The sequence below is a fragment of the Arachis hypogaea genome, chromosome 11, assembly GCF_003086295.3.
Source record: "Arachis hypogaea cultivar Tifrunner chromosome 11, arahy.Tifrunner.gnm2.J5K5, whole genome shotgun sequence".
NCBI lineage: Eukaryota > Viridiplantae > Streptophyta > Magnoliopsida > Fabales > Fabaceae > Arachis > Arachis hypogaea.
Genome location: NC_092046.1, coordinates 17,003,934 through 17,067,541, shown reverse-complemented (window position 1 = coordinate 17,067,541; position 63,608 = coordinate 17,003,934). Strand labels below are relative to the sequence as shown.

The 63,608-nt window shown below is 32.5% G+C and overlaps 3 protein-coding genes and 3 long non-coding RNA genes across 6 annotated transcripts; 5 read left to right on the top strand and 1 right to left on the bottom strand.

The window, feature by feature from the left end:
• The first annotated feature begins 4,069 nt into the window (after window positions 1-4,069).
• On the top strand, window positions 4,070-6,441 carry LOC112720427 (uncharacterized). Its single transcript, XR_003162159.3, has 3 exons — window positions 4,070-4,642; window positions 4,853-5,115; window positions 5,669-6,441. It is a non-coding gene; the product is annotated as an uncharacterized lncRNA (long non-coding RNA).
• Window positions 6,442-19,690: 13,249 nt separating this feature from the next.
• On the top strand, window positions 19,691-21,331 carry LOC114924767 (uncharacterized). The gene is made up of 2 exons (XR_003812197.2): window positions 19,691-20,243; window positions 20,659-21,331. It is a non-coding gene; the product is annotated as an uncharacterized lncRNA (long non-coding RNA).
• A 4,474-nt stretch (window positions 21,332-25,805) lies between these two features.
• Window positions 25,806-39,544, bottom strand: LOC112720426 (probable disease resistance protein At5g66900). The gene is made up of 5 exons (XM_025771370.3): window positions 38,591-39,544; window positions 31,929-32,347; window positions 30,605-30,966; window positions 28,133-28,407; window positions 25,806-26,912 (listed from the first exon to the last, which is right to left on the bottom strand). Exons 1-5 carry the CDS (start codon window positions 39,249-39,251, stop codon window positions 26,086-26,088), a joined length of 2,544 nt encoding a protein of 847 aa, XP_025627155.1. The 5' UTR covers window positions 39,252-39,544; the 3' UTR covers window positions 25,806-26,085.
• LOC114924766 (uncharacterized) lies at window positions 28,679-30,319 on the top strand. The gene is made up of 2 exons (XR_003812196.2): window positions 28,679-29,231; window positions 29,647-30,319. It is a non-coding gene; the product is annotated as an uncharacterized lncRNA (long non-coding RNA).
• Window positions 39,545-43,866: 4,322 nt separating the features above from the next.
• On the top strand, window positions 43,867-45,594 carry LOC114924062 (uncharacterized). The gene is made up of 2 exons (XM_029289904.1): window positions 43,867-44,718; window positions 45,505-45,594. The coding sequence occupies exons 1-2, from the start codon at window positions 43,867-43,869 to the stop codon at window positions 45,592-45,594; spliced, it is 942 nt and encodes a 313-aa protein (XP_029145737.1).
• Window positions 45,595-55,086: 9,492 nt separating this feature from the next.
• LOC112721063 (uncharacterized) lies at window positions 55,087-55,884 on the top strand. The gene has a single exon (XM_029289903.1). The coding sequence runs from the start codon at window positions 55,087-55,089 to the stop codon at window positions 55,882-55,884; it is 798 nt and encodes a 265-aa protein (XP_029145736.1).
• The last annotated feature ends 7,724 nt before the right edge of the window (window positions 55,885-63,608 follow it).

Below are 63,608 nucleotides of genomic sequence, written 5' to 3'. Positions count from 1 at the left end.
CAGAAGTACAGAACCATCAATTACAGAACCATCACAAAAACGCATAACAGTAACAATTGAAAAAAATTATCAACAAGGACTAAGAATTTATAATTTCAACAAAAAATTAAACAGACAAAAAATTGAACAAAACAATTATCACTTAAACAGATAACATAAACAAAAATTGAATAGAAAATAAAACAATTAACATTTTAACAGATAACATAAACAAAACATTAGAGACTTACTTGACCGGAGAAGACGATGCTGGAGGAAGCTGGCTGCTGGAGAGGGAACCGCTGACAGAAGACGAAACTGGCTACTGGAGAGGATGACGCTGATGGAAGACGAAGCTGGCTACTGGAGAGGATGACTCTGACGGAAGACATTGACAGAGATGTCGACGGAGACGCCTATGATAGAGAGGAAGCTGGTTGCTGCGTCGCTGCTGCTACCAGAGAAGACGATGCTGACGGAGATGTCGACGGAGAAGACAATGTTGACGGTCCCGCGGACGATAATGCTGACGGTCCCGCGGAAGACTATGTTGACGGAGATGCGGACAGAGACGCCGATAACGGAGAGAAAGCTGGTTAATTACGTGAATAACAGTGAGGTGGTGAGATTTGAAGAAGCTCTGCTACGGTTTACTCCATGGGGTGAGGGCACCATTACTAGTAGTAAGGTAGTAGGGTGAGAAACTCAAAATCATTAAACGGTATATATATATATAATTTTTATTTTTATTTAATTAATATATAGTTAGGTCCGACGGATAATCGGGTATTCGTTATCCATGCTCATTTCTGCAACTTGGATTTAGTTAAATATTTTGCTTAGTTACAAAATTTTATTCATTGAGACTCGCATGCAAATTCAAAGATCAAATTGAGTATTAACTCCTCATTTAAAAAAAAAAATAAATTATAGACAATTTGTTATTTCTTTGTAACAAATATATAGATTTTGTTGAGTTATACGGTCGATCATATATTTATTAGTAAAATTTGAAAAAATTATATTGACGTCCATGGATATCGTCAAATTGTCCCTAAAATGTAAAAAAGAATAATAATAATAATGTTAGGTCATTAATGTTTTCGGTCACTAATTTTTTTAAATTATTTTATTTATTTTAAATTTTAAATTTTAAATTTTTTATTTTAAATATTAAATTATAAATTTAATTACTCAAGTTAGTTATTAACTAACTAAAATATTAGTTTCCTGTATTTATTTTTTAATTATTTTTTAGATAGTCCAATTGGAGACAAGAATTTTTTTCAAACGTGCTATAATGATCATAATAGAATAAACTATAATAAAATAATTACATGTATAAATAATTAACAAATAAAATTTTATAACAATTATTAATATATAAACAAACAAATTCAATATAAATATAAAATGTCAATAATATTACAAAAAATAGAATAATTATTTAAATTAGTCTTTAGTATTTATAAAATTGGACTCTTTGATATTGTGGTTATTCGCCATGTCTAAAAGGTTGTATTTGTTTTTGAAAATAGAACAATATAGGACATTGAGAACAAGACATAAAGGACAACGATAGAAAATTCAGTGTTATTGTATTCTATTTGATGATAAAATAGAATAAATTATGGAAATCTAATTTATTCTCATTTTTTTCGTTTAAAAAATTTAAGAAAAATATAATAATAAAAATATAATTATAAAAAATTAACAAGAATAATAAAAGAAAAAATAAAAAATAAATTATGTCTCTTGTTAGTATCTTTGTGTTCTTCCTGTTATGATGGACACAAAATATACTAATTCAGTGTCTCTGGATATAATGTCTCTCTGTCCATGTCTCATCTGTCAAACACGATTTGTGTTTCAGTGTCCTGTCTCTGTAAACAAACACAACCTAAAAGACATGAATACGATAATACACGTTCATCGTTTGTTTGTTGAGACATAATTTTTTTAAGACACAGCTATACACACAGTTATCCACAAAAAACATATATTTTGAATCTCTCGAAAATGTTGAGATACAAATTTTTAGTTTGAAACATAGATTGAATTAATAATTTTGAAAATTTTGAACAATTTTATCTTTTTTTTATCCTTTTTTTTTCTTTTCTGTTCTTCTTTCTTCTTTTATCCTTTATCTTTTTCGTCATATCACATATCTGATCTTCATCTTCTTCTTTTTCTTCGTGTCAATGTCTCCCTCGTCTCACCTCCAAATTTGTATCCGCCCTCCCGTCTTCTTCTTTTATGTGCTCCCACCATTATCAGGTTTTTTAGATCGCACCGCTTCCAAGATCTTCGTCTTCTCCAGCTATGGCAATAATGGATATGAATGATGGAAAAAAGCCACACAAAATGATAGCTTTAAATGATAATGGATGAAGCAAGGGCATTGTTCGAATATTAGTTTAAATATTTTTTTCAAAAATTTTAACTTCTTATTTAAGAAAAAACTCATGTTTGAAACAAAATCTGAGTTTGTTTTTTAAAGGGAAGCATAACTTGGGTATTTGGGTTGCAACACCACTTTTTCTTAAGAATTTGTATTTCATAATAATGGTAACACAAGGAAGTCTAATTGGACATCAGCACTCTTCTCTTCATCGCCTCTCTCTCACCTTCTTTTTTATTTTTTATTCTCTGTTTCAATTTTTTTAAAAAAATTATTAAATTGATTACGAATTAAAAATGTTGATGACAGTAATTTAGATTATAAAAAAATCAATGATGGTGGTGAAAAACAATGATGGTAGTAGTGGTAGTGATGTAGCAGGACAAAAATGATATTTGATTTAGATAAGTGTATTTTGTACATCATCATCAAACATAGTAAAAAAATAGTGTATCTTATGTCTATGTATCTCTATGTGTTTGTGTTTCTGTTTTTATATTTAAAAGATACTAACCAAATACTGTCCTTAGTCTCTAAGTTTTAAAATACACAAAATAATTCTTAACATTTAGGATTATGTTACGTATACACTAAAATCAGTCACCAACATCAGCCACCAGTATAAAATACATGCTAGAATACAAATATACGTTGAAAATAATTAAATTATACATGTATTTATACATAAATACATTAGTAACTGATTTTAGTGACTAATTTTGGTGTACGAATAAAATTTTTGCAATATTTACCTCTATTAGCCAATACAATCCCTTTCCAATTTGCGCCATTAGTCACTAACATTGAATGCTGATATGAAACATTAACTGACGTGACAGTTAACAGTCCACGTATTGAGCTAAACAATTTAGTCCCCATGCTTATTTACAAATTGATATCGTTTGAGGTAGTCCAAAACAGTGCGTTTGAGAGGCATGTTATGTAAAACTCTTCACGGCCCTCTATATCTCACAAAATGACCCCAAATTCACCCTATCTTCTTAATTTTACAAAAAAAAAAAAAAAAAAAAAAAAAAAAACCCAACCTCCTTCCAACATATATAACTCCCACCTCACCCTCGTCACCAACAGTCATCCATTTAATAATTTCCATTAGCATCTCCATCACACTTTCGTCTATCGCCATCACGCTGTAACCCCCACCATTAGCACAATTCGCGCCCACAATATTTCACAGAGAGGGATTGTATTGAATGTGGATGAACCCAACCTTTAATTTTTGGAGAATAGAAAGCAAAAGCTAAAGTGGTGAAAACTAAATTCAACAACACAACACTTTGCAATTCGCGTAGTCATAAACAGAGGTGAACCAAAGAGAAAACATAGAAAGTGAAGCCACAAAATATATGAACCTAGACTTGTTAATACATATCACTTAACTCACAAAGTATTCATTTCATCAAAAGTGAGGCAAACCAAGAACAGTGAACTAGAGTGGGAGTTAGGAGTATATACCGGAACCGAAGGCATAGGGACAGCAAACCTGAGGCATAGAGGCGAGCAAATGATGTGGTACCAGCAAACCAAACCCACAATTACGACTAGAGACACCAAACCACAAGTGAGCAACGCTACAAACACGACAATAATGATGGAGACGTTGCCACTAATGATGGCACTACTAATGACAAGGCAGCAAGCAGCCTTGCTATGGGGATAGAGGTGTAGCAACACTTTGGGGAAGAGGGTGGTGCGTAGAATTTCATCGTTATTAATATCAAGGTTCTGAAAATTGGACCGGACCGGCCGGTTCGACCGGTTTAACCACGAACCGGCGACGCAAGCGGTCTGGTCCTCCTCTAGAAACCGCCTGGAAAAGAATCGCTGGAAAACCAGTGAACCGGCCGAAAACCGACCGGTTGGGCCAGACCGGTGACTGGCCGGTTCCTCTGACGCCGTTTTTTTAATTGTTTTTTAAAAAAATTAAAAAAAATGAAAACCTACCCTACCCGTTCGTGAAGCACCCCCACCTCCATTCATTCATCTCAGTCTCACAGTGAACCAACCCTAGCCCTCTGAAGTTCCTCTCCATCGTCGCCCAGTAGCCCTCCATCGTCGCCGTGGTCTCAGGTCGTCAGCGCCACCGCCGTCGCCTGGTCCTCAGCACCAGTAGCCCTCCATCGTCGCCTGGTTCCCAGCCCAGTAGCCCTCCATCGTCTTCATCTTCTCAACACCAGTAGCCCTCTCATCGTCTTCATCGTCGCCTGGTCCTCAACACCAGTAGCCCTCCATCGAACCCAGGTGAGTGACGCGTCGTCTTCATCTTCTCTGAACTTCCTATGCTCGTCTTCTTCATTCTTTGCCTCTTCGGTCTTCTTCGATCTTCAATTTCTATTTATTGTTTAGTATAAGAAAAAAACAATCTTAAAATTAAATTAATTCCTCAGTTGATACAGAAACATGAAGACGTTCTTAGTTTGCACTTTTTGTTCAATTTATTGCTGTTTTCAGGGATTTCAGGTTGAATTTCTGAGGTTGGTGGAAATGGAAGCTCTGACATTTTTGTCAAGCTGAATATGCAACCTTCTGCACCAAATTGTGGGAGACATCAATGGGCAAGTGGGGCTGCACCAAATTATGGCTTTCAGTTAAAGGGGCTATGCCATTGGATGAAGGGTTGGCAATTAGATTCAATACATCTAATGTGATCAAGTGGAAGGAAGCCAAATTGCAAAACAGAACTAGGGGTTGCAAAATACAAAAATAAATTGAAGGTAGCTAGTATACATTTAGTTTGATCAATGCTGATTTACTGATTTACTGATTACTGATTTACTGATTTGAGGTTAGTGGAAAGTTGAATCTGTGTTACTCTTTCAGGGATTTGAGGTTGAATTTGTGATTTGTGATTTTTTGGGTCTTTTGTAATGCTACTTATTTGAGTTTGGAATTTGTGATTACTGATTAGTGAAAACTTCAGAGTTATTGCTACTTAAAAACAATTGTTCTATTTATACACCCTTCCTCTATCAATAATTGACCACAAAATTATAAGGTTCTATTTCTATTGTTCTATTTCTGGATGGTTAATTGTGTTGTCTTGATTAGAATATGCACTACTAAACATTTCTTTTATATATACACTCTACTCTTACTCTGTTATTTCAATAAAAATTTCTGAATGTAGTATTCATAAATTGCTTCTGTATAATAGTCACTTTACATGCTGATTTACACCTTCGCTTCATGATGCAACTTCTTCACCTGCATCTTACTTCATTATGATATTAGAATTTCAGACCACTAATGTTCAACGATGTTATGTAGGAAAACACAACTTCGGACATTTCATTCAACATGTGAGTGATACAATTACTGTTTGCTAGACAACAGGAGCAATTAAAGTCTATGCAAAGAACTCTTGAAGACGAAGAGAATGGAGTCGTCAGTGGAGCCTCAGGCAGAGAAAAACAGCTTGCTAAGGAACATAGTAACAATGATGTTAAGACAGGAATGGCTACTACTGTGCAGAAGCATGATGACGGAGATCAAATTCAAGCTTTAAGCAATGAAGCAAGTGTCATTGAGAAACATGACCCTGATAAAAAATGTGAAGAACACCGAAATACGCAAGAGGTGGATCAAGTTCAAACTTCAGCCAATGAAGCAAGTGTCACTGAGAAGCATCCTTCTGATATTACAAGTGAAGAATGCCGAAATGCACATGAAACAGATCAAGTTCAAACTTCAACCAACGAAGATAGTGTCACTGAGAAGCATCACTCTGATATTAGAAGTGAAGAATCCCATAAGACACATGACTTTAGCTGCTGTTGTTAACTTGTTATGCACTTATACTGCTGTTTTGTTATGGAATTATGGCACTGAGTGTTTTGAATTTTGAATGTGATTTGTGATTTGTGATTATATTAGTGATTTTGTTATGCTGCTATTTTGAATTAATTTAGGGGTGATTAATTGTCATGCTATTGTTTTGAATTAATTTAGGAGTGATTAATGATTATTTCTAGTTGTATTGTTGCTGTTTGCACCATTGCTCTTTTCACTATTTAACTTTGTATTTTGATAAGATCATATGGATTTGGTTGGCATTTCATATAATGTTTTAAATTTGGAAGATATTTAAGATTTATATTAGACTATAATTATGTTTTATGATGTTTATATATAATTTATTTATTATTTTATTCTGAAACGATTTTTTCGGTTGAACCGATTAGACAAATAAACCAGTGAACCAGTAGCTAGAGCGGTTTGATGACCGGTCCGATTTTCCGAACCTTGATTAATATTGTGACTAAATTACTTGGAGATTTGGTGATTTTGTCCATGATTAATGAAGGATTAGTTGAGAAGAAAATTTGAAAATCAATCGCTAATGATACGAGGAATGTAGCGTTTAATATCATCTCATTAGTGACGGAACTTCAATAAAATTCTTTAATTTTTTTGTCACTAAAATTTTCACCTATTGGTGCGAGGATATAGTGAAGGAGAAAAAACTTTAATTTGTCCGTCACTAAAATTTGAAAAAATTTCTCACCCTAATTTTTCTGTTACTAATCTCATTATATCCATTTTTAATTATAGAAAAAAAAAATCGTCACAAAAATTAATCGGAAATGCAAAAGATTTTAGTAATGTTAGCTAAAAGACTTGAAAAAAAAAAATCTAAAACTTTTAAGTTAACAAAGAATCCATCTAAATTACTGTTTAGACTTAAGAATATTTGAAAAAAGAATATTTTAAAAAAAAATAGCGCTAACCACTGCCTCTATCTTGTAGTATTCTAAGTCTAGGGTTGAATTCAACAGACAGCTCATAAGGAGGAAAATAGCATGCACACAGAGTCTAGTCTTCTGCCAAGTTGGATTAGGTCTAAATGGCTTCTTTGAATTCCATAGCATGCATGGTTGTAGGTTCACTCACCCAGTGTCTTTTGAAGTTTATCAAAGATCAATGAAGGTTATTACGTCGTCAATGAACGCTATGATCTCCAATCGCAAGTCATCGGTATTGCCCATCTAATTTGTGGCCTAACTTTAAATGACACATTTGTTAATTATATTCAACCTATAACTTAAACAAATTTATTCATGGCCAAAAAGGAAATTATAACTAATTTATTTATTCATAAGTTTAAATAAGTCGTTCGCTTTACAACTCATATAAATAGCTTTATAAAAAATCTTTTTTTAAAGAAAAAAATTAAAGTAAAATTTCTTTAGTTTACATTTAAATGTAAAATTATCTTCTATAAAACAAACAAAATAAATATTTGAACATAGTAATATTAACATTTTTATTTTATTTTTAATACTTTTTTACTTATAGAAATCATAACTTCTCAAAAAGAATATCCTTTCCTATGTAATAATTTTACCAAAAACAAATTCTATACATATAAAAAAAATAAAATAATAACATCCAAACAAATTCTAATCTTTCCTTTTATGATTCTTTACGTGAAAAATAATTATAAATATATAAGTCTCGTTTTTTTCACCTGTCGTCGTGCACAAGAAAAAAATATTAAAAAATTATTAAAATTTATTATTTTTTAATTATTAACTCAATTTTTTTAATTTAATAATTTAACTATATATTTATTTTAATTTTTTTAAATATTAATAATTAATTAATTACTAAAAACAATAAATTTTAATAATTCTCAAATACTTTTCGAAAATATTACCCTGTTAATTAAGTTACCGCATTTAATAAGTTTCAAAGCTTTAAAAATTATATAAACCTTTATGGACAAAAGTAAAGGTTCCCTGCGCTGTACTCGTTCTGGACAAACATAGTTGTTTTATTATATTGATTAAACGAGTGTATTATCTATTATGTTACTGGCACATAAAACCTAACGAATATATCATAAAAAAAATAATATATTAAAGATGGTAAATATCTAAAAAATGATCCCACAAAAAATATGTAAAAGAGAGAAAGAAAAACTTAATAAATAAAAAAAAGTTTTACCATTACTTAAAAATATTACTGATGATTTAAAAATCAGAATACTTTTGCATATTGGCATTCTAACTTAATTTTAATAGAAAAAATTTAGGAAGTTAGTGTTTTTATTAAAATCTAATTAGTATTTAACTAAAAAAAATCAATAATTTTTTGTCATTAAATATAATATTATACTATTAAAAATATTAATAATAACTATTTAATAACTACAAATCACAAAATTTATTGACTTTCTAACATTCATCATTTTAATATAGCTAGCTAGATCTCTAAAACTCCTTAATTAGCTCGTAACTTCTGCAACAAGTTCGAACAGTAATAATGGTATCGAACCGCCACTAATTGTTCATTCAAATTTCAACAATTAACAATAATCTATGTCATCATTTAAATATATATTTTTTTAATTATATTATGTGTATATTAAAATCAGTTGTTAATATATATAAAATATATATTAAAATAAATTAAATTATATATATTTATATAAAAATATATTAATAATTAATTTTTATAATTATTTTAATATATAAATAATATTGTATTTAATTGACTTAATTATTGAAATGTTGTTGCAGATACACTGTATTTTCCATCTTATTTCTATCAAAAAGGTTTGTTTCCATTTTCTCATCATATTCAAATCTATAAAGTATATTCTATTATGAGTAACCTTACCCATTGTATTTAATAAGTCCCCCGAGTTGGTATTGCCGTCGTTACGTGTACGTAATTGCTAAGTATATATACATTTATCTTTTTACCTGGTAGTTATCTCCAAGGATAGCTTTACACACCAGAGCAGAAAGCTCAGGGGTATATGAGACTACTTATATATATCCGCTTGTAATTTTAATAAAAATATTACTATATAGTATATACAAACTCAAATAATTAAGAGAATAAATAAAAATTGAAAAAGATTTGGTGATTAACCATTTTTTAGTGCTCGTTTGAATTGTTTTTGTAAAATTTCATGATAAAAACTCAAAAAGTAAATATAATATTCAAATGTTATTATATTTGAATGTACAATAAAAAATATATATTTATTTATATACTAATAATACAATCTAAATCATCATAACAATAAAATCAATGTAATATCAAATTAAATAAATATAAAATTAATACACTATATACTTAATATTATATAATATTTTAAATATATTTTAATAGGTCTTTCTAAAAAAGAAATTACTTTTATTTCATTAAAAGAGAGTACATTTATATAACTATATAAAAATATGTATAAATACGTCCAAGAAATTTATATAACTTTTATATGATATGATTTAATAGTATTATTTGATCTTTTTTTACAAACCCATTGAGGAGGATAATAATGCTTTGTTGTTATTTGTATATATAAAAGTATTTGTATAAAAAAATTTTAATTATTTTTATTAAGAAAAACAAAAATTTTCATTTTATTTTAAGTGAATAATATGTTAATTTTTTTTAAAATAAATAATATTCAAAAAATGATTGGCTGATAAAAGAATATTTCTTGTATTTTCTATTTAAATTTATAATTACTTTTTCTAATAAAAGAAAATATTCTTAAAAAATTATGCTAAGTAATTTGTTCAAAACCCAATTCAGACTCCCTAGTTGTTAACATATACCTTTGTGAAGCAGGCCTATTAGCTTGTGTAATGTTGTTTATAAAATTATCATTAAAGTATTGACTAACCGACTTCGGCCTTTTCTTCCAGAGATTGTTAGTCATTTACAAGGAGGTTTTATTTCGAGTCGTGGTGCTCCTGGTAATAATTCTGAATTTCATGAAGCACACAAAATTCAAGAAATGTACTCTTGCTTTTAAAATTGATCTTGAAAAAGCTTATGATAGGGCGGATTGGAGGTTTTTGGAGAGTACTCTCATTGCTTTTGGTTTTCCTATCATCACTGTTAATTTAATTATAATTGTGTCCGTGCATCATCTCTTTCTATTATGTGGAATGGAAAAAGATTGGATAGTTTTGCGCCTAGAATGGGGCTTAGACAGGGCGATCCAATGTCTCCTTACTTATTTGTACTTTGTATGGACAGACTTGTTTGCTATATATCTCATAAGGTGGTCGAGGGTGTGTGGAAACCAGTTTCTGTCACTAGGGGTGGCCCAAAATTTTTTCATTTGATGTTTGCAAATGATCTCTTACTCTTCTGTCACGCTACAAAGAGTCAGGTCCAAATGGTCATGCATTCTCTTAACATTTTTTGCAAGGCATCTGGCATGAAAGTGAATTTTGAAAAGTCTAAAGCTTTTTGTTCTAAAGATGTTACTGCTCGTAGAAGAGATATTTTTACTAGTGTTTCTTCAATACGTTTTGCTTTGGACTTAGGAAGATATCTTGGAGTTAACCTTAATCATTCCCGTACTAGTAGGGCTTCTTTTCATTCGGTGATTGAAAGGTGAGGGGAAGATTAGCTAATTGGAAAGGAAGGCTTCTAAATAAAGCAGGGAGACTTTGCCTGATCAATTCTGTTGCAGCATCCATTCCTGTCTATCATATGCATGTATCTTTTTTTTTCAAATTAGGTTTGCGATAAATTGTCTTCTATAATGAGACAGTTCCTTTGGAAGGGTCAAGTTGATGGTAGAGGTCTTTCTCTTGTTAATTGGAGCACCGTGATCACTCCAAAGAAATTTGGTGGCCTAGGTGTTAGAGATCCTGCGTGTGTTAATATATCTTTACTTGGTAAATTGGTGTGGCAACTTTTTCATTGTCAGGACAAGCCTTGGGTTGCTCTATTGAGGGCGAAGTATCTGAGGAATGAGGGAGTTTTAGATGGCCCTGTCCCTTGCAATGCTTCTCATGTTTGGAAGAGTATCTCAAAGGCTTTTGGTGCTCTTAAGGATGCCTTCTCTTGGTGCGTTGGGTCACTTGATCAATCTTTTTGGTTTGATAATTGGAGTATTGAGGGCCCAATTGCTCAAGATGTTCCTTTTGTACATATATCTGACTCTGATTTAACTATTAGAGAAGTTTGGAAAGATGGTCAATGGAATCTCCATGATATTTTCTCTATCATTCTAGAAGATGTCAAACAGCATTTGAATGCTTATAATCCGGATTTGAATGCTGGAGAGAGTTCGGGTTGGTCGTGGGTGTGGCATCTTCTAGACTCTACTCAGCTAGGAGTGGGTACAGTTGGCTAGCCAAAAGAAAGTTTGACTGGAATGAGCATGATAATTGGTTGTGGGTATGGCGACTGCATTTTCTTGAAAAGTACAAGTTCTTGATTTGGCTCAGTCTTCATAATGCTATTCTTACGGTAGAGTTTCGTTTGAGTCGTGGTTTAGCTTTATCTAGCACCTGTCATCGGTGTCAGAATGGTTCTGAATCCATTCTTTATTGTCTTCGGGAGTGCCCTAGTGCCAAGGAGGTCTGGAACCTTTTAGGCCTGTATTCAGATAATTCGAATTTACATGATTGGCTCTACAGAGGTGCAAGGAGTGGAGATGTTTTTCTTTTCTTTTCGAGCATCTGGTGGATTTGGAGAAGCAGAAATAATGACTTATTTAATATAGATGATTCATGGAGTACTAGTAAAGTGGTGAGTTTGATTCGTAGTTCAGTAAGGGAGTTTCACACTATTTTTACTATGCATCAATCTCTGTCTCCTCCTTCACTTTGTTTGCATTGGGTTCCACCTCCAATTCATTCTGTTAAATTGAATTGTGATGCTAGTTGGTTTGCTCCTTTTGGTTATACTGGTTTTGGTTGTATCATTCGCAATCCTGATGGATGTTGGTTGAAAAGTTGCACTGGAAAAGTCAAAGTGTGCAATGTTCTTTTTGCTGAATTGTATGCAATTTGGAGAGGTTTACTTCTTGCTTGGGAGAGTGGATTTCATAAGGTTATTTGTGAAACAGACTGTTTAGAAGTTCTTTTCTTGGTAAACCAAAGAATGCTTGGTAAGGATATTTCGAAATGGGATTTGGCAAAGCATATATACAGGAGGTTATGAATTGAAATTGGAGAGTCTCTATTCTTTTAATTCAGAGGACTGCAAATAGTATTGCAGATTGTATGGCTAAAGCAGCTGCTTCTGTCGCGGACATTCTCTCGAATTGGAGCCAACCATGGAGTGAACTTCAACATCTAATAGATTTAGATATGATCCTAGCCAATTAATTTAGTTTTGTCTCTTTTTTTTCTTTTTTTTTTATTTAGTCACAAAAAAAAAATTAAGAGGAAAAAAACTGTTTGTTATTGTTAACACGTGTTGATTAACAATTAACAACAGATAAAAGGATTCTCTTTAGAGACCAATTAAAACTTTTCAACTTAGTAACAAAGCAGATATGAACGTAAAAATTAAACAAACCTACTTTCTACGAAACCTCTGTTAGAACGGTCATAATATTATTTTTTTATTTTAAATTAATAAAAAATTATATGAATAATTATATTTTAAAATAATATTATCTTATACCCTTTTTTTTACTTTTACTAAAAATCAAATTTTAAAATTTTTAGATATAAAATTTTAATATCATGTGTTGATATTATTTTTTTTAAAAATTTAATTAAACTGATGATAAGAAGAACTCTAACAAAAAATATAGTATAATGCGTCAATAAATTATATCTTAAATAATATAATCTTTCTATATACTCACCTAAAATTCGTTGGTTCGAGCCTCCACATTTTAAAAAAAAAAAAAAAGAACATAGCATAATGCTCAAGACGAGTGATTCCGTTAATAGTATAATATCGTAGTGGAATGTCCCAAGTCCATATTCGGTAGCTATGCACAATCGCATATAGCCATATATAGCAGCCACTGGTATTACTAGCCTCATAGTTTATTATTTAATTTACTTATTTAATAGTAAAATCTTGTATTTGTTTCTTTATAATATTATAATTTATAAGGATAAATTTAGAAAAAATGTTGGTTCCGAACATTAACGGCAACAAACGTTTGCATATTCTCTTTTCTACTATTTCTGTGTTTTTCAGAAGTATGTAGTAGCTCCTATCTGTTGTTTTTCAACAACTCAAAAGAAAATTACTTATTTTTTCCTTCTGTATTATCATTTAAAAAATTAATTTATGATCTTTAAATAATTAATAAGTTAAAATAATAAAATTTAATTTATAAAATAAAATGAGTTTTTGAAAAACCATAATTATAAGTCTTTTTAGTTCACTTCAAAAACCGTAATCATAGATATTTTTAGATTATTCTAAAAATTATGATCATAGATCTTTTTAGATCACATTTTTTTATAAAATCGTGATCATAAATTCTTTTTAGTTATTTTTAAAATTTACGATCATAAATTTTTAAGTCATTTTTTAAAACTGTGATTATAGACTTTTTTGGACCATTTTTTTTTAAATTGTAACCATACATACTTTATGATCATTTTATTTTAAAAAATCGTAATCATAATTTTTTTTTGTCTTGATAAAAAACTGTGATCATAAATTTTCTATAATCACAATTTTTTACTGTAATTAAAAAAAGGTAGCTATAAAACCAAAATATTACGGTAAAAAATCAGAGTAGTAAACTAAAAAGAAATTGGCATTTAAATTGCAAAGAACAAGCAAATAAATATCAAAATATATTCTAATTAACCAGATGTAGATTTGTCGATCGAGCCTTTTTAACTAAGCAATTACTAATCTAAACACACATAGATATAAAAATATTAATTATATATTAGAATTAATTATTACATATTTTTTATAAATATATGTATAATTTAATTTATTTTTAATATATATTTTATATTTTAGAAAGATTATCAGGTGTACCGGAAATATCGGTGTTCCAATTGTTTTAACCGTTGATATAAATTATAAAAAAAATATATAATATATATTAATTAAAATCAACGGATAAAACACAAGAACACCGGTGTTCTTCGGTACACCTGATAATTTTCCTATATTTTAATATATATTTAACTTTAATAACCGATTTTAATGTATATTTAGTATTGTTGACGTAGATAATACGACATCATAGTATTTTCGTGCGACCTACGTGTGATTTATGAGTGGACATGTATTAGTTGGTTCTTGATGAAATAATGAGAATAACTTTCGAAGAAAAATTATTGATTCTTCGATTCAAAGCTTGTTTGGTTTCTAGGGTTGTTACAACACCTCTTCCTCGCGTGAAACTACCGTTCATCACAAGATATCATCAATTAACAAGTACACATCCGATCACGAGATCTCTTCTAGGAAGGTTCACAGAATTAGCGTAATCTTTTTCCTTTTTCCTTTTACGAAATTTTTTTTTTGTAAAAACTCAAGTGCAATCGACTTGACATGAAGTTGATAGTTAAGAGCCGTTAGATGAAAGTTTAGTCAAATCAGTCGACTTCACATGAAGTTGATAATTGAGAGCCGTTAGATAAAAATTTAGTCAAAGCAGTCAAATCAGTCAAATCATCTAACGGCTCTCAATTATCAACTTCACGTAAAGTCGACTGCACCTGAGTTTCCACCAATTTTTTTATATATCGATAATGTTAGAAAATAAAAAAAATAAATTTATTTTATTTAATATTTATTTAATTAAATATTAAAAAAATAGATCAATAATTTAAAGATTAAAAATTAATTTAACACCATCAATGAAAATAAAATAAATATTTAAATTTTTAATAAAATGGTGGAAACTCATATGCAGTCGACTTCACGTGAAGTTGATAGTTGAGAGTCGTTAGATAAAAATTTAGTCAAATCAGTCAAATCATCTCACGACTCTCAACTATCAACTTCACATGAAATCGACTGTACCTGAGTTTTCACCTAATAAAATTAAAATATTATGCAAAAGATAAAAGTATTTCTAAACAAAAATCACCACTATAAAAAAAACTTAAAATAATACACTAAAACTGAGAAAAAAACAAAAAAGACATTTAAGCTCTTTAAATAGAAAAAATATAAAATTCTAAAAGACCGGAATTGAAAAGAAATACGATAAGAGGAATGCTAGGGGGCAACAACTTTTGTGATTTGTAGCCATCAAATAGTCATCAATGATGATTTTAATAGTGTGAGATTGGTGTGAAATTTCATCCAATAGCTCACTTTTCTTTACTGGTTACATGCTGGCCAGAATTTAATAAAGTTACTGGCCCCTAGATTTTTCCATTTGATAAATTAATTACTCAAAGTTTTTATACAAATTTAAGATGTATCTCTAATCTCAAAAATCATGTTCAAAATACACAAATATGCATACCTATATAAAACATAATCCAAAAAAAAGATTATTTAACATAGTTTATATAAAATATAATAAAAAAGAAATATTGTTTACCTTATTTTTTTTAGAGAATTCTTCATCTACAAGACAACTCAAACACCATGACAAACAAAAAATACCAAGAAAACAGGTGAATAATTCATTATTTTTATACACTTGATCACAATTCAAAATACAATAAATTTTTTATTTATTTAAAACAAACTCAAAATGAATTATTTGGCTTCTCAATTGGCTATGGCATTCAAAGAGATGAGAAGAGTTCGAAGGTCATCTCTCTAGATGACCATAACCAACTCAAAAGTCAATCAACTAATCACAATTAAAATTATTCTAGAAATTTTGTTGACATATAATATCACATAACAATTTTTACCTAATTTGTCTTTTCATAAAATTATAAAATAGAAAAAAAAACAAAAATAGAATAATATAAATGAAGAGTCATATCTAAGAGCATCGTCGCTGCTATTGCCACCACCAGTGAAGATCATAAGCAAATCATCATCCTTTACGCCTATGACATTTGTCAGAATTCCTAATCTCTTTCCTATTAAAAAGTAGTTGTTATTGTTAAATAGGAACACTTGTCTCTCATAAAGGTAAGTTTTAACTCCAAAATAAGCACAACAATAAAAAATTTAACCATAAAAACAATGTGCCAAGAAGAGTTAAAAACAACGCTCAAAAACTAAACTTATAAGATTCATCATCTCATTGCACACATAATCAACCAACAATACCATACCAAAAATCAATAACAGCAAACTCTCACAAAATTTTGTTTATCAAATAATAAAATAAAACTCTTAGGGAGACATAGAATTTTTAAATTAAAAATTTTCTCCCATCTAAGTATAATAAAATTTTGGAAAAAACAAAAAGCTAGAAAATAATGAAACTCACCTCAACCTCCAGCAATACCTTGACGTTTTTCACCTACCCATTAACATGCGAAAAAATAAAAAATTAACAATAATAACAAATGAAAAAATAAAAAAATAAGTGATATAAAAGGAGAAGATAAAAATGCAAAGATGAGATCTTTTACGGTTACTAGAAAGAAAGCACATTGAATTGATTTTTATAGAATTTTTTACTTTTTACCACATAAACTTTTTAAAATTAAATACATAAAAATGTATCATTTAAAAGTTAGAAAAACAAGAGTTAAGAGTTCTAGTGCGAAGCAAATAATGAAAAAAAAAAACAACACAATTATTTATTTCGTTAAATACCCAAAAAGAAATAGGGCATCAATAATTCAAATAGAAAGCTAATTTAGCATCATCAATGAAAATAAAATAAATAACAATATCATGCCAAAAATCAATAAAAACAAACTCTCACGAGATTTTATTTACCAAATAATAAAATAAAATTCTCAGAGAGACACAGAATTTTGATATTAAAAATTTGTTTCAACTTAAGCAGAAACAAATTTTGAAAAAAACAAAAAGTTGAAAAATAATGGAAGTCACCTCAATCTCTAGCGATGCCTTAAAGAAAATGCACAAATTCGCATTAAAATGTAGCATAAAGAATTGAAAGGAAAATGGACTATACATATGTATGACCTTTTTATGTTTTTCGTTGTTTTTTCCCCTTAAAACTGCTTCTATGCCACCTTTTTCCTCTTATTCTTATGCTTGTGAAACCAATAACATAGTCCTTTCACAACCAAGACAAGATCTTCACTTTCATTAGTATCATTACATACTTATAATCTAAATCACAATCACAAAAGTTGCAAATGTTTTGCAGCACAAACAAAAATTCTAGAAAACTAAAAAAAAAAAAAAAACTAAATAAAATGAGGAGTCACCTATTTTTTTGGCATAAGAAAGAAAAAATTAGGAAAGAAACATGAAGGATTTTAAGTACCTCATTCCTGTTTGAGTGCAGAAAACAAACTCTCTTACCTGCACTAATTCAAGAGAGGAATCCTAGGTCAAGAGAGTTACACATTCCAATGATACAATGTTTTGAATGAAAAACTAAATAAAGAAATATAGGACAATAATAACACATGAGACCTACTTCAGTAACTAAAAACTTCATAATATATTTAGCTGTTGGACTCACTTTTTTTTAGTAACAACATTCATCTTTACGAATTCTCCATCTTTGTTTAGCTTTCTATACTTTACTGGAAGTTGCTCATCTCCAATGTATCTAAATATAATACAAAAAATTAAAATCAGATACACAAACATAATTTTTTGCACGTTGCATCGATTGTGGGATTAAATCTCCTTTTATTATGTTAATGTTTAATCTTGATTTCAAATATAGGAAATCGAATGCCTAAGATCATTATGAAACTAACTTTTAAATCATGACCATTTTAAATTTTTTTTCAAGATTGCTTTTAAAGTTTGATGGAACAGAAAATATACCATAAGTAAATTGAACATCAAAAAAGGAGATCCCAACATCAGAAAACAAATGCTCATAATCCATGTATATATTCTTCTTTGTCTATAGTTTAAAATATGAAAAAAGTAAAAGTAATAATTTTTAGAATAATAGAGCATGGCTTTTTCAACAACCAAACAAATTTTTAGAATAATAGAGCATGGCTCTTGAAAAGAATTTTTAATTTGTATATATGATACTTCATATCAGATTTAAAGCATTATTTTAATTATTAATTATCGGGGTACATTATAGATGGACGAAAAAAATTATTAAAAGAAATTCTATCGCCGAAATTACCGTCAAAATATACCGACGACAACAACCCAGCTCATTTTTCAAAAAAAAATTAGAAAAATATTTTCGTCGGTTTTTACCGTCAGATTAATCTACTTATTTGCTGGTAAAGTGGCACGAAACCATATGCTTTAACGCCAATGTTATTGTCGAAAATTTTTTTACGGTAAGTTACAACAGATTTTATTTTCTTGATATCCATATTCCGCTGTTAAATCCGACACAAATTACCGTTGGATGCATAAATTTGACGGTAATTTATTACCGACGAGATTTATCCCATCGAATAAATTCTGACGCAAAATTCGACAATAAATCATGTACTATTTTATTTGTTTTTCTAATGATACTCAATATTTTTCTTGTAGCGATCTAAAAAAAAGTTGTCAGTTTAATTGATAATTTTGAGAATTCTTCATCTACTTGGCTTATACTATGAGTCCAAGAACTCATTAGTATTTCATTATAATTTGATTTAATAGTGATTTTTAGTCATGAGAAGATTTAAGGACGATGGAATATATTTTTAGGTTAGATTAGTGTAATCTGAATTTTACTTAAAAAAGTGATGATAATATCTAAAGTTTTTAGATTGATGGATATCCAATTTGAATAAAGACTTTGCCTAAAAAGACTTGCGAAAATTAAAAAAATTGCACAAGATACATTAAACTTTATACATACCTTAAAATTTCAAATCAATAATAATTATGATATTAAAGTACTTTGATTGTTATACTAATAATATTTGTGTGAATGCACGAAATAAACAACATAACTTTAAAGGATATTTTCATCTTTTTAAATTAAGAAAAAAGTTATATTTATTTATTTTTTAAATCAAAATCAAATTTTTAATACAACTAATCAAACTTAATATTTGAAGGGTGTTCAAATAATTTTAAACAAATCCTAGATTTAACTTTTTGAAATTAACTAAATGAGTATTTTACTCTTATTAAATCAAAGTCATATATACTTCTGCTTTCTAATACAATTAAACAACTTCAACTCATCAAAAAGTTATTTTAGTTAATCTTTTATGATGAATCCTTTTTATTTTGGTTTTTTAAATATCATTTTGAGGGTATTTTAGTGTCTTTAAATCAAATTCATATTCTAAATTTATAATATGATTAACAACCTAAATTTTAAAGAGGCCATTTAATCTTTTCAAACTAATTACAAAGGTATTTTATTTTAGTCTTTCTAAGATCAATTCAAGATTTTAATATAATTAAACGACCTTAACATGATACCATGGTTCTGAAAACCGGACCGGACCGGCCGGTTCAACCGGAAAAACCAGGAACCGGTCACCTAACCGGTCCGGGTAACACTAATAACCGCCTGGCAAAAAACCGGCCAAAAACCGGTCGAACCGGCGGTTAACCGGCGAACCGGAAGAACCGTCCGGTTTTTTTGCGGTTCAATGGTTTGCGAATTCATAAGCCAAACGACGTCGTTTTGGCATTTTTTTAAAAAAAAAAAAAAAGAAAAACGCTCGCGACTAACCCTAATCTGATACCCCCCCTTTCTTTCCCCTTTCTTCCCCAGTTCCCTTTCCCCACAGTGTCCATAGCCACCCACAGCCACAGCCTCTCACCCTCTTCAGCCTCTTCATCACCGTCTCACCCTCTTCAGCCACTCAGTTTCTCTCACCCTCTCACCCTCCGACAGGCCACAGCCACTCATCGCCGTCGCACCTCTCTTCCATCGCCGTCGCAGAGCTCCGGTCCTCCATCGTAGTCCCCCAGCTCGCCACCTCCACCGTCGCACCTCTCCTCCATCGCCGTCGCCCAGCTTCCCACCTCCACCGTCGTCGCCCAGCTCTCCACCTCCACTGTCGTCGCCGAGCTCTCCTCCATCACCGTCGCCCAGCTCCCCACCTCCACCGTCATCGCCCAACTCTCCACCTCGCCCAGCTCGCCGGTAATACTCTTCCTTCCACCTCCGTTCATGGTTCTGTTCTTGTTCCTGTTCTTCTCTATCACAGAAAACATGTTGCTCTCTGTTCATGTTCGTTGGTGTATTCTGTTTATTCATGGTATTTGGTTGATCATGTTCTGATTCTGATTCTGATTCTGTTCATGTTCCTGTGAATTCTGTTTACTCTGTTCATGTTTTGATTCTGTTCATGGTTTATTTCTGTATGCACAAAGTGGTGTACTCTGTTTATTCATGGTATTTGGTTGATCACCACCTTGGTGATTTGCTTATGTAGTAGGTGCTAGCCTGCTAGGTGGGTTTGAAAGAGTTTGTACTTGAAATTAGATCAGTGGTTTGGTTAATAGTGGAGGACATGGTCCTGGAATTAGAACTTACACTAATGCTGATTTCTTTCAAGGGCTTGATGAATCACAAGAAAGCCAGGAAATAAGAGACTCAGAAGCCATACTGCAGATGTTGAGGAAAACTATTTAGTTACCTCAGAGTGCTGAATTGCATTGGCACTAAAACAGGTACGAATGTCTAACTTTCTAATTGTAAAGAGTAAAACTTATCTCAGCTAATGCACATGCACCTGGTGCTTTGTTAACCATTACTGTCTAAATATTAATCAATGGCAGAAGGGAGCTTTATCAAACATAAATTGTGTCATAATTGTGCTTATAACTCAAATAAATCTACGTACGGTAATAAATCTACACTCGCCGATGATTCATAATCCAAGTACTCTAGATTGGTAAGCCTAATCATATCCTTATGTTATTTGATCCTGTTAATGTATTAAGAGGTTAATCATATTGTCTCATCAGGTGGTTTTCCTTGTCTTTGATCCTGTTAATGATAATTATGATTTTTGATGAGTTGCACCTTTGATTAGTTGAAAATTTGCTAGTAATTGTATCTTTTGAATGTAGAACACTATGGGTTTGTCATTATGTACGTTTTATTTTTTGTTTAGTTATAAACTTTGATGTTTGAAGTTGTTTGTGAACCTCTAATCTTAAGTAATGGATAATTTATTATGTAAAATATTAAATTTTATTAAGTTATAAATTATTGAATTTTATTAAGTTTAATAATTTTATTTAATATTTAATTAAACCGGTTGAACCCCGGTTCAACCTCGGTCGAACCAGTGAACCATTGAACCAGTGACCTCACCGGTTTATTGACCGGTCCGGTTCTCGCAACCTTGCATGATACAATCAAACGATCTTAATTAATCTTATTAATTAGGATCTTTTAGTCTTTTTAAAATAGATCCTAACAAGATATTTTAGTTTTATTTTTTAAATTAACAAAATAAAAGAAAATTTTAGTATTTTAATATTAAATTCAAATGTTTGGTTTCTGATATAATCAAATAATCTTTATTAATAATCTTATAAGAGTATTTTAATCTTTTTTCAAATTAATCATAAAAAAATATTTTAGTCTTTATTTTAAAAATTAACCATAGAAGTACTTTAGTCTTTTAAAATTAATTATAAAAGGATATTTTGATCCCTTAAAATGAACTCTGATATTCTGTGGGTATAGTGCATAGTTCATATGAAAAGTGCAATAATCACAGTTCTTGTTTTTTTTTTTAAATCAAAATCATTAACAGTTTAACTAAGACCTACTGTGGAAGTTAATAAAATAATTAATAACTACATTTACACCGAAGCAATGTGCAGAGAAACTAAGATTATAAATTTTGTGTTTTTAGTTTTTTAGATAATTAAAATAATAAATACATTTTTATTTTATAATTAATTATAAGATAATTTATATAACTCTTAAAATAAAGAATTATATCGTAATAAATTCTATGTTAATATAATAAAAACTGATTTAGCAATCTATATTTTATATATATATATTGAAGTATTTGCTTTAGTAAATATTTAAATTTGTAAATTGTATTTTTCTTTTTTGCACAGTCACATAAAAACAAAATTCGTCATATGTAATTTTTTTTTTTTGCACAGTCATATAATAACAAAGTTCGTTATATGTAATTTATTTAGCTATTTTTTTAGTATTATGGCATTAGATTATTTTATACAAATAGTATTAAACAAACTTATAAAGTAAATATAAATATTGGTCTATTTGCTAAATGATGCTCTATATTGTAATTTTGATCTTGTACTAAAGTTAAAAATGGTTGAAGAATTTTTTGACAATTTGTGGAAGAGATTATGAGATAGATAAAATATATAATACTGTAATAATAATAAGAGTATTGTTGATTATATATTTAAGTAGACGTTAATAATATGCAATTTGAATATTTATAACTGAAAATTATTATTATATTATTTATAATTTTAATATAGATATTAATTGTATTTAACCGTTATTTTATAATTAAAATACTTAATGATTCATAGTAAATTCAATTAATTAAGAGTATTGATTAATGAAATATTTTTTTGAATAAAAGAAGAATTTATAATGTCACATATTTATAGAATAATGAAAAGAAAAATTTTTTAGTGATTACCACCTATTCAAAATAGCTGATAAAAAGTAACTATATAATATATAAGCTTATAAAATAATTTAGTTTTAATTTTTATATAATAAAAATAGATAAATATATATGAATCTATAATTACTAACTGGAAATGGTGATTTGAAATAAGAATGGAATGCTTATAAGTTATCACATATGCAGACTACAAAGATGAAGTGAGGCATCATTGGCAGGCCGCCACCAACCATTTTACGAGCAAGTGCAACTACTTGTGCTCTTCTTGATCCAATTGTCAAATTATCTCGAAGACCCATGCTAGAATTATAATGTGCAGCAGTAGAGAAATTAAAGTTAAGTAAAATAAAATAAGGATTTTGCATATTCTTTAAAGAATTATTTTATAACCAGTCATATATAAATGTATGTACAGGCTGTACAGCAGTTTGTCCAGAGAGTTGGCATTTTATTTTGGTGAACCATACTTTTAAAATGCACTTACAGCTGCAGCTATAATTATTTTATCAAAGTAACTGAAGAAATTTGCAAATATAACTCAGATATATTGATATAGAAAACGAAAATTAGAAAATAAATTAACCAAAGCCAAGATTAAAGCAAAGCAAGGGGAGATGAGAAGAAAAGAATGGCAGCGAAGTGGTGGATCAGGACTTGCAGTGCAGAGAAGAAGTGGTCGCGTTGTGGTGTGATGGAAGCATCATGGTGCTGGTGCTACGGTGATGGGCAGAATGAGAAGAAGAGTTTGGTGGCGCAGTTGAGAATAGGGGACGGCGGCACAATAGCAAAGAGTAGAAGCCCGTGCAGATAGCAAAAAGAGTTTTTGACGTTTTTAAATAATTTAAAAGAAGAGACCAAGATTCGAACTTCCGGATCTAAAACTCTAATACCATATTTTAAAACCACTCATCCCAAAAGCATAATTTGACAGGATGATGTAACACTAATAACCATATCTCTAATACTTTCTAAACTTTCATTGTGCACATTGTATGCTTAGGTCATTGGTTCCCTATAGATATTTGTGTTGATAACAAAATTTAAGAATATTTTAATTGGCTATAACAAAATTTAGGTGTATTTTTGGTATTTATTCAAATATTAGTTATAAAAATATTTTAATCTTTTAATGTAAAATTAAAATTCCTATTTTTTAAGCCGATCAAATAATTTTTATTAATTATATAAGTATTTTAATATTTTTAAATTTAACATTGAAAAGTTAATTTAATTTTTATTTTTTTAAAAATACATTACAAAGATATTTTAAAATTCTTAAAAATAAATAGTTAAATACTAAAAGAACATTTAACCCCTTACAATGAATTGTGTCGATATTTTAATTTTAAAATTCAATTCAAATTTTAATTCTTAAAACAATTAAACAATATTTAACTAAAAAAATGTAGTGTAGTTTTTCTAAAACCGAATCTTAAAAGGTTATTTTTTCAAAACATTAAAAAATTATTTTAGTCTTTTTGCAAATACTATTCAAAAAGATATTTTCAGTTTTTCATAGTTAATTAAATTGACTTTCATATAGAAGAATATATAAATGTTAGAATTTAAAATATTTATTTGATTATTTACTGTGATATAATATTAAATTGACATATTTTTATCTTTAAATAGTGTCAACTAAAATGAGCTTTTCTCTATATTATTATTATTATTATTTTATCAAAGATAAGAGACTCGAACTCGCAACTTTTTAATTGAGAATGGGAAGACTATGAGTATGTTTGGGAAGCTTTAAAAGTAACTTTTTTTAGTTTTTGAGTTTTGACTTATGAAAAGTAGTAGTATTAATGTCTGGTGCAATTTTCAAAACCAAATTGCAGCTTTCTAAGAAGCTATTTAGGAGCTTACAGATAAGTTAGAAAAATGATTCCTCTCATAATACTACTATTTTTTATCACATTTTTATAAAATAAACACTTTTAAAACTAAAAACCCAAACACAAAATAACTTATTTATAAGTTACTTTTAATATAGTCATTTATTACTTAAGTTATTTTTTCAAAAGTAACTTAATTAAGTTGTTTTCCAAACTGAATCTATGTCATTTGAGGTATAACTCATTGATTATTATTATTATTATTATTATTATTATTATTATTATTATTATTATTATTATTATTATTATTATTATTATTATTATTATTATTATTATCATCATATATATACAAAAAAATATTAAAAAATTATCAAAATTTATTATTTTTAATTATTACTTTTAATTATTAATTTAATTTTTTTAGTCTAATAATTTAATAATATATTTTAGTCTATATTTTTAAATATTAACGATTAATTAATAGTTAAAAATAATAAATTATGATCTTATATTATTAGAGATGGCAAAACTTTCTAAAAAGTGAGAATCCCACAAATGAAGACCCCAAGACAAAATTTTTTTTTTATAAAAATAGGGATAGTTTCCCGAAACAGGTACAAAAATTCTTGTCCCGTTAATCTCTAAATTATTAAATTTATTTAATTATTTTAATAATTTATTTTTAATATAAATTTTTTCGTCATTTTACATAATAATATATATATATATATATATATATATATATATTAAAAATGTCTTTTTTTTTATTTTTCATAACACTAATAGTGTGTTATCCTAAATTTTTTATTTTTATTTTTTGTAATTATGGTGTGTGATTTTATATTTTAAATTTATAATCTTTGATAATATTTTATTTATATGTTGTAATAATATTTTATAATTTTTAAATTTTTTATTTAAAATTTTTATATAAATTATTAATATAAAGAGATGAGAAATGGTTCAGCAGAAAATTCCTATGAAAAATGGAGATAGGAGGCAATCAGGGTGAGAACAGAGAGTATGGGAGCAAAAACGGGAAGCAAGAAGGCATCTTCCGCCTCGCCCTGCCCGTTGCCATCCCTATACACATCATTCCTCATGTATATGATGGCCCTCTATCATTGATAAAGGACTTTATTTATTTATTTCCGCCTTTGCCAAGGCTTACTTAAATTATCAAATATCGTATTTACCCGCCGTAGTCTTCATTATCCCTTCCGAACAATTTAAAATCTGCACCTTATTAAAACCATCAACCATATAAAAGCCAGGTTATAATAATCCAGAGAGCAAGGCCGTACCAAATTCAAAGGGTTTCGATCTATATATAACCTCCCATTCCTTGCTGTATAGGAATGAAGATTCTATAGTAGTGCCTATTACAATACAGTAAGTTCTTGAACTTTCAACAACCTTCTCTCATTTTTCATAACTGGAAGAACTTCGCCACCATTATTAATGCTGGCAAAGCTTTCTCTTATTCCGAGTTTCAACGAAACATACATTAGCAATAGCTAACTGTGTGAAGCCAATTTAAGTTAACATCAACTTGAGGCACCTCTATCCTTAGATTAGGAATCAATGTTATGAAAGCTTCCCATAAAGTAGCTGTTTCTTCGTCACATGTCACCTTCAAATTCTCAAGATTCGAGACTAAAGACGGCAACTCGCAGTTCGCGCAACTCGTCATGTACAGCTTCCTTAGACCAGACAGATTACTAATTTCTTCAGGTAAATTTGGAAGGCTTATGCAGTTGGATATGTCCAGAAGTCGCAGATTCGAAAGCATTCCAATGGATTCTGGTAATCCTTGCAAATCAGTGCAAGAATTGAGCCTCAAGATTTCCAAATTCTTCAGATTTCCAATTTCTTTCGGCAATGAACAGAGCTTGTGGCAATTAGTGACACAGAGCTTCTTCAGCGACGGAATTTCGCAGATTCCATTAGGCAAGCCAACCATATCTTTGCTGTAATCAATGTTCAACTCTACTAGATTTGGACATGCTTCTGAAAATTTGAAGTTACCAAATTCGAAAGCATGACTTGTATGACACATGTAGAGGGATAGTTTCCTTAGACTCTTTAACTGGCCAAAGGAAGGAACAGAAATTCTCTCTAGTCTTATTCTTTTCAGGCTTGGTAAGGAATCAAGTAGCTTGAAATTGTTGAGCTCAGAAGGATAGAAGCCATAATTTGTTACTATGAGAACTTTCAGTTTACTCATTTTCTCCATGAACATTGGAAAAGAGAAGAACTTAGCTCGAAGATGGAAAATCAGAACTTCAACGTCAGCCGTTTGCATATTGGACCAATAAGAAGGCCAAGTTTCATCTGAAAATGCAACCCATGATTTGTGAATTAAGTGTTTTTAAATATTCAAAAAAGGGAGCTACTCAAATGAAGATGCAAAAAACATCTTTTTATGAAGATGCTTTGTATAAAAGTGTGATTTATTGATTTGGCCACACTTCAAATAAAAACAACACTTTTATAACATATCAAAATCTAACCCTACACTCCATCATCTAAGGGTCAAAAAGAAAAATCATCACATGAAGACAATTATAATATCTTCATGGGAGTACCCACCAAAAAAAATTCTTACTTTATAGACACATCCAAAAGATTTAGATTTTAACAAAATAAACTCTAAAAAATATTAACAACAAAATGATTCTTACAAGATATATTTTATTAGACAAAATGACCAAACATTGTAGTCAACAATTAATTTACTCAGTGAACCATCAATTATTTATCCAGAAGTATATTAGTAATTTTATAAATAATTGACACTTAACTGATCAAATTAACTATTTACCAAATATTTAGATTATTTTGTGGAATAAAATATATCTTTTAAGGATTATTTTATCGTTACTATTTTTTGGAGTTTATTTTATCAAAATCTAAATATTTTAGGTAAAAAAATGACTATTTAATATATATATATATATATATATACTCTTCATTGCACAACACATACTAAGATGATGAGTATTAATATGAACATATTATGAGAAATTATAAAAAACTAATTTTTAATTAATTTATATTAACTAATTTTAGTATTTAGATTTATGATTTAAAATTTAGAGTTAAATATATATTATGTAAGGTCTAGAATGTAAGATAAATAAAATAATTAATATTGGTAGAAAAAAATTAATTACCTAACATTATTCATATATAAAATTAAAAAATCATGAGATAAAAGTAATTGAATTTGAAAACAAACTTAACTTGGTGAATCATAATTGGTTAAAATATCATATATAGACATTTAAAATATTATTTTTAGGAAAGTATTATAATACTTATATAACTATAAGGTTGTGATATTTTTAATAAAATAAAAAAGAATAAAAACAAATCTCACACCACTAATTATATATTCATGCTTTTTTTTTTTTATCAAAGATAGGAGACTCAAACCCGCAACCTTTTAATTGAGTATGGCTGTATGGGGAGAGACTATGCCATTTGAAATATAACTCATTGGCATATATTCATGCTTCTTAGTTTTGAAAGAAAGGTGTAGAATAACTAACCAATTGTTATTGACAAAGTGCGTGCATGGATTTGTTGCGGCATCTGTTTATTAATACACCATCTCAAACATTTTGAAAAGATTTCAGCAATGATGCCTCGCTGCTTCTCCCCAAGCCCAAATTCGCCATTCTGTTCGTTCATGCCAATGCTCATTCTGTGTCTATGTTCTGTTGCTTCTTGATTGTCCTCATAAATTGCAAGTTCTCTTAGAAGATCATGCACCACGATGAAGTGGTTGTTGTAGTAATAGTTTTCAACGTCGCAAGCATTTTTCCTGGTTGAGAAATGAACAGAAACAAATATTTTAGAGACACAAAATCCTTTATATGATTCAAACGTATACTATTGTTAACAAGCAATGCTAAAGAATATCGTGATAGCTAAATTTTAAATACTAAATTATAAATTGACATATTAGTTATTGTCATGGTTCTGAAAACCGGACCGGACCGGCCGGTTCAACCGGAAAAACCAGGAACCGGTCACCTAACCGGTCCGGGTAACACTAATAACCGCCTGGCAAAAAACCGGCCAAAAACCGGTCGAACCGGCGGTTAACCGGCGAACCGGAAGAACCGTCCGGTTTTTTTGCGGTTCAATGGTTTGCGAATTCATAAGCCAAACGACGTCGTTTTGGCATTTTTTTAAAAAAAAAAAAAAAGAAAAACGCTCGCGACTAACCCTAATCTGATACCCCCCCTTTCTTTCCCCTTTCTTCCCCAGTTCCCTTTCCCCACAGTGTCCATAGCCACCCACAGCCACAGCCTCTCACCCTCTTCAGCCTCTTCATCACCGTCTCACCCTCTTCAGCCACTCAGTTTCTCTCACCCTCTCACCCTCCGACAGGCCACAGCCACTCATCGCCGTCGCACCTCTCTTCCATCGCCGTCGCAGAGCTCCGGTCCTCCATCGTAGTCCCCCAGCTCGCCACCTCCACCGTCGCACCTCTCCTCCATCGCCGTCGCCCAGCTTCCCACCTCCACCGTCGTCGCCCAGCTCTCCACCTCCACTGTCGTCGCCGAGCTCTCCTCCATCACCGTCGCCCAGCTCCCCACCTCCACCGTCATCGCCCAACTCTCCACCTCGCCCAGCTCGCCGGTAATACTCTTCCTTCCACCTCCGTTCATGGTTCTGTTCTTGTTCCTGTTCTTCTCTATCACAGAAAACATGTTGCTCTCTGTTCATGTTCGTTGGTGTATTCTGTTTATTCATGGTATTTGGTTGATCATGTTCTGATTCTGATTCTGATTCTGTTCATGTTCCTGTGAATTCTGTTTACTCTGTTCATGTTTTGATTCTGTTCATGGTTTATTTCTGTATGCACAAAGTGGTGTACTCTGTTTATTCATGGTATTTGGTTGATCACCACCTTGGTGATTTGCTTATGTAGTAGGTGCTAGCCTGCTAGGTGGGTTTGAAAGAGTTTGTACTTGAAATTAGATCAGTGGTTTGGTTAATAGTGGAGGACATGGTCCTGGAATTAGAACTTACACTAATGCTGATTTCTTTCAAGGGCTTGATGAATCACAAGAAAGCCAGGAAATAAGAGACTCAGAAGCCATACTGCAGATGTTGAGGAAAACTATTTAGTTACCTCAGAGTGCTGAATTGCATTGGCACTAAAACAGGTACGAATGTCTAACTTTCTAATTGTAAAGAGTAAAACTTATCTCAGCTAATGCACATGCACCTGGTGCTTTGTTAACCATTACTGTCTAAATATTAATCAATGGCAGAAGGGAGCTTTATCAAACATAAATTGTGTCATAATTGTGCTTATAACTCAAATAAATCTACGTACGGTAATAAATCTACACTCGCCGATGATTCATAATCCAAGTACTCTAGATTGGTAAGCCTAATCATATCCTTATGTTATTTGATCCTGTTAATGTATTAAGAGGTTAATCATATTGTCTCATCAGGTGGTTTTCCTTGTCTTTGATCCTGTTAATGATAATTATGATTTTTGATGAGTTGCACCTTTGATTAGTTGAAAATTTGCTAGTAATTGTATCTTTTGAATGTAGAACACTATGGGTTTGTCATTATGTACGTTTTATTTTTTGTTTAGTTATAAACTTTGATGTTTGAAGTTGTTTGTGAACCTCTAATCTTAAGTAATGGATAATTTATTATGTAAAATATTAAATTTTATTAAGTTATAAATTATTGAATTTTATTAAGTTTAATAATTTTATTTAATATTTAATTAAACCGGTTGAACCCCGGTTCAACCTCGGTCGAACCAGTGAACCATTGAACCAGTGACCTCACCGGTTTATTGACCGGTCCGGTTCTCGCAACCTTGGTTATTGTCTTACATGTATGTATTTTGTTAAAAAAATAACTAAATTATATGTCATTTGTTTATTTTTTTTCTCTAATATAAAATTCCCACTCTGGAGCAATCACCCTATTCACCGTGCCATAAAATTTATATAAACTGGATTGAAGAATTTAATTTGTACCTTGAAACTAAGACATTAGCCAAATTCATAGAGTTTAATGTGTTGATAATAGTCATTGCCTCTATGCCATCATCATCCATTCCATACAACTCAGTCCATATATCCAAGAGAACAGTAACAGGGATTCTTTGATCTTCGGGAAATAGCCCTAGGTCCATGAAGCACTCCTTTATGATAGGCTTATCCTCTAAAATTTCCAAAATATTTTCGAGGCATTTTAGTAATTCCTCACTCGAATCAAATATAAAACGACCCTGTGACAATTTCTCTACCATCTTGAGCCAAAATTCATAAGGTTGAGTTCTTATTGATCTACCAATCACAGTAATCGCAAGAGGTGAACCCTTGCAACCTCTTACAACCTGCATTTTCAGTGCAAGAAAATTTAATTAGTAACTAACAAGACATGAATCAAGCACCTTAAGAAGCAAGTAATCTGCCAATCACCATGGTCTTTTTTAGAAAGCTCAAAATTAACAACTCACATTTAAGCCTCTATTACTATCAACTATGGTAGGTATAAATTAAAATTATTTAGCCACCAGAATAGAATATATATTAGAATACAAAATACACATTAAAAATAAATTTAACTACTATATATATTTATACACAAATATATAGTGACTGATTTTAGTAGTTAATTTTAATATATGAATAGTATTTTTTATTATCATTAATTAATTACTAATTACTATAAATTACTATTAATAAAAATGATTTAATAAATAAATATTTTATTTGGTATCCAACTTTTATTCATAAAACACCTTAACCATTACTCAATATATCTAAACACATATTATATCAAAATATATTAGATTTGAATGCACTATAACCTTAAAAGTTTAATTTTGATGCACTATAAGTGTAAAACGTTTAATACAGTTATTCAATCATATCGATTTTTTATGACTACTCACACGGTTAATGAAAAATGTAGTTATTTTTGCTGAGATAATGTTAAAATTGTTTTATAATAACATTGCATCAAAATTAAATTTTAATCTTAAAGTCACAAAAATATTAAAACAGAAAGAGTACTGTTTATTAGTAAATGTAATTATAGGGAAAAATGGGAAAGGAATGCTAATAATAAAAGGGTGTTAGCTAACTTTATTCGAGAAGCAATTACTTGTTCGTTGGTCCTACCATCTTTTGTTTTAGTGTACGTATTTGTACACAAGAATGTATTCTGATGTATATATTCAAAACTCTTCATATCTGAATATAATTTTATTTTTTCATAGAGTGAGTTGTCAATGTATTACAGCACCTAAATAAGATAAATGTTAAACTGTAGGGAGAAAGTAAGAATACTCACCTTTTGGAGAATATCTTCATCATTTTGGAAAATTGAGTAGTAGTTATCTTCCAATTGGGCAAAGTGACTGAAAAGTGTTAATGCATCTTCATGATTGAGTGGTTCTAAGACGATACATGGGGTGCCAAATCTAGGATATGCAACCCTTGAAGTAACCAGAATCTTGTAATCTGATGATGTTTGTATTTTGAATTTCTCAACAAGGGATTCTGAACCAGGCCAAACATCATCAAGGACCAACAACATTGGACTACTTTTTCCAATATGCCTCAGCAAAACTCCCATTCGGTTAATTGCATCTTCTTCGCTTTGAAACTCTGGCACTCGATATCCACAGTGTTCAAAGAGTCTCTCTACAATTATCTTTATCTTGAATGTTTTCGAGCATGTGATGAATAAGATATTTTCCTTGAATTTACCTAAGGAAACGAAAGAGATCTGTTTAAGAATCTTGTATATATCATCATTTCAAATTAAAATGCATATATAGCTTCATTTTTATTTAGGTGTGTAGCTAAAATTAAAGTATTGTATAATTAAATATAATATTGTATATTTAGTAATATATATAATTATAATTAGTATCTTTTAATTAAAAAATATTAATAAGTATTTGTTATATAAAAAAGTTATCTTAATTTTTATAATTATGATTAGTAGTTTTTTTAATTAAAAAATGTCAATAAATGCTTATTATATAAAAAGTTATCTTAATTCTTATAAATTTTTTTATTTTAGATTTAATAAAATACAAAAATTATCTATTTTTTAATTAGTTTATTTTATTGAGTATTATTGTAACATAAAGTTATATTTTTATGCTTCATATTATAAAAAAATGACATAAAATAACAAAAATAAATTATTCTAATAATTTTATTATATGAATTTAAAATATATTAGTAAATAAAATATATAAAATATAATCGTTTTAATGAATTTATTTAATATGCCATAATTTTATTATTTTGAGAAAAATAAATAAATTTTAAAAAAATTCATTTCATGTAAGTACTATAATATATAAAGATTTTTTTTAACACCTAATTAGATGTTGATGTTATTATAATATTAAAATATTTTTATATGATAAAAGGTGTAAAAATTAAGAAAAAAAAATTAAAAAGAGAAAAAAAGCAGTTTAAATATTTAAAATTTTGAAAATGTATTTTATTGAAAAGTGATTGAGAATAATATTTTTATTAATTTAAGGATTGTTACTAATTTTTTAGTTTAATAGTTTAATTATTTATATAAAACAATTACTCATTTTATTTTTTAAATAGAAAATAAAATTATATAATAACTTTATACGCTTAAAATTATTAATTTTTGTTCAGAAAAATTAGGGAGAAGAGCGAAACCTATGCTTGTCCTCCCTTAGATCCGTCCCATGTGTGCGAAATATGATTTTTTTTTTTTTTTTTTGTTACCAACTCTAATCAAAACTTCTACTAAAAGCATTAAACATAGCTAGGGAATAGTATTTTTAGAATATGATAATATCACTTTTAATTTTTATAATATCATTCTTTTATAATTTTTTTTGTGTTATATAAAATAAAAAAAGAGTTAAATACGATTTTGGTCCTTAACGTAGAGACTGAAAATTTATTTCATCTCCACATTTTTTTCGCTATAAAATAATCCCGAAGGTTTAGGTTAATTTTAAAATCGTCATTTTTCCCATATTTTTTATTTTATTACCAAATTATCCCTAAAAATAAAATAATAATAATAAAAAAAGAAAACGGAAAAATGGGGAGGGAAGGTCGCGCTTTGGAGGAGGGGGTGTTGTTTCCAGGGAAGATGGGGAAGGGGGAAGGGAAGGGAAGGTGGAGAATCTCCACGCTGCCGCCGCTCCTTGCCACCATTACTGCTTCTTCGCCGCTGCTCCTTTCTTCCATTGCACACACTCACACTAACGACAAGAGAGGAGAGAGCAGAGGGAGAGAGAAAGAGAAGAGAGGAACGGAACGGAACGCCACTGCAACCCGCCACCACCGCATTGCCGTTCTCGTCGCAATTCGCGGCGTTGCCACCACTGCCGCAATCCTTTCCACGCGATCCGCCACCATCACCGCAGCTCTCCTCCCCTCGCGATTCGCAGTTCACCGCCTCAGCCTGTCCTCCTTTCTGGTTGGTTTTGCTTCTGCCTGCTTCTATTTTTGCTTCTGCTTCTAGTTCTACTTTTGTTGTTGCTCTGATTCCATTATCCATTGTTATTGTTATTGTTGTTCTTTTGGTTGTTGTTGTTTGATTGTTGCTATTCTGCTTCTGCTTTCTACTTCTGCCTGTTTCTGTTTTTGCGTTTGCTTGTGCCTCTCCGCTTCTATTTCTGGTTTCTTTTGGAAAAGAAGAGGGGAGGGGTATTTTCGTCTAAAGGACAATTTTAAAATTAAGTTAAACCTTCGAGATCATTTTGTAGCGAAAAAAAGATCGAAAACAAAATAAATTTTCGACCTCTATGTTAGAGACCAAAATCGTACTTAACCCTTAAAAAAAAGAGTGATATTATTAAAATAAGAATAATATTATCATCTTTCTATCGGTATTGTAAAGCAAAAATATATACCTATATCACACTTTATTACTATGACCCTCTTTTTCTTTTTTATTTTTTTAAATTTAAGTTTAATTATTCTGCTGGTCTTTATAATTTTATTAAATTTTTAATCAAGTCTCTATACTTTTTTTTTTCAATTGGATTCCTATAGCATATTAAATTTTATAATTAAGTCCGATCCTTATCGTAACAAAAATGTTAGAGTTAATGAAATATTACGTTAAACAAAACGAATATACCACACATAAAACAAGAAAACCTCAAAGACAATATTTCCTATTTCCTAAATTACCAAAAAACTCTCGACATTCTCTCACACTAATAGAGAGAGGATGAGAAGAAGATAAATAAGAGAGGAAAAAGAAGGAGTAAAAAAAAAAGGTGGCGCCAATGGTGCCATGGTGGGAAGAAGTAAGAAGAGAGAAAGAGAATGCCACTGTCACAATCACCAGATGTCCTCTATCACCGCCACTACCACGCAAAGAGAGAAAGAGGGAGATTCAGAACGATAGAAGAAAGAGAAAGACAAAATAAGAGAGGGATTACTAAGGAAAGATCACGTTGTGAGAGAAAAAGAGAAGGGTGGATGCCACAAAATAGGGAAGTGGTGGAGGATGACGCCACTACTGCCACATCATCCCTTCCCATCTGTTGTCGCTGCTTGTGCTCACGGTCTCAAGTTCGATTTCAGATTTGACCTCCATATTACTTTGTTTTGCTTACTTCTGCTTCTGTTTTTGCTTCATCCTTCTTTTACTTCTATTTTTAAATTAGTTTTATTTACATTCACTAATTATGCTAAAAAAATTTTAGTGTTAAAAAAATTATGATTATAAATTTTGATTATGTGTTTTACTTATTATTAATTAATTATGTTATAACAAAAATTCTGTTTCTGATCATATTAAAAATTAATTATGACAAAATATTTGCTTTTAGATTTGTGTTAATAGAGAAAGTGAGGGTAAGGAAAGTGAACCTTACCTATAGAAAAAAGAGTATCATAACTTCTTTACTTTCTTATAGGTAAAAAATATGAGTAAATCAGTAAATTTATATTTCATAAATATTTTTTAACGTTTAATGTTAATAAGAACTTAATTACAAGATTTAATATGTTATAGAAATTTAATTAAAAAAAATCTAATTAAAAATTTGATAAAATTATAAAGATCGATGAAATAAATTAAATCTTAAATTTAATATGTCAATTATTTCATATTAGTCAATTCATTAAAATTAAACCAATATAATCCAAAGTTCAATAAGTGTTTACAAAAGTATATTTATAACGTTGTCAAAAAACCCCTCAAAATTCACAACAATATACAGGAGAGACTTATTAAGCCCAGGTCCCAGAGGATATATATTCCAATCTTTTGCTATTTTTTTAATACTTTATAACTATATTTTCTATTTTTCTATAAAAAATAACACAGAAAAAAGTATAGTTTATTTTATGAATAGATTACACTTTTTAAATATAATTTTAAAAAATATTGTTAAATAGGTGATTTTTTTATAGTAAATGAGGTCAAATATCACTTTAAAAAAGTACTTTAATTTAACATATCATATAACTTAATATAAAAAAATTTATAATATAAATTAGCACAAAGCATTATTTTTGCCTCAAATGTTTTGGAGTAAGTCTTAATATTATTCTATTTTTAATTTTTTTTAATTTGTGTCCCAAATAAAAGCAACTCATCAATCTTATCTCCCAGTTAACTTTATCAAAAACTATTAACATAAATGATGACATATAATCACTTTAACTAAAATAATTCAATAATACTACACTTAATCATATTAATTAAAATAATTCAATAATTAAAATAACTTCATCAATTAATTACTTTTCAACTATGCTACACTTAATCACTTTAATTTAAATCCTTCAATAATATTAATTTCTTGTGTATTTATTAATTTAAATACTTTTATTTGAATAATTTAATATTTTTGATAAATAAAATTATCTGGATTAGTTATTAAATTCTTGAATTTTTAGCTATTTATATATTCGAAATTATCTGGATAGATAATATTATATATTCTTAAATAAATAAAAATATATAATTAATATTGATATTTATGCAATATACACAATAAAATTAATTGACTATATGAAAAATAAAAAAATCTTTACTTTTTATTTTTATATAAACTTTGTATTTATAATATCTCTAACAAATGTCTTTATTAATATACTTATTATTAACAACACCCTTAATATTTTTTTAGACAGATAGTTTAAAATTTAAAATAAATTACATGAAATACTAACTTGAGGTTACAGTCAGCAAAATTTATTATTTTTGTTCAACAGTTAGTCAATAATATTTAAAAATATGAGCTAAAAATTGGTTAATAACTAAAATTACTGATAAAAAATAATAAATTCTATTGGTATTTAAATTTTTTTAACTAATATAAAAAATATTAAAAAATTAATAAAATTTATTATTTTTAGATTACAGTAATTTTGATTATTAATTTAATTTTTTTAATTTAATAATTCAATAATATACTATACTAGTAGCCTCAAGAGTGGAAATTGATAACACGTTGGGGAGGAGAGAAGCACGTTTGAGCTTCTTGAAAGCTTCACTTTTATGTTTGGCCATTTTTATTTTCCTGAACGCAGAATTGATTCTGCTTCTGAACGCACGTTTACGAGAAGCTAAAATTTGTAGCTTCTGCGTTTCACGTTCATGGTTGCTTATTGTCTTTGGAAAATTAGGTGAAAATTTTATTTCTTTTTTACCAATCCTACCCTTCATTTTCTTCTATAAAAAGGATACCACTAACTATTACCTTCACAATAATTCTTTATAGTTTTTCCTACTTCTTCATAGTTCTTAGTTACAATTTTTTTTTCATTAAAATAGTTCAAATTTATTTTAATCACTAGCAAATTAAATATTTTAATTTTTTTATTATTTTTAATACTCATTTTCATATTTAAATTTTTATGTTTTTATTGTATTTTTTACTTATATTTTTTTATTTATATGATAAATATTTTTATATTATTTGTGTAGTGTTCTGATTTCTCATGTTATGTTTTTATAAAAAAATTTTATTATTTACTATACTATTTTTTATAGATATATTTTTTATTAAATCTTTTTTTAATTTTTGTTTGACTTTGTTCATATAATTATTTATTTATTTTATTATATTTCTTTTATTCATATGACAAATGTTGTTGACCTTTTTTTAAAGATATTTTTATTATTTTTTTCATATGAATTCTTTTTTTTCTATCATTTCCTGCATTATATTTATGTTGTGTATGAAATTTTTTTATTTTTTATTTGATTTTATTCATACGAATTTTATTTACTTTTTATTGTATTTTTTTGTTGATATGATATATGTTGTTGATTTTATGGAATTTTTATTATTTCTTATCTGTATGATTTTTTTCTATTTTTTGATGTACTCTATTTTTGTTTTGTATTAATTTTTTTATTTTTTATTATGACTTTATAAAATTTGTAATTATAATTATTATATACTACGTTTATTATTAAAATTTTGTATAATATAAATTATCTATGATCATATAAAAAGGACAAAATAAATAAAAAATTAATTATAAGTAACAATAAAGCCATAAATAATGAAAATTTATAGTCCAAAATAATACTAAATTAAAGAGTACTAATAGTACTAGAAAAATTATAAAATATTTTCTTTTTGTTTGATATTATAAAATTTATAGTACTCTCTTTATTTTTTTTATTGTATTTATTTTATTTATATAATAAATATTTTTTATATTATTTTTGTTAGTATTCTGATTTTGCATACATATAAAAAAATTATTTAAATTGATGTCTCTTTTAGTAATTTTTTATCTAAAAGTGATTTTGAGTAGTATAATTCAAACAATATTTGTTTTACTATAATCAATTTTGATATAAAGATTGCCAAACATAAATCACCCAAACTTACTTTTCCTCAAAATCAATTTTACAAAATCAATTTTATATAAACTCCCGTTTGCAAACTGCAATCCAAACGCAATCTATATCATCAATCAATTCATGATACTAGCTATTAGCAAGGAGGAATAATGGCATACCTTTGACTTGTTGATCCCAACAGAGCGAGGTAGCCAAAGTGGTCTTCCCAGAACCAGCCAAGCCGGTCAAAACAATGACAGACACGCCATCCCTCTCCCTCATAACCTCCGCCTTCAATTTCCTCATTGACTCCTCCAATCCCACCGTGAACCCTCGCTTCTCTGGAACACCAAATACCCCCCTCCTTTCCGAAACACAGCCACATTTAAGCACTTCAATAATCTCTCTCAACTTCTCAAGCGTCTCATTCAAATCCTCCCTCAAAGCTTCATCAAAGTAATCACAATCATAATCATCATCATCATCATTGTTATTATTATTATTATTATTATTATTCTTTATATGCCGAACGAGCCAGGAGAAGCAATTTTCCCACAAGCGCGACCAAGAAGAGCAATTGCAATTGCATAGGCTTACACCGTCATCATCATTTTCTGTTATAAGAGCCGTGATTTGCTCTCTTTGTCGATCAAGGTGTTCGTCGTCGTAATTGTATTGCTTGATCTCGTTGAACAGAGGAGTCAACTCTGTGAGGATTACCGACCTTAGAACTCCTCTGTTCCGATTGCTCTTTCTTGCCGTTTGAAGCATTTCAAGGATGCTCTCCGATGCCTGTTGAAGTAGCGATGCAAGAACGGCAATTTGCGTTGTGTGCGCCATTATTAACGGCGATCAAGTTCAAAGTGATCAGAAAAAAAGGGTGAAGGAACTAACACAAGCTATAGGAATGCGTTAATAGAAGGAGAATTGGCAGATTGGAACTTGAATCAGGGTAATCAATATAAAAGGTTAAGCTAATCGCCTGCGGTTTAATTAATTCGAAGTTTCCTCTGACCTTTCGAGTCCCTTACGACTTTCTTTCCTCTCCGCGGTTTATAGAATGAATGTGAAAAGTACCGTTAGTAAAAAGGATCAGGGATGGCACGATAATGATTTAACAAATTAACAATGCAAATAATAACTTAATTATAAGATAAGAACTTAATTATTTATTGAATTTGTAATTTATATTATATGTATATTATTTTTATAATTTTTTATTATCAATATATAAAATGATACATGATTTAAATTAAGAAAAAAACAAAAAACTCACCAATGATTTTTTTTTTTAAATCTCACAATGATTTTTTATTTCAATTTTGTAAAAAATAAAAATCTCATCTAACTATTTTTTTATAATTTAAAAAAAAAGAAAAATAAAAATCTCATTTCAACAATTTCTAATTTTATAATTAGCCCCCATATTCTGGTAAAATTTCAAAAAATTTAATATTTTTATATTTTACAAAAAAAATCTCTCATATATAAAAAAATTTGTCACATAAAAAATTTCGAATTAAAAAATTTAATTAATTATCAATTGAAAGTATTGATTATCAATTTTTTACTATATTTATTGTCATGTTTTTGTATCGTAATGAAATTAAGGATTTGGAAACTTTTATACTTTAATAACTTAATTAGAAATTTCTAACTATAAAAATGTAATAAAAAATTTAACACACAGAATCATTGATCTATAAGGAAAATTGAAAAAGCCAGTCTAACTTTGTATTTCCCTTTGTCCTAGTATTAGTTTTGCAGGTAATATATGTAATAAAAGATTTCATTACTCTTAATGTTCTTATGTTCTTACCAATTTTAATTAAGTTTTTATATTTTTTTAATTGAATTCTTATATTATTTTTAATTTTATAATTAATTTTTTTAGTTTAAAAAATATTAGAACTAACTGATTCTTTTCATAAATTAAAGATATTTAAAATTAAAATCTTAATTAGATCTTTGACTGCATATATTTTTAAAAAAAATTGTTAATTTAAACATTTTTTATATAAGAATAACTTAATTATAAAACTAAAAATAGTGTAAAAAACCTAACTAAAAAAATATAAAGACCTAATTAAAAATTTAGTAAAATTTTAGAGACCAACAAAAAAATTAAACCATAATAAAATGACTTTTATAGTTTTCACACACCCACCGTCCACGTCCTTCTTTTATTATTGTAGCAGGTATCCACTAAAATTAATTATCAAAATCAGTTAATATATAAAATATATTAAAATATAAATAAAATATTATTTATATATATTAAAATTAATTAATGTATATTTATGTATAAATATATATTGTTTAACTCATTTTCAATGCATATTTTATATTTTAATATATATTTTATATCAGAAATTGATTTTGATGTATATCAAATATAATTAAAATATATAAAAAATATATTAAAAATAAGTTAATCTACGTATTCATAATACATATTAACTAATTTTAATAATTAATTCTAGTATACACTGAATATTTTTGTTTACCTTTACTATTTTGTTATGTTGCTCCCATTCCCGCAATATTATTCTACTTTAAAAGTAAATATCATTGTTTTCTGCAATACTTTCTAACTCAATAGACTTTAAAGATAAATACTAATATTTTTTTATGACATTTTTAAATTTAATAAGTCAAAGATTAATTCCTTGCGGATTGAAGTTTTATTTAATAATTTATTATTAATTAATAAATTGTACAAAATTTGAATTCTTAATATTTATTTAAGTGGACGAATAAAATTATTACTCAACCAATCCAAATTTATTAGGACAAATACTAATTATTTTTAATATTTTAATATTAAAAATAGTTAAAATTTATTTTTAATTATAATTTTATAAAATATTTATTAATTGTTATGTATATTTTATTTAATTATCTTTAATAAAAATTTTTTATATATTTTAATATATTATCCCGTACAAAATACAAAAATATACATTAATTCATATATAACTACATAGAAACTAATTTTAATAACTAATTCTAATATAAAGCAGACATTTTTGTTTACCCTTTACTATTTCCTTGTGTTGCTCCCGTTCCCAGCAACTTTGAATTACACCTGCATATCATAGTCATATTTTCCAGATCCAATTTTTGTAATTAAATATAGAAATATAGATTATTAGATTCATTTAATTAAAAAAGTTATAACTTCAGCTAGTCATTTTTTAGCCGGCAGTTCTGATTTAGTTTTCTCTTACCTCTTTTTTTCTGAGTTTTCATTGTGAGTGGGTGGCTAATAAGAAGTGATATTTATTTTCCATAATTTACATATAAATAACTCATGAAGATAAACATGTCAACATACAAATGCAAATTAGATCCAACCTGAACCAATAACAAACCATTTTATCCATCTAACCGTGTGCTGTAAATAAATAAACAAATCTGGTGACCTCAGAAGCTACTTCAGAAACATCAACACAACTACTTTAAATGGTGATTTCAGACACTACGTAGAAACTTCAATGATCTCAGAAGTTACCTCAACAACGAACTTCATAAATCATAAGTAACAATAATATTTATATTATGTCTTGGGTTTGCCTTTATTTTCCCTCAGGTTTTTACTATTCTTGAAATAAGTTCATTTGCTATTTCCCCACCCAGGTTTGTCTTCATTCCTTCACAAGAAATTAAAATTTACTCAAGATTCGTTCTAGGAATCATTGCAGCCTATAACATTCATGAACAAAAGAGTAAAATCCAACAGGCGGCAACAATTTACATACAAATTAAACAAAATCATGACGTATAACAAATTTCTTTTAGGACAATGCAGTATTATAATAATCTCATAATGATATATTTTAAAAATTTAATTTTGAATATACTTTAATTACATAATATTATATTAATAAAAATATTTATCTTTTATATTAACTATCTGACTGATTATCCAAAAAATTAAATGTAATTACATGATATATAAAATATTTTATTATATTATCAGTTAAATAAAATTAAATTTTTATTTGAATTAAGTGCCGGATCCGATGGGTTTGGTCGCCCCTTGTTAGAACAGAATTATGTAACCTTTGAGCTAGACAAATGGCTATTGCTTTCGAGCAATTGCAAGTGAAAATGTATATCTATTATTGGACTGAAAAGCTAAGACCTTCAGGCAGTGGCGGAGCTTCACTCAGACAAGGGAATTTTTTATAAAAAAAATAGTAGACTAGTAGTACTTCATTAAAAATAAAAAATAATTCAATTGGTTTAAATTCTTAACTATAACTTGAATAAGTATAACTTGAAGTATCCAAGTTCAATATCCATCTCATACATTTATTGTATAATAATTTTTAGTGAGTGGGCCTTTGTTAACTTCACAACACATCAAAATTAAAAGATAAAATCAAATCAAACACGCTACTGCCTTTGCTTTGCTTCTCTATTCAACAAGCAACACTCCCTTTACTTTTGAATTCAAATATAAAAAATTAGATATTTTTTATTTATTTAATTTAATATTATTTTATATTTTACTATTTATTTAATTTAATTTTTTATATGATAAAAATATTATAATATTTAATAAGTATTGATATTATTGTATTTTAATAAATTCATAAAAAAAATTTAATAAATATTATAAATTTTAATATTTATCCTTCTAACTTTTTTTTATATATTTTACAGAATATATATTCAAATTTTTATACAAAATAATGATGAAAAATTAAAGAATTGATGCATTTTTTAAGAGGAAGGCTAATATTCAAGAAGGAAAATATATAACTTCTACAATATCAACACATGTAGATAGTTCTTCTACTATAATGAATCACGAAGAAAGTGAGATACAACCTTCAAAAGTTCAAAGAGTTGCATCTGATGAGTTTGACCTTAATTCTTTGGAACGAGACCCTGGAAAACGGTTTCTAATTTGGCAATATCACCCAAACCAGAGAGATGAGGTTAGACGAGCTTATCGGGGTCCATATCAAAAGCATCTTGACAATTATCCTCTATCTGGTACGAAGCATCCAAGACGATTTCAATATGCTTGGTTTGGTATTTTTCCTTCATGGTTAGAGTATTCACCTTCTGAAGATGCTGCATATTGTTTATTTTGTTATTTGGTTAGCAAAAAACCCAGTGGACGTAATGGGTCAGATATTTTATTAGTAAAGGGTTTAGAAATTGGAAAAAAGTTAACGATGGAAAGAATTGTGCTTTTCTTAAACATATTGGAGATCCTTTCTCACCACACAATAATGCAGTTGGAGCATGTCTAGATTTATTGAATCAGGCAAGTCACATCTAAAATGTAATTGAGGATCATACTTATGAGAAAATTCAAAAGAATCGATTGCGTCTAAAATTCTCCATTGATGCAACTCGTTGGCTTACATTTCAAGCTTGTGCTTTCAGAGGCCTTGATGAGACTCCAGAATAAAAAAATCGAGGTAATTTTCTTGAAATGATAAAACTCATAGCATCTTACAATAATGAAGTTGCAAGAACTGTGTTAGAAAATGCTCCATATAATGCTAAATATACTTCACATCAAATTCAAAAAGAAATCTTGCATATACTCTCAAACAAGGTGAGAAAGCATATTTGTGAAGAAATTGGAGATTCCAAGTTTTGCATTGTAGTAGATGAAGCTCGTGATGAATCCAAAAGAGAACAAATGGCACTTGTTTTGAGATTTGTTGATATACATGGTTTTATTCAAGAGCGTTTTCTTGAACTTGTACATGTCAAAGATACTACATCATTAACTCTAAAACAAGAATTGTGCGGCATTCTTTCTCGACATGGTCTTGATGTCTCTAATATTCGTGGTCAAGGATATGATGGTGCCAGCAACATGAGAGGAGAATGGAATGGGTTACAAGCACTATTCTTAAAAGATTGTCCTTATGCTTACTATATCCACTGTTTTGCTCACCGATTACAACTTGCATTAGTTGCTGCATCAATAGAAGTTATTCCTGTGCATCAATTTTTTTCAAAATTGACTTTCATCGTCAACATCATTTGTTCTTCTAGTAAGCGACATGATGAGTTACATGCTGTCAAGACAGATGAAATTGTCCATTTATTAGAGATTGATGAACTTGAAACTGGTAAAGGGGCAAATCAAATTGGTACTTTGAAACGAGCAGGTGATACTCGATGGAGTTCTCATTTCTCTTCTGTTTGCAGTTTGATAAATATGTATGGTGCAACGTTGACTGTTTTACAAAAGATTATTGTTGATGGATCAACTTATTCTCAGCGTGGTGATGCAGATAGTGCTTACAATACCCTGACCTCATTTGAGTTTGTATTGATCTTGCATTTGATGAAAGATATGATGGGTGTTCATACCCTGGGTCGAGCTGTCCGACCCGGGATGTTTAGCGACATGGCGACCGACCTCTTCAGGTCCGACTACCCGATCTCTTCTTAAAGAGATCGGCTAAATCAACAGGAAAGCCCAGTAAAGGGCCCAAATAGAGGAACACGACCCAAATCCAAAGGCAATCCAAGCCTACAGAGATAAAGGCGGTTCCCTTGAAGATAAGCTGACTTCACCCAAAATAAGATAAGATAAGATAAGATAACTAACTTATCTTATCAGAAAGGTCAGCCCATACTACTATAAATACACTGGAGTACCCAGGTATAACTCATACTCTGATTCTACATAACACCTATTTAATACCCATGCTAACTTAAGCATCAGAGTCTCTTGCAGGTACCCCCCACCCTTCGGTGACAGAGGATCAGCAGCACGTTCAAGTCCAAACAAGTTGGACATACCAGCTTCGGTTACCATTCACCAGCCGGACACATCAATTCCGACCAGCACAGAAGATCTCATCCGAGATCGACCTACAGTTTCAGGTAACCCATCGGAACATTGGCGCCGTTGCCGGAGAACCTGGAAGTCATTCCATCACCATGGCGGACAACCATGACAACGACCACGACTCAGATCTAGAAAATAGAACACCACACAAAAATGCGGACACCCCACCAAAAGACACTCCGGAATCCAATGGAGACAAAAATTCAGCTAAACCGGGAGCAATAGAAGCCCTTCAAGATCGCTTGAAACAACTTGAAGAAGAAACCCAACGACAACGAGAAATCGGAAAAGATCTACAAAAAGAAGTACAGTGACGTTGAGAATTGGAAGACAAGTTACAGCAATTAGAAGCCGATCTCAAATTAAAAGCCCCTCGGGTCACTCCTGAGGAAAGCTCATGCAAAGAACAGGATCCGTTCACCAGGGAAATTATGAAAAGCGAAATTCCAAAAGACTTCAAACTCCCGGATATGATTTTGTACGACGGCACCACCGATCCCAACCATCATCTCAGCAATTTCAGAAGCAGAATGTACCTTACCGATGCCTCAGATGCCGTTCGCTGCAAAGCCTTTCCGACAACCCTCACAAAGACGGCGATCAGATGGTTCCACAGCTTACCTCCCAAGTCCATCTCAAACTTTGACGACCTAGCCGGAAAGTTCCTTGCCAGATTCTCCATCCAGAAAGATAAAGTTAAACACGCCCCCAGTCTACTAGGGATCAAGCAAGGAGATCGGGAGAGCCTCCGCAACTACATGGAAAGATTCAACAAAACATGCATGGACATACAAAGCTTACCCACAGAGGCCGCCATCATGGGACTTATCAACGGCCTACGAGAGGGACCTTTCAGCCAGTCTATATTAAAAAAGTATCCGACCTCCTTAGACGAAGTGCAGGAACGGGCAGAAAAATACATCAACCTGGAAGAAAACGCTCGGTTAGGAGAAACCTCAAAATCGGGGCCTCCTACCGTGACAGAGACAAGGAATCTAAAAGAAAAGAAGATCGACAAGGGGAGAAAATTAAAAAATACCATAATTATACTCTCCTCAGAGCATCCCTAGTCGAAATATACAAAGAGGTCTACCATACAGAAAAAATTTCCCCAGCACGGCCCCTCAAAGGAAAAAGGGGAGGAGGAAATCGGAAGGAATATTGTGAATATCATCGGGTCAGAGGACACGCCACCAACGAATGCTTCGACTTAAAAAATATCATAGAAAAATTAGTGAGGGAAGGAAAATTAGATCGATTCCTGGCCACCTGAGATGATGATCAAAGAAAAAGACGAAGGGATGAAGATACCGAACGAACAGAACGATCACCTCGGACACCAGAAAGACATGTCCACATGATACATGGCGGATTTGCAGCAGGAGGGATCTCCAAATCTTCCCGCAAAAGGTATCTCAAAGAAGTATATCATGTCGAGGGAGAGGAAGAAGCACTCAACATCCCAGCGATAACATTCACTAAGGAGGACGCGTCTGGCATCATCACAGGACATGACGACCCCATGGTCATCACCATCATATTGGCAAACGCCAACCTACACCGCACCTTAGTAGACCAAGGAAGTTCTGCCGACATCTTATTCAAGACAGCCTTTGATAAACTCGGCTTAGAAGAAAAAGAACTTAAGGCATATCCAAACAATCTGTTCGGGCTAGGAGATACCCCAGTTCGACCACTAGGATATATATCACTACATACAACCTTCGAAAAAGGAGACCAATCCAGGACCCTCAAAATAGACTACATTGTAGTCGATGTAAGTTCAGCTTACAATGCTCTCATAGGTCGGACAACACTCAACCAACTCGGCGCAATAGTCTCGACCCCACACCTATGTATGAAGTTCCCAACTCCAAAAGGGATAGCCACGATAAAGGCCGACCAAAAGATGGCACGTCGCTGTTATAACGAAAGCCTAAACCTTAGAGGCAAAGGAGAAGAGTTCCACGCAATCGAGTTGGGCGGAGTCCAACGACGAGAAGATCTTCGCCCCCAACCAGAGGGCGAGATAGAAAAAATTCAGGATCTCGACCGGTACAGCAGAGACGAAGAAAGCTTGGGCCAAAGCGATCCCAGGCTGTGGAAGAGCAAGTACAGGCACTGCTGGAAGCCAGATTTATAAGAGAAGTTAAATACCCGCTATGGCTAGCCAACGTCGTCTTGGTGAAAAAATCGAATGGGAAGTGGCGAATGTGCACCGATTACACCGATCTCAACAAAGCTTGTCCAAAAGATCCATACCCACTCCCAAGTATCGACGCCCTGGTAGATGCTTCCTCTGGATATAAATATCTCTCGTTTATGGATGCATATTCAGGATACAACCAAATTCCTATGTATCCACCAGATCAAGAAAGGACCTCGTTTTTAACACCAAAGGCGAACTACTGTTACATCGTGATGCCCTTCGGTCTCAAGAACGCAGGAGCTACTTATCAAAGACTAATGAATAAAGTTTTTTTGAATCACATCGGAAAGATCATGGAGGTTTATGTGGACGACATGCTAATAAAAACACAAAGCGAAGAGACACTACTGTCCGACCTGGCCCAAGTATTCGACACCATAAGGAAGCATGACATGCGACTTAATCCCGCGAAATGCACCTTTGCAGTAGAAGCAGGCAAATTCTTAGGCTTCATGCTCACTCAAAGAGGAATTGAAGCAAATCCAGACAAATGTCAGGCCATACTCAACATGAAGAGCCCAACCTATGTTAAAGAAGTACAGCAACTCAATGGGAGACTGGCCGCCCTATCCCAATTCTTAGCAGGAGCCGCGATAAGATCTCTTCCCTTCTATGATACTTTAAGAAAGGGAAAACAATTCGAATGGACAATAGAGTGCGAGCAAGCCTTCCAAGACCTCAAGAAGTTCTTAGGACAGCCACATATCCTATCCTGATCGCGAGTTGGAGAACCACTCATATTATACCTCGCAGTGGGAAGCAAGGCAATAGCATCAGCACTAGTCAGAGAAGACGAAAATGGACAACAACCTATCTACTTCATTAGCAAGGCACTACAGGGATCCGAGCTGAACTACCAGAAAATAGAAAAATTCGCCTATACTCTTATCCTAACATCTCGACGACTCCGCCCGTACTTTCAGGCTCACACCATCAAGGTTCGAACTAACCAACCCATAAAAGGAATATTGCAGAAAACAGATCTAGCAGGCAGAATCCTACAATGGGCAGTCGAGTTGTCAGAGTTTGATCTTCAATATGAAGCTCGGACGGCAATCAAATCACAATATCTGGCCGACTTTATCGCAGAATTCACAGATGCCCTAGAAACCCCCACAGAATGGAACCTTTACGTGGATGGTTCTTCAAATAAGACTAGAAGCGGCGCAGGCGTAATAATAGAAAGCAACCAAGGAACCCAAATTGAGCTCTCCCTCAAGTTCGGGTTCCCGGCCTCAAACAACCAAGCGGAATATGAAGCATTATTAGCTGGCTTGAAGCTGGCTAAAGAGGTCGGAGCTCAAAAACTCAACATTTACAGCGACTCACAAGTGGTTACATCACAAATAACAGGGAGTTACCAAGCCAAAGATCCCACCATGAAAAAGTATATGGATAAAACCAAGGAACATCTCGGACAAATCGGGGAGTATAAGATCTACCACATACCCCCCGAACAAAATGCCCGAGCTGATGTACTCTCAAAACTAGCCAGCACCAAACCAGGGGATAACAACAGAAGCCTCATCCAGGAAATGTTGCAGAACCCGTCAATCTCGGAAGAGGAAAAAGTCTTGACTATAATAAGTAAGGACCAAGGATGGATGACCCCTATAACCAACTACCTCAAAACAGGAACGCTCCCATAGAAGAAAAGGAGGCAAAAAGGTTAAAAAGGGAGTCACAGTACTACACTATCATAAACAACATCCTGTACAAAAGAGGAATCTCAACACCTTTACTAAAATGCGTGCCAACCTCCAACACAAGAGAAGTACTAGAAGAAATACACGGTGGTATCTGTGGCAATCATCTCGGAGCACGAGCTCTCGCAAAAAAAGTGCTCCGGGCGGGATTTTATTGGCCAACTCTACAGAAAGAAGCCACAGAATTTGTAAAGACATGCCCACCGTGTCAAAAGCATGCCAACTTTCACATCGCCCCGCTAGAAGAGCTCATCAGCGTGACCTCGCCTTGGCCATTTGCAAAATGGGGACTCGATCTTCTCGGCCCCTTCCCACAGGGATCAGGACAAGTTAAATTCCTCATAGTAGGGGTAGATTACTTTACAAAGTGGATCGAGGCAGAGCCCCTGGCCAATGCCACCGCTCAAAGAAGCCGGAAATTCTTATATAGAAACATTGTCACGAGGTTCAGGGTTCCATATTCGATAACCACAGACAATGGCACTCAATTCACAGATGCAGGCTTCAGAAAACTAGTAGCCGACTTGAATATAAAGCACCAGTACACCTCCGTTGAACATCCACAAGCCAACGGACAGGCCGAAGCTGCTAACAAAGTCATACTGGCCAGATTAAAACGGAGATTACAAGACGCAAAGGGAGCCTGGGCAGAAGAGCTTCCACAGGTCCTATGGGCATATCGAACAACGCCACATTCCACCACGAAGGAATCCCTCTTCCGATTAGCATACGGAATAGAGGCAATAATTCCAGTAGAAATCGAGGAAGGGTCACCCAGAGTAGTTCACTACAATGAGGGAGCAAACTCCCAACTTCAGAGAGAAGAGCTCAACTTGTTACCCGAACTCCAGGAAAGAGCTCGGATCAGGGAAGAAGCTCTAAAGCGCCGAATGGCTTCCAGATATAATCAAAAGGTAGTGCCGAGAAGTTTTGCAGAGAATGATCTCATTCTAATCCGAAACGATATCGGAACAACTCGACCAGGAGAAGGAAAGCTGGCAGCAAACTGGAAAGGACCCTACCGAGTTGTCGAAGTACTTGGAAAGGGCTTTTACAGACTGTCTGAACTCGATGGACGAGAGCTTCCCAGGTCGTGGCACGCTTGCAACCTAAGAAGGTACTACAGTTAAGAAGAGATAAAAGATCTCATCATTGGATGCACTCTTTTTCCTGAAAAGGTTTTTTAATGAGGCACCAAGTTGAGACTCAGACAATCCCATATGTATCTATTTGCACTTTTCCTTTAAATAAAATATATTTTAGATATTCTACAAAGATTTCAAGACACATTAATCTGAAGCATTCATCGTCCGATTATAAAGCAACAGATCGGCAGAAAGTGAAAAAGAATTTCACTGCACGATCACGATAAAGACAACCGTCCGATAAAGGTGAAAACGCGATTCACCTAAAGGACGATCTAGAGATGACAACCACTTTCTACAAATCAGCAAAGATAAACACAGAATAATGTAAGAAGTTATCGAAAGTGATCTAAAAAAGAACCTGACGAGGTCTTACGGATCGCTAAAATAATAACTTAAAGACTGGTCGAACATTAAGAAGTCGAACCAAGTCAAACCAAGTTATAAGTAAACCCTGGAAAGAGGTCTGGCCAACCCTATTAAAGAGGATTACTTTAACTTAGAAGGGCCCGACATAACAAAGTCAGCCCAAAATGAAAAGTTATTAAAGTAGTCCCTGAAAGAGATCTAACAAAGATCCAAGAAAGAGGACTACAAAAAAATAACTTAAGGGAGACCGACACAACCAAGTCGGACTCCTACTACCAAAAAGTTATCAAAGTAGTCCCTGAAAGAGATCTGACAAAGATCCAAGAAAGAGGACTACAAAAAATAACTTAAGGGAGACCGACATAACCAAGTCGGACTCCTACTACTAAAAAGTTATCAAAGTAATCCCTGAAAGAGACCTGACAAAGGTCCAAAAAAGAGGATTACAAAAATGACTTAAAAAGAGATCGACCTGACGAAGTCAATCTCCTACAAACAAGTTATAAAAGTAATCTCTGAAAGAGAGGATTACAATAATAACTTAGAAAGGGACCAACGCAAAGGAACCGGCCACAAATACGAAAAATCGAGAAACAAGTTGGACCCCACAAATCGTAACCTCAAAGGATTCAAGCTACAAACAATAAAGTAATCCAAGGAGGTCGAGCAGCAAGATTTCGAACATCAATAGAAAAACAAAAAAGATGTCAAGTCAAACAACTACTTCTACTCTATAAAGTTATAAGGCCTGGAAGGCCACCAAAACCTACCACAAAGAAATAACAAGTTACCTTTTGTTTTTCAAAATAAAAAGTTGCTAGACAAGCAACTAGGAAGCGTCAGCAAATAAATAAAAAAGTTCTAAAAGAGCCCACAAGTCGAGCCAACTACACAAATTTTCAAGAAGAGATCAGCAAGCATTAGGAGCCTTCTTGGCAGCATCAAGACAAGGAGAAGGAGGGCGAGTCTGGATCAGCACAGCATCCACAGTTCCATCCTCCCGATTCAGGATCTGGAAATCCGAGTCGGGCACAGCAGGAGGAACTGAAGAGGTCGGCATTTTGGTAGAAGAAACAGAGGGAGAAACAACATCATCATCATCACCCTCATCATCAGGGACAATCTTGCCATCCCTGACTATATTATCCAGGCTAAAAAGGGTGAGATCGGCCTCGGGAGCAATGACCCGAACTTGCTCCTTCAAGTTCTCGTAAGCAGCAGTCACGCTGCCAACGAGATGACCTTGAAGCTCAGAATAATCTTCCCGGGCATGGTCGAGCTCCTCCCTCAGGCGTAGCACCTCTCGATAAGAGGTAACGTAACTATCCTTGTGCATCAAGACTGCGTCCTCAGCCAACCTCAACGAAGCTGCCAATGACTGAGAACTCGCCTCCTCATTCTTCAAGTCCTTCTCCAGCTTGGCCACCTTCGTCTCAAGCTCCTCCTTTAACTCCTTCATCCGATCAAACTCTTGTTTTGCCTCCTCCATAAACGCTTTAGTGGCGTGGAGAGGGAGATTCTGAGCAGTACGATATATGGCAGCCGACATATACGCCATCTTCACATGATTTCGGGCCATGAATTCCAAGTGATGAAGGATGGACACATCGTCCATGGAGAGAGCGCCGTAGGGACCGATTTGTTGATCCACGAATTCAATAGCATTAAAATCAGGAGCATCAAGGTCAAAGGGCTCAGCAGTATTTTGTTTTTTATTGGGAAGAGCAACAGAAGGAGCAGCAGAGGCGACGTGAGGATCTACCAAACGAACTCGGGGTGTAGGGATCACTTTCTTCACCCCGGTGGAACTCTGCACTGATGGCTTCTCGCGCGCCTGGGCGGATCCCTCCCCAGCTGCCCTGGCAGCAACATTTCTGGCAGCAGTCGCCCTCTGTGCCCTCTTAAAAGCTTTTATAGCTTCGTTATTCCTCATTGCCTCTGCAAGCAAAACAAAAAATTCAGCTACAAGTCGGATAAGTCGGAAAAGACAGCTATAAGCAAAATAAACAAGATAATAAAAGAAACACAAGATACCCAGTTCAGTCTGAAGAAGAGAAGGATTGGTTAGAAATTTCTTTGTGTCAAGATGGGGAGGTTGACCCCAGCGTTCTTCCAAGATAGTCACAAAGGCTCGCTCAGCCTCATCCAACATTTCCCACGAATACCGGGAGACCCTCACGTCTTTTTGCCATTCCAAGGGAATAGCAGGTTCGTCATTCTCATCCAGAAAAAAGGGCCGAGCTCCTTCAACAGCTCGGACCTTGAAAAAGTAGTTTTGAAAATCACGGAACGACTCGTCAAACATGGAAAAAACCTTCTTTCCTTGGGTAGAATGAAAGGAGACCCAAGCCGACTTCTTTTTTACCACACCGGGCTTAGTCAAGACAAACAGATAGAAAAAGAGAGATTGGGAAGCAGGAATACCAAAACCATCGCACAGCAATTGGAAAAATTTAATAAAACCCCAGGAATTGGGGTGAAGTTGAGACGGGGCAACATTACAAGACCATAACAGATCGGCTTCAAATCTGGTAAAAGGAAGGGTGATACCCAGCTGACCAAAGAAAAAATCATAAGCATAAAAGAAAGGGCGACCATCAACAACCCGAGTTGAAAAGCAGACTCTCTCGTCAGAAGAGGGAGGACAAGTTCATAGTTCTTCTCATCTCCAGAATTATTACAGACACTATGAAACTGGCTAAGCTGAGCACAAAAATCAGAATCAACCAACGAGACACACATGAGAACCATGGAGTCCACCCAGTCGGCCATACCCGCGGGAACCTGGGAAGGCATCTCTACAACGTTATTTCGGGAAGACATGAGGTCAACTAAATCCTACAAAAGAAAAGAAGAGTGGATTACTAACAAAACATCTCGGATGAGGGGCAAAACAACTCGACAGACAAACAAACAGGAAAGGAAAACCCCAAGACTCAAACCAAAGTCCTGGGGCATCCTTTGGAGGCAATAACAAAGCACCGTTTCAGGAAAAAACTACCGCTTACATTCCAGCATCTCTCAAACAAGAATAGAAGACCTTAAATAGCGAGCATTTTCATAGGAGAAAGACAAAACGCAAAAAGCACAGAAAGTCATCAAAACCACTATCTTCCTACAGTCTATCAGTAAAGAACAAGCATGCATCCCCAAACATCGAAGCACGACAAGTAGAAAGCGTCAAAGATACTTTCTTTTTTAGGATCAAACAAAATTATCACTCAAAGCTTCGAAACCAAAAGCACTAACAACAGGCAGAAGCCCTAAAAACAGCAAGCAACAGGAAAAGCGAAAAATCATGTAAAGAGGCAAAGAAACTACAGAACACACCACGATCAGGCATAAGCAAAGACAGAAAGATCCAAACTTTCTCAAAATAAATGGCGTAAAGGAAGGAAGGAAGAAGAACCAAACCTGGAAAATGGGAGAAAAGCTGTCCTAGAAAGCAGAAAAACGGAAGGCGAAATCCAGAATCACCCCTCTTCCACGAAAACAGCAACAAAGCAAGCGTCGTAGGAAGGAGCTATGGACTCAAAGCCAAAAACAGAAAGCGAGAGAGTAAAGGGAGAAGTTACGAAGAAAGAGTGAAGAAGAGAAACCGTTTCCTGAGTGTAAAGTTCAAAAACAAAGAAGTTAAGGGAAACGGGGCAATTAATGCCAAATTAATTGGGGCATTAAACCCTCGCACGTTCCCCATAACAAGGCGCTAATAAAAAAGCGCGCGTTTTTAGAGGAAAAACGTTCTACATTCAAAAAGCTCTACAAAGAAAGGAATCGACAAAAGTGCTCGAGTTCGGCTTCGCTATAAAAAGTTCGAAGTCAAAAAACTCGACCTCAAAGCAGAAGACCGAGCTCAAGCAGGGGCACTGTTCATACCCTGGGTCAAGCTGTCCGACCCGGGATGTTTAGCGACATGGCGACCGACCTCTTCAGGTCCGACTACCCGATCTCTTCTTAAAGAGATCGGCTAAATCAACAGGAAAGTCCAGTAAAGGGCCCAAATAGAGGAACACGACCCAAATCCAAAGGCAATCCAAGCCTACAGAGATAAAGGCGATTCCCTTGAAGATAAGCTGACTTCACCCAAAATAAGATAAGATAAGATAAGATAACTAACTTATCTTATCAGAAAGGTCAGCCCATACTACTATAAATACACTGGAGCACCCAGGTATAACTCATACTCTGATTCTACATAACACTTGTTTAATACCCATGCTAACTTAAGCATCGGAGTCTCTTGCAGGTACCCCCCACCCTTCAGTGACAGAGGATCAGCAGCACGTTCAAGTCCAAACAAGTCGGACATACCAGCTCTGGTTACCATTCACCAGCCGGACACATCGATTCCGACCAGTACAGAAGATCTCATCCGAGATCGACCTACAGTTTCAGGTAACCCATCGGAACAATGGGAATAACTGATATTCTTTGTCAAGCTTTACAAAAGCAGTCTCAAGACATAGTTAATGCTGTGCAACTAGTTCATTCTACAAAAACACTTATCCAAAGCATGAGAGATGACAGATGGGAGGAATTATTAAAAAATGTGAAATCATTTTGTGAGCAACATGATATTCTAATTCCTGATTTAACTGCTTCTTATGTTGCAAGGCACGGACGCTCGCGTCACCAAAAAGATCATATTACAGTTGAGCATTATTTTAGAGTGGAGATATTTTTAGTCACAATTGATAAGCAATTACAAGAGTTAAATAGCAGATTTAATGATCAAGCAATGGATCTACTAAGTCTGAGCTCTACTCTCATGCCTAAGGATGCTTACAAAAATTTTGACATTGCTAAGATTTCTACTCTTGTTGATAGCTACTATCTCGAAGACTTTACTGAACAAGAGAAGATTAATTTGCCTTTTCAGCTTCAGCATTTTATTCTTGATGTTCGTCAGCATCCAGAAATGAAGAATTTATCAACTATTCATGAACTGTGTAGATGTTTAGCAGAAACAAAAAAGTCAAAAGTGTATTACTTGATTGATAGATTGATTCGCCTGATATTAACTCTTCTAGTTTCTACAACTACTACAGAGCGATCATTTTCAGCAATGAAAATAATAAAGATAAGGTTAAGAAACAAGATGGAGGACGACTTTCTTGCAGATAGTTTGGTTATTTACATTGAGAAAGAAATTGCTGAAAAGTTTAGTTCTGACTCAATTATTAAAGATTTTAAGTCATTAAAAACTTGAAGAGTACCATTATAAACTATTTTATATTTTTTATCTGTAGAATTATTTATTTATTATCTTATTAGTAACAAACTTAAAAAATAATTATATTTATAAATTTTATTTTAATATAAATATTATTATTAAATTTTTATGTTAAATTTTCGGTCCCCAAAATTTTGGTTCAAGCTCTATCACTGCCTTGAGAGAATGTTCATATAAAATTATAAGGTGAGAGACGTGTTTTTTGTTTTCCATAGCGAAATGTTGTCATGACTTTGTGAAATATTTACTCTTTAGAATTTAGTATTTAAAATATAATTTAGATAAATGTTCGTCTATTGCCATATTGAACGTAACGGATATTATTGACACACACCTTATACATAAAAGTGCTAAAGTGGTCGTTGCTTTCCGTTGAAAGTGCACAACGCTACTTAATAAACGCCTTCTGGTTTGGATGAACTTAATTAATTTTTTTTTCTTTGTTTTTCTTTTTTCTTTTAATTTTTAAAAATAAAAAACAATACAAAAACTCAAGTGAGATGTTGTTGACTGAGGAATATTTTAGCGTGAAAGGATATCACAGTAAAATGATAATGAGTTTAGATGTACCAGTGTACAAAAGTTTATTAAGATTTTATTAGAATATTTAGGTGGTATATTTTTTTTTTTTTGTAAAAATGTAATAAGTGTTATTTTAAGTGTATATATATCATGCACATATAACAGAATAAGGTGAGACTTTCACTACTATATTCTAAGCTTTGCCTATTCATATGTAACTAGCTTTACTCACCACTGTATTCTGCTGAAGAACAAAATTTCTTCAATGTAAACGATTTAGCTATTAAATTTTAGATTCAGATGATGTGATTAATTATTGAGTAAAGTATCGTTTTTGTCCCTCAATGTTTGGGGTAAATCCTATTTGTGTCCCTAACGTTTAAATCGTCCTATTTGTATCCTTAACGTTTATAAAAGTGATTCAATGTTATCCTACTATCAATTATACTAACAAATCAGATTATATTTTTCAATTATTCTCACTTGGATGTATTCATTCTCAATTAGGTCTCACTTGAATGTGTTCGATTTTAATATTATACCTACTATTTGTGTTTAGATTCAATTATGTCCCTAGAAAAGTGAATTATGTAAATGTTGTAGGAATTAGTTTTAACATTTGATGAGCTATTTTTTGGAGTAGATCATCGATTCTATCTCAGACATTTGTATTCTAACTTCAAGAAGAGATTTTTAAAACTCAAACTAAAGCGCTCATGATGTGTAATTGATGGCAGGATAACATTGAATCACTTTTACAAACGTTAGGAATACAAATAGGACGATTTAAACGTTAGGGACACAAATAGGATTTACCCCAAACGTTGGGGACAAAAACGATACTTTACTCTTAATTATTTAGCGCTAAGGGAATCGGAAATTTTTTTTTTAAACAAAGAGCTCAACACAGTAGAGTGAAGCAAACAGAAAAAGATATCCAAAACAAACAAGTAACACCTAGCAAGTAACATAAATAAAGAAACTCCTCATGTCCTCTCCGGCACAGTCATTAACAACATGAAGAGAGTTCACTCCTCCACTCGTCACAGTTAACCATGGATATATTGGTGATATCCTCAACATCTCTGCTCTTATTCTAAAAAATTCTCCTGTTTCTTTCCAACCAAATGTTCCAAATGATCGCACAAAAGTTCCTTAACCGCTTCTTCCGGTCTTCCTTCCTGCGAGGCTCTTCTGTCCAACCTAGAAAATGGTCCTTCATAAGTCCCGGAAGAGACCCTGGACGGCCAAACACAGATATGCAAACACTCCACACCTGTCAAGCAAAATCACAGCTAAGAAACAAGTGGTGGACCTGCTCAACATCCTTGTTACATAGAACACAGCTCGTATAATCCTGATTGAGTATCCCAAGTCGACTTAGCCTCTTCTTGGTATTCACCCTGCCTGTCAAGACAAACCAAGTGAACAGCTCCACTCTTGGCGGAACAACACCTTTCCAAATGGTCCTCGTGAAGCTGTAACTGGTTATATCCTCTAAAAGTACTCCTTCTTGGATCACCTGCACAAATGAGTTAGTCGAAAAAATCCCCAATCTATCATACTTCCACACCACTCTATCCTCCCTATTAGGTGCTAGCCTCACAGGTCTCAAAGCCTCATGTAACTGACTAACAGATCCAACTCCCATTGAAACAACTCTCGCTTCCATATAGGAAGTTTCAAACCCATTCTAGGCCATCCCAAAACCCACAATCCCCAATAACCGAACCACACTGGCTTGAAACAAAGAAGAGCCTGGGGAACTGGTCTTTCAGAGAACCATACTGTAGCCAGACATCCTCCCAAAACCTGGTCCGACGACCATCACCAACCTCCATGGACAAACCTGTAATCATCTTATCTCTTATATTTTGCTCCTTTATCTGTAGCTGGCATATATCCTTCCAAGGTCCTCCTTTAGTAGGTAACACTTGAGTGGACAGTAATTCATTCGGCTTTAGATTATTACAAGAACAGACCACCTTCTTCCACAGTGGGCACTCCTCCTTCGTGAAACGCCACCACCATTTAAACAAGAGGGTGGTGTTCCGAACCATAGTATCTCCAACTCCCAACCCACCTAGCTTCTTTGGGGCCTGCACCATATCCCATCTTACCAGAGCCATTCCATTCCTCCCATCCTCCTTACTCCATAGGAATCTTCTCTGTAAGGAAATCAACTTCTCAGCAACAGCCTTTGGCATCTTATACAAGCTCAAGTAATATACCGGCAGACTATTTAAGATTGATTTGATAAGCACCAACTTTCCAACTTTGTTCAGTACCTTAGCTTTCCAAAGACTTAGTTTCTCCTCCACCTTGTCAATTATAGGCTTCCAAGTCTTTACCAGCCTTGGGTTCGCTCCTAAGGGAACCCCAAGGTACCTAACTGGGAGAGTATCTAACTTACAACCCCACAAGCTACACATACGTTGAACCCAGTGCTCTCCACAATTGATTGGAATCAGACTAGACTTATCAAAATTGATACTGAGCCCGGACATCAACTCAAACTACCGCAACAGCCGCTTGTAGTTCTTCATAGTCTCATCTTCTGGCGGGCAAAATAGGATAGTGTCATCAGCAAACTGTAGATGTGAAAGCTCCACCTTATCACTACCAACTACCAAGGGAGAGATACGCCTGTTTCTGACTGCCTCCCCCACCATTCTATGTAGAACATCCACAACCAGTACAAATAAGAAAGGAGAGAGGGGGTCGCCTTGTCTCAAACCCCTTTCCATTTTGAAAGGTTTAGTCGGCGAGCCATTTATCAAGACCGACATAGAGGCTGTGGTCACACACTCCCTAACCCATGTCCTCCACCTACAACCAAACCCCATCTTCTCCAACACAATATCGACAAAGCTCCACTTGACTCAGTCGTAAGCTTTTTGGAAATCTAGCTTAATTATGGCCGCCTCCTTCTTCCTCCTTTTAAGCCAGTGGACCATTTCGCAGGCTATCAGAGCCCCATCATGAATTTTTCTGCCCTTTACAAAAGCACTCTGAGTCTTCCCTACTAGCCTTGGCATTACCAACCTCATCCTCCTGACCAACACCTTCGAGATAACCTTGTACACACACCCAATCATACTAATTGGTCTCAGGTCTTTAATCTCCTTCGCACCAACAAACTTAGGTGCCAACGCCACCCAAGTTATATTTGAGTTCGCTGGTAATCTTGATGTTTGAAGAACCCCCATTACAGCTGTCGTGAACTCCGACTCAATCTCAGCCCAACATCTCTTTATGAAATTCATGTTGTATCCATCAGAACTCGGCGCCTTAGATGACTCACAGTCCCGTACTGCCTCTCTGATCTCCTCGATTGAAGGTAGTGTCTCAAAGGCAACAGAGTCTACCTCTTCTATCCTCTCCACCAGATCATCTCTAAACCCCAACACAGGAGAATCTTCCTGATGATACAGTTCTTTGTAAAACTCTCTGATAGCTATTTTTATTCTAGCTTGGTTCCTTACCAGTCTGCCATTAACGACCAGAGAATCATCCCTGTTATTTCTTCTTCTCGCCGATGCTATAATGTGAAAATACATTGTGTTCTTGTCCATATCCTTCGCATGCCGAGACCGAGACATCTGCTTCCAGTGAATTTCCTTCCTAACACACCACTTCTCATAGCATGTAACTAACGCCCTTCTCCTGGCCTCTATAGTTCCATCATACACTCCATTACCTACCAGCTCACACACCTTCTTGATTTCTTCCTCCAACTTCAGAATTCTGTTATCCATCTCCCCAAAATTGACCTTATGCCATCTTTCCAAAGGAGCTGTCAATGCCCTCAATTTATCTGTGAACTGCATCTCCCCTAAACCTCTCCATTCCTCCCTAACCATTCTAAGAAAACCTGTGTGTGTAAACCAGGAATCAAGACTACGGAAAGGTTTAGGACCACGACTCATCATTTTCTCCCCCACTATGATAGGGCAGTGATCTGACAAACCCCTTGGGCCACCCCTTAACCGAGTCTCAGGGAACACTTCTAGCCAATCCACAGTAACCATAGCTCTATTAATCCGACTGCACGACCGGCCACGAAACCAAGTATACTTACTATCCGTGAGCGACAAATCCACTAGGTGCATATCCTGAATCCAAAGCTTGAATTCTTCCGTAGCCCGAGATAGACTAGTTGCATCTTTTCGTTCCTCCACATTCACAACTTCATTAAAATCTCCTATAAAATAGGACGGAACCTGACATAATCCAGTTATGTAGCTCAACTCCTCCCACACATGACTCTTCTCCTCTCTACTATGTGCACCATAGACCAAGAAAAACGCATAGTGAACACTATTCTTTAACAAGACTCCTTCAACACACAACCACCTATCCCCCTTGTAGCAGTTTTTCCTATCAAAAAATATTTTATCCCAAATCAACAAAAGACTCCCAAATGCACCATTGGAACCTACAAACTCCCACCCCCGCTCCGTCATTCCCCAAATCCGTGTTACATCAAATCTCGTCACTACCCTTCTTTTCGTCTCAATCAAACCTAGCTACCATGCTCAAGTTATGTTTATTCTTCAAGTCCTTTACCATCCTCATCTTCCCATCACCCCGTAACCCCCTAACATTCCAAGAACTGAAATTTATTTAGAACCATTATAACACACCTGGCTTTTATTTTTGGGTCTGTACCGTCTCATCTTCTCCCGCTGCTTTGCCAACTTCTTCTTCTGTGCAATTTTCTCATTCTGCGCCTGAAGAATGGTCATGATATCGTCCTCCTCGTTATACAACACTGTCCCTGATTCCATCGCCAGTGCTAACGTCAGTTTGTTCTCCAGTATTTGTTCCTCGACGCCCTGAGTGTGACCTTCCCCTTCCGCCTTCTCGGATCCCTCCTGCCCAGACCCAGCGTGTTCAATATCTTCCTCAGCAAACCCATAAGCCATACTACCTCTACACTGTTCCTGAATGATCGCTTGGCCCGGTTCCACTTGATCGTGAGTCACGCCTTGCTCCCTACACCGTACAGCGTCCACAGCTTTCCGAGCCACACCTTCAACCGTGTGCAAGTCATCCTCCCTCCTGGGGCCACCCGCATCCGCCTTTGTTTCCTCCACTCTCTGTTTCTCTGCACCACTCCCGTCCTCATCTCCTTCCCGATCTGGCAGGAGCGGAGTGCCACCAACAGATCCAACCCCGCCATTAGCAGCAGCGTCAGCGACTAGATCTGGTCTGCGACAATCATCAACTCGGCGAACCAGGCAGCTCCCCAGCGAACCTGACCGCTCGAAAGGATAAACATATTTTTCTTTAGCTCTTTTGCGTAGAAGGTGCTTGCCTCCAATAATCACAATAAATCAATTAAATATTAATAGTATTGTGTAAAAAATATGACATTTTGCTATGAAGTTTAGCCCGAAGTAATGTACGGTAATTTTGTAAAAAATATGATAATCACAATTAGAAATTTTATCCCAAAATAATATATGGTAATTTTATTTCACCGTATTGTTTAGTTTGACAGATCAAGAATTAATTTGTCATGAATCTTAACTCCTTTTAAAGGTATATTATTGGCTAATGAGTTATTGCATACATAAGGCGAAATTTAAACTCCCAATATTTACTCAAACAAATGGGTGAGCTGCATATTCGACCAACCCAAATTAATTAGTTAGGTAATTTTATTGTATAAATGCGTTTGTTTATAGATACATAATACTAAAATAAAAATACAAAAACATAAAATTATGGTTAGCAAATAAGAATATAAAGATTGTGTTATAATATATTGAAATCATGTATTTTATGTTCTTCTTCACATGAAGGACGCAGTGACATTAGTGATTAGTATAACTTATTTTTTTATTTTTCTTTTTATTAGTTCTATCAATTTTTTTTTAAATTGTGTTTGAAAGAAAATAAAATAAATTAGATTTGTATAATTTATTCTTTCTTATATTTTTATTATTAAATAAAATACAAAACATTAACTATAACTTTATTGTTTGTATCTTATTTTTAGTACTTTATCTTATTTTATTCTTAAAATTAAATACACCCTAATAGATGTATAGGGTTCATGGCTGCCCTTCTTCCTTTTTCTTTCCTTCTTCAAGAGGTAGATTTTGTTAGAAAACTAACTTTTTATTAGATTTTCTTTTCTGAAAAAAAGTTAGAAACATTCTTAATACTGCTAAATAAAAGAATCAAAATGTCATTATATCTTAAAGAGTATCATTATTAATTCGTTAACGACTATATGTTATGTAACTGAGAGAATATCTTTCTTGAAAAAATGATTTATATATTGAAACTGCAAAAATACCCAACTTTTTAGTCATCTATACCGCAAAAATGATTTATATATCTTAACTCATTTAAATGATTTTGCGTTGTTGAAGTTGTCTCCAATCCAATGCAAGTTTGTTATGTCCTTGATAACTAGTTTGCACCCGCTCCGTTAAGTTTGAAATGGGACCTTGCCTTGTCAAATGTACTTGTAATTTTCATTCAAATAATTAAATGATGAATAGCCGTAAATTCAGACAATTTCTCAATGGTGGTTTATTAATTTATAATAGTAATATGAATTGGACCGAGTTTTTACAAGAATTTTATATGACATTGTTGCAGGTTTATTCATGCCATTAATAAAAAAAATAAGCCAAATAAAATATGACTTAAATTTAGATTAAATTCTTATAGTGGTCTTGAGATTGACATTATATATTAAAATTATTTTTGAAATTTTAATTACATTAATTATGTTTTTAAAATTAAAAAAAATACTATTTTAATTTTTAATTTATTTTCTGTTAACAGACATAATTTAATGATATCACTACCAAAAAGAAGGGGTTTAGCCACGGAAAAATCCGTGGTTAAACTCCAAAAAAACTGTGGCAATTATGCTTTTGCAACAAATGAACATCCGTGGTTAGAGAGGGCGACGCGTTTTTAGTTAGCCACGCTTTTTACTCCAATAGCCACGGTTTTAACACCCGTGGAGACATTTTGTTAGCCACAACTTTAGCACGTTTAGACACACTCTTTTCCGTGGCAAAATAAAATATTTACCTGTGACAAAATTGATCAGGCCGGGCTTTTTTGCCATACTTTTTTCCGTGGCTAACGATAGAAGTTAAATTAAAAAAAAATCATAATAAAAATGCTCTTTAATATAAAATTACATC

Bases quoted from the DNA above. Each gene is read 5' to 3' on its own strand.
- LOC112720426 (XM_025771370.3), bottom strand. From the start codon at position 39,251: ATGGCGCACACAACGCAAATTGCCGTTCTTGCATCGCTACTTCAACAG. The intron at 30,967-31,928 runs GTGAGTATTCTT...CTGAAAATGCAG, and splicing joins ATGAAGATATTCTCCAAAAG to GTTGTAAGAGGTTGCAAGGG. The intron at 28,408-30,604 runs GTACAAATTAAA...TTTCTCAACCAG, and splicing joins GCTAATGTCTTAGTTTCAAG to GAAAAATGCTTGCGACGTTG.
- LOC114924062 (XM_029289904.1), top strand. From the start codon at position 43,867: ATGATAAAACTCATAGCATCTTACAATAATGAAGTTGCAAGAACTGTG. The intron at 44,719-45,504 runs GTATTGATCTTG...AACAACTTGAAG, and splicing joins CCCTGACCTCATTTGAGTTT to AAGAAACCCAACGACAACGA.
- LOC112721063 (XM_029289903.1), top strand. From the start codon at position 55,087: ATGGGAATAACTGATATTCTTTGTCAAGCTTTACAAAAGCAGTCTCAA.